Source organism: Suncus etruscus, chromosome 2 (assembly GCF_024139225.1).
Source record: "Suncus etruscus isolate mSunEtr1 chromosome 2, mSunEtr1.pri.cur, whole genome shotgun sequence".
Classification (NCBI taxonomy): Eukaryota; Metazoa; Chordata; class Mammalia; order Eulipotyphla; family Soricidae; genus Suncus; species Suncus etruscus.
This window is the reverse complement of record NC_064849.1, coordinates 115,206,293-115,278,381: the sequence shown is the minus strand read 5'-3', so window position 1 is coordinate 115,278,381 and position 72,089 is coordinate 115,206,293. Positions and strand designations below refer to the sequence as shown.

The following is a 72,089-nucleotide window of genomic DNA, read 5'->3' as shown; positions in this document are numbered from 1 at the left end:
ACAGCCAGGAGTAACCCCTGAGCACCGCTGGGTGTGGCCCAAAAACCAAAAAAAAAAAAAAAAAAAAAAAGAAATCTCAAGATTTGAGATAGTAGGCAGGGGTTAGTCACTGGAAGTTCTTAAGCAGAATAGTAAGTAAAAATTTGGGGAACTCAACAGAGGTTGGCAGTTGGATTGGCAAGTTGGTAACAGATAGGCTGGTAGATGATGAATGGATGGATGGAAACCGGTTTCAAAAAAGAGGGAAAAGCTCTTTTTTTTCGTGGTGTAAACCATGGATTTGAAGCACAGAGCTGGCCCAGGTATCACCAGGTGTAGTTCAATGGATGTAGGTGTAGTTGAATGGATGATTAGCTAAATGCAGAACAGAAGACTAGTAAAGGAGACATCACACTCAAACCTCTGCCTGGTCATGACTGCTCGTTGAAAGGGAATGGGAAGAAGAGAGGGTTGTGTTGGACATCCAGTTGAGGTTTTAAACTGTGGAAAGTGAAATTTTCATTGCCTTGAATGTTTATATAATTTTGATATTTTGATATTTTATATAATATAAAATACATATGATATATTATATAATATATAATTTTGATATTTATATAATATATAATTTTGATATTAACTTCTGATAAAAGAGATGAAAAAGGGATGAGGTAAAGTTTGATTTTCCAGATATGTATCACTGGGTTAAGATTATCCTTAAATTTAAAAAAAAAAAAAAGATTATCCTTAAATTAAAAATAAAAAGTTTTCTTCTGCTGCCCTCTACTGGATGTTGGGTAACTGAACTGGCAGGCAGTTCTGAAATACTGGAAACCGGTTTCAAAAAAGAGGGAAAAGCTCTTTTTTTTTTTTTTTTTCTTGGTGTAAACCATGGATTTGAAGCTCACAGCTGGCCCAGGTATCACCAGGTGTAGTTCAAATCCCTGTAACCTCCGATGAGCACCACAGCTGAGTGTGAGCAGGGCAACCTTACCTCTGGTGAGCGCCACAAGCGAAGGAACAATAGCACAGCTGGGTATTATGAGCAGTTACCAGTCACTAGTGAGAACAGCAGTGGAGGTAGGGCGTGGGGAAGACCAGACATTAAGTCTTTGTTTGTTTATTGTTTTTGGACCTCTCCAAACTGTCTGTGCTCAGGGATTACTCCTGGCTCTGAACTCAGGAATCATTCCTGGTAGGCTCAGGAGAGCATATGGAATGCCCGGGATCAAACTGTTTCGGCCACATCCAAAGCAAAAGTCCTACACGCTGGGCTATTGCCTTAGCCCTAAGTATTTATTTTTTATTCACTTCATGCTGTTATACACAAAATGCTTCAAAGTTGCAGCAATAAAACTAAATGTTCCTTTGTGTTTTGTTGTTTTTTTTGACAAGATTACTTTATTATTTTTTCTTTTTCTTTTTCTTATTTTTCTTTTTTTGGATTTTGGGCCACATTCGGTGGTGCTCAGGGGTTACTCCTGGCTTTCTGCTCAGAAATAGTTCCTGGCAGGCATGGAGGACCATATGGGATGCTGGGATTCGAACCAACCACCTTAGGTCCTGGGTCGGCTGTTTGCAAGGTAAACGCCGCTGTGCTATCTCTCCGGCCCCTATTTTTTCTTTTCTAAATAAGAATTCTCAAGCAGGACCAGGGTGATAGCAGAGTGGTAGGGCATTTGCTTTGCACGTGGCGACTCAGGACAGACACTGGATCTATCCCCGGTCTATGGTCCCCCAAGCCTGCCAGGAGTGATTTCTGAGCGCAGAGCCAGGAGTAACTCCTGAGCACTGTCTGGTTTGGGCCCAATTAAAACAAAAACAACAACAATAATAACAGCAACAACAAAACCCATATATAACCATTGCAACCATAGAAATAATACTAGGGTTAAGTTACTTGCCATGCATGTGGCTAAACTCTGAGTTTCAGCACTTCCTGAGCACAGAGCCAGGAGTAAACCCTGTGAGATGCTGAGTGTGGCCCCCCCCCAAAAAAAAAAGAATACAGCCTCATTCCATCCTGAGAGCATTTTGGAGGACCATGAGCACTGAACTGGAGGGTATGGATGGGTTTGGAACCTTGGGTGCAAGAATTCTGTCCCTAACAGTATTGTAATTCAAGGTGACTAAAATAAGATTTTAAAATAAAATCAGATGCATGGATGCATCCTGAATTGCCCCCCCCCAATAAAGGTGTACAGTAACAGGTTAGAGAAATAACTCAAAGGGCTAAGCACAGGCTTTCCATGCAGAAGCAGATGCAGAAGACCTGTGGGTTGGATCCCTGGCGCCACATGGTGCCCCAAGCAGTGCGCAGAGAGCACTGCTAGGTGTACCTGGTTCCACTACCAAAAATGTATAGTCAGAAAACTTTTTTCACAGTTATATAGCTGTAAAGATTTTAATTATTAAATTTGAAGGTAAACATTTTTTATTTTGCTTTGCCACACCCGACAGTCTCAGAGCTTATTACTCTTGGCTCTTTGCTCACTCCTGGTGGGGTTTGGAACACCATATGGGATGTCAAAGATCTAACCTAGGTCAGCATGCATGTAACCCATTACACTGTTGCTCTGGTCCCCAAAACTTTTACTTTTTATCTTACATTAGCAACAGCATAGATTTGGCAGGAACAGAAAAGTCTCCTGGGCAGGGTAGTTTGGGCCTGCTAAAAGGCAGGGAGCTTTTAGCTCAGAGGGACTTCTTTTTTGTTTTGTTTTGGGTCACACCCGGCAGTGCTCAGGGGCTACTCCTGGCTCTATGCTCAGAAATAGCTCCTGACAGGCTCAGGGGACCATATGGGATGCAGGGATTCAAACCACCAACCTTCTTCATGCAAGGCAAATGCCCTACCTCCATGCTATCTCTCTGCCCCAGAGGGACTTCTTATATCTGCAGCAAACGCCCACTCATAGAGGGCTGCTCGCTGCCAGCCTCAAATTCTCCATGCTCTCACAGCTGATAGCCCCAAGTCCCTTATCCACACAAAGACAGAAGCCCCGGTGCCCATTATCTTCAGACAGGGGCTCTGCCTGTGCCTGTGAGGAGCCACTCCATGGCCTGAGATGGCCATGAAAGGGGAAAACATATTGAAAGCCCAATTTGTCAATTGTTGAACTTACAGAGAAAAACTACCTATCATTGTCCCCCTGTATCAAATGGCCCCTTCCTTTCCCTGAAGTTGAGAATAAGAGCTACACCCTAAATTCATGAGGGGCCCTTCCTGCCACATCATTCTTTCCCTGGAGTGTCTCTTCATTTTTTCATTTCAGTAAACTCAGAGTTCTGGGAACCAGAACACGTAGAGACACTTGTGTTTTGCCCCAAGAGATTTCTCTTTCCTCAAAAGAGTGGAGGTTTCTCAAAGTATTAATACTCTTTCATCCACCATATAACTAAGCTGTTAGGACTCCTAGGTATCCAAAGAAAATTAAATCATGGGGCTTGAAAGAGGATGCATGCAGCAGGTGAAGCACTTGCTTTAGATGTAACCAAACTGGGTTTGATCCCAGGCAACTCATATGATTCTCAGAGATCCTAGAAATGATCTCTGAGCACAGAGCCAGGAGTAATCCTTAAGCACTTTCCAATGTGGCCACAAAACAAGAAAGGAAAGAAAGGAAAAAATTGAATTCGATAGGGCTGGAGAGATGGTAAAGGATATCAGACTTGCCTCAGAGGTGATGAGGTCTACCTCATTTTGGTCTCCAGCATCACCAGGGGTCACTCCTGAGCACAAAGCCCAAAAGAGTCACTGCCCAATGTGGCCTAACTACCCAGCCCCCAAAGAGAAAAAGAAAACATTTTTCATGAATTAGACAAGATATGTGCACACTCTTTTAAAGTTCTTTGCAGCTTCATTTACGATAGCCAAGATATTACAAGAGAAGCTAGAGTGACAGTACAGTGGGTAAGGCACTTGCCTTTTATATTGCTGGCCCAGTTTGACCCCCAGTCAAACTGTCCTCCAAGCATTGCCAGGAGTAAGTCCTGAGTGCAGAGCCAGGAGTAACCCCTGAGCATCCCTGAGTGTGGCCCCAAAACAAAACAAAATAGACATGGAAAGAACCCCATTGTTCCCAAAAGGAAGATTAGTACATAAAAATGTGGTATATCTACACAATTTAATATTACTCGGGTATAAGAAAAGATGAAATCTGATATTTGGTATGACATAGATGGAACCAGAATGGGTTATATTAAGTGAAGTAAGTTACAGGAGAAAGAGAAATGCCAGATACCTTTATTATATGGGATATAATAGTAAGTGTAAGAGAAGAAAGGCAAACCCAAACCCTTGTAATCTGACTGTAGAGCTGAGGTTGCCATTGGTAGACGGGTCCGGTGGGCTGTGGTAAAAAGGATTATTTTTGTAGGGGGTGCCCAATTTGTCTGTATTCAGGGCTCACTCTTTTTTGTTTGTTTGTTTGTTTTTGGGTCACACCGGCAGCGCTCAGGGGTTACTCTGGCTCTATGCTCAGAAATCGTTGGTAGGTGGCGCTGGAGGTAAGGTGTCTGCCTTGCAAGCGCTAGCCAAGGAAGGACCGCGGTTCGATCCCCCGGCGTCCCATATGGTCCCCCCAAGCCAGGGGCGATTTCTGAGCGCTTAGCCAGGAGTAACCCCTGAGCGTCAAACGGGTGTGGCCCAAAAACCAAAAAAAAAAAAAAAAAAAAAAAAAAGAAATCGTTCCTGGCAGGCTCGGGGGACCCTAGGGGATGCAGGAATTCGAAACACCGTCCTTCTGCATGCAAGGCAAACACCTTACCTCCATGGTATCACTCCGGCCCCCAGGGCTCACTTGACTTTGTGCACAGGAACCATTCCTGGAGGTATTGAACCCTGGTATACAACGAAAGTATCTTAACTCCTATACTCTTTCTCTAGTCTAGTATTTTTGCTTTGTTTTTGAGTCACATCCTACTGTGCTTAGAGCTTCTCCTGCTTTGTGCACAGGGATCACTCCTGGTAGAGTTTGGGAGACCATTTGAGGTACTGGGGATTAAACCCAGGTCAGCCGCATACATGTAAGGCAAGTACCTTTATAATCTTGTTGTACTATTTGTATAGCCTCAGGATTCTGAAGAGGTTTGAAACTGAATTCCTAAAACTGTATTCCTATATCAACCTTACCTTGATCGAAAACAGAAACAAAAACAAACCTAGAGTGAATTGCTAGATCATATGGTAATTTTAATTTTTTGTTTTGATAAATTCCCAAGCTGTTTTCCATGGTGACTCCATCAATTTACCTTCTCAACTCCAGAGCCAACCAAGCCTTTCATTTCTTCCACATCCTGGCCAGTACACATTTTGTTTTATTTTCTTTGTCTTGTATTGAGCCAAAGTGGAGGTACTCAAGGGAATATGATGCTCATCTAATCTGGTGCCTCCCACATGAAAAGCAGGAAAATCTCCCACACCAAGTAACACTTGCTATTTTTGTTTGGGGGCCACATCTGGAGGTGCTCAGGGGTCACTCCTAGCTCTGTGCTCAGAAATTACTCCTGGCAAGCTTGAAGAACCATATGGGAAGCCAGGAATTGAACCAGAACCCAGGTAGGACCCTTGCAAGGCAAAGACCCTAACCCCTGTGCTATAACTCCAGCTCCCAACAATTGCTATTTTTATCCTTTTGATGACAACCATTCTAAAAGAATGAATCTGTTACCTCATATCCACTTTGGGGGTGACCCCCCTTTTTTGTTTCTGGGACACACCAGCAGTATTCAGGGCTTACTAATGTCTCTGCACTCAGGGATCCCTCCTGATGGAGCTTGTTGGGTGTTGGGAATTGAGCCCAGGACAGCCATGTGCAAGGTTAAGCCCTACCTGCTGTGGGGATGAAGCAGGAGTAACAGTGCTGGTCATGCATAAGGAATTTATTGTTCATGGAGAACTACCCTGGGTAGGACCCACCAGCTCAAGTTTGATTACCATGGGTCTGAAATGCTGGCTGGAACCTGTATACTTCATGCTCCTCAGAAGGTCGATCAAGGTTTCTGGGGGCTGATGCATATTTCTCTCTCCAGCCTGAAGATTGTGTCTTTCTCTTCTGGGGCAGATGCTAGAGCAAGATCCAGAAGTCACTGACCTTACAGCAGGCTGGCCCTGCTCCACTTTTCATCACTCTAAGGGACAGTTGTTCTGTGTGCTTCAAGTTTTACAACGTTATCACAAGCTCCCCAATTCCAGGTCTGTTGAGACACTCCGTGGAGGAAGCCTTGTGGAACTAAGTTGGTAAACATCCTGACACCCTAAAGAACAATTACTGGAGTCCGAGAGATAGGACAGAGGGTAGTATATTTGCCTGGCATGCTGCCAACCTGAGTTTGATTCCCAGAATCCAATATGGTCCCCCAAGCACTCTGGGAGTAATTCCTGAGCACAAAGTCAGGAGTAACCCCTGAACACTGTTGAGTGTGGGCCCCTTAAAACAAAAATCTTGAGGGGCCGGAGAGATAGCATGGAGGTAAGGCATTTGCCTTGTATGCAGGACGGTGGTTTGAATCCCGGCATCCCATATGGTCCCCTGAGCCTGGCGGGGCGATTTCTGAGTGTAGAGCCAGAAATAACCACTGAGTGCTGCCAGGTGTGACCCCCCCCCCAAAAAAAAAAAACTTGAGCTTCAGTGCTCATATGTCCTTTCTGGGTGGGCACAGGTTGAACTAGCAGCAACAGGAACTATCCTCTCTTGTCTGCCTCTCCTGCACAGCCATTCTGTACGTTAAGAAAAGAGGCAGTTTTTTTTATTTTTTGGTTTTTGGGTCACACCCGGCAGCACTTGGGTTACTCCTGGCTCTATGCTCAGAAGTCGATCCTGGCAGGCTTGGGGACCATATGGCATGCTGGGATTTGAACCACCGTCCTTCTGCATGCAAGGCAAAGCCCCACCCCCATGCTATCTCTCCAGCCCCTTTTTTTTTAAAAATAATTTTTATTGTGACCAAAGTGAATCACGAATCTTTCACAGTAATATTTAAGGTACAGAGTGACAATGAATAACAGGCATTTCAACCACAATTGTTGTCCTCCTTCCATCCCTGTTCCCAGCATGCATCCCACATCTCTCTCCTTTGCCCCAGACTGCTAGTATAACTGGTCCCCTCTGTGAATAGCTTGTTGTAGATTGGTTATCGATTCTGTTGTCGGTGACTTTGGGTTTGGTCTGATCATTTTTTTTATTTCTACTCAATGTTCATACAACTGTTCGGTCCTGGTACGATCCATTCCCCCCCCCACCCCTCAATTTACGAGGCAGAATGAAATGATTCAAGTTATGTGGTTCTGTTTGAAAAAAAGAAAAAAAACGGAGGAGTCTGTCTAGTGGCTATAAATATCAATTTAAGAGAAGAAATGGGGGGGTGGAGAGATAGCACAGTGCTGTTTGCCTTGCATGCAGCCACCTCAGGACCTAAGGTGGTTGGTTCAAATCCCAGCATCTCATATGGTCCCCTGTGCCTGCCAGGGGCTATTTCTGAGCAGATAGCCAGGAGTAACCCCTGAGCACTGCCTATGTGGCCCCAAAACAAACAAACAAACAAACAAAAACAACAAAAAAAGAGAAGAAATGGGAAAAAGAAAAACACAACAAATAAAACTAAAAAACGAAAAACAATTGGGACCGGAGAGATAGCATAGCGGTAAGGCATTTGCCTTAGATGCAGAAGGATGGTGGTTTGAATCCTGGCATCCCATATGATCCCTCGAGCCTGCCAGGAGCGATTTCTGAGCGGAGAGCCAGGAGTAACCCCTGAGCGCTGCCGTGTGTGATACCCCCCCAAAAAAAAACCCCAACAACAACAAAAACAAAAAACCAAAAAACCAAAATCAAACAAAAAACCAAAACCAGCAACTTAAAACAAAAAACAAAAAAGCACCAAAGGAACAAAGACAACAACCAAACAATAAGCACAAGAACAAAAAATAAATAAAAAAAAGGAAGAGGGCTGGTGTGGTAAGTTTTTGTGCCTTTTTTTTTTTTTTTTTTTTGCATAGGCACAGTAAATATTGGGGAAATTAGAAAGGGAATTCCGTTGGCCTAAGAGATACAGGGTTTCTCTGGCCTTGAAGTATACTGTCATGGGAATAACTACAGACTCCATACATGCTCATTTTCACACCCCACGGTCTTTTTATGGTGCCAGGAAACTTTCTGCTCAGTTGAGCATCTATGTAACTAGAGATCTTGGTGTTTTCACAGGTCATCAGATAAAGCCAAAATAGAGTCTTTCTTTACGGTTCTAGAAGTTCTATTCCATCACTGTTGTTTTAACCAGTCTTCTCTAACTGGTGGTCTTGGTTTTTGCACAGATACTAGGATGAAGCCTAGGATAGAGTCTTTCATTATGTTTCCAGAAGTTCTGCTCAGTCCCAGTTGTCAAAGTCAGATCTCTGGAATTAGAGATCTTGGTTTTTGTACATATCCAGGGCCAAAGCCTAGACAAGGGTCTTTCTTACTGGTCCCAGGATAAGTTCTGCCCAGTCATGGTTGTCAAAGTCAGTCTTCTTTTGTTAGTGATCTTGGTTTTTGCATAGATCAAAGGAAGATGTGTCTTCCGATTTCATCTTACCATTGGGTGATGTGATAGGACTACCTGCTCTTAGATCAAGTTGTTACCGTTTCCTCGTTGTCAAGATGTCACATCAAAACAGGCGCAAATAAGTGCCAAAGCAATATTAGGAATTTCCCAGGGGGAGTTTGGTTCCTGGTGCTGTTGCAGGGAACTGTGTGGGTTCTTTGTCTGAGATCTAGTGCTCGAGGTTGGATGATCACTGTCTGATCACATGGAGTCTAAGTTGGGTCCACATGACACATGTTCAGGGCAGGAGGTACCCCTGTCTTATAAAATGTATAAAAAATGTATGGGTCTTATTCCTAGTAAATAAGAGCTTGTTTTTTTATACATAAAATTTCCCCTTTTTTAGTATGCCCTTGCAAAAAGGAATGGTGCCATATTATACTGATGGTGCATTTGGGGGTAAGAATGTCAGGTTACACAATCTTTGTGCCTGGGTTTTGACCAGAGCTTTTATTCCAGGCAAGACTTTTTTTGTAGATTTTCATACCAAGCAGAACCAAAACAGGTGAAGTTAAAGAAAAAAATATAGAATAAATAAATAAATAATAGAATAAAATATATATTTTAAAAAAGTAATTAAAAGAAGTGATGTAAGAGTCTACCTTACATTTAGGAATAAACAGGCTAAGAGGTATTATTATAGAGGTATTAAACATATAAAGGAAATATAGGCTTCCCCATTAAGTCTTTTGAGATATTCTGTGGGGGGTGAAATCCAGGACACATTTTCATCACACACCATGGTCTTATTGAGTTTGAGAAATGATTTGCAAATGTGGACTGTTGACTGATACCAGATTCAGCTCCAGAAGGACCCTATTACTGAAACATGCCTGCATGGCTGAGTTGGCCAAGTATGACAGGGAATACTTGAGCCCCAAACACTTGTCTGGGAGTCCCCCTATATACAAAACCATGGGTTCAATTCCTAATATTAAAAGATAAACCAAAATATTGAATACACCTAATCTCTTGAATATAAAACCATGACCAAGCCTTCCATAAAAGTGCTCAAAGAGGGGTTGGAGAGAGGAGCAGCTTAAGGTAGTTGCTTTATACAAGGCCAACCCTGCATGCAAGGCAAACGCCCAACCATCAATTTATACCTCTACCAACCATTTATGCTCCTTTTTTCCCTCAGCTTTGGCAGCACACATTCCCATTCTTTTCTTTCATCGCGTATTCTTTTTTCTCAGCTGCACTTAATGAAATGATCATATGATTATCTTTTTTACTAATAGGATGTTTTATATTTATTGTTACACAATGAATGAACCATTACTGCACCCTGTTGTATTAATTACTAAATAAATAATCCTAGTGTGGTGAGGCCTCTCTTAGCTCGGTCTGGCGCCTGAAACCCCTACAGCTGGCGGGTCTGTAGGTAGCAGAGTAACTGTGGAGAAATAATTTCACAGCAGTCAGTTGAAGCTTCAGGAGATATCCAGATTTATTATAGGGCCCTAATCGCCATATGCATTTCTCACATGGCTTCTATGCTAAGCAGCTCCTCTGCATCAGTCCTGGCTGCCTATGCTCTCTCCCTTTGCTGTGTCTGCCTCTCTCCTCTCCCCGCTGGCAACCCTATTATCCACTCTTCAAGATACCCCCTCCCCATCCCAGGTGTGGGCATCATCCAGGTGAAATTAGCATATGGCATTGGAGGAGGGGTAACAGCAACCCAGAAATAAGATCCACTTGGTGATGGTACGTTAACACCTTTAATGGCTCTTTGATTTACTATGCTGATATTCCATTCACACACCTATTCTCAGAATTGAATCTAGTTTCTGTGCCTGCTAAGGGCTTCAGGGTTGGGAGGGAAATTGGGAGACTGGTAGAAGGAAGTTGGAGATGGAGATGGGATTGGTGTCAGCACATTATAGGCTTGGCTGAAAGAACTGTATCATTAACTTTGTAAATCACAAAGTTTTAATAAAAAAATGAAGTAATATAACTGGAATCTTAAATTTTTTTATTTTTGGCTTTTGTGTATACCTGGCAGTGCTCCAGGTTCTAAGCATGGAATCTCTTCTGGCAGCAGGGCAAGCACCTCACCTGCTGTGCTACTACTCAGGCCCCTTTGTAATCCTTAAAAAATTTAGTTACCGTGCTTGCTTCGGCAGCACATATACTAAAATTGGAACGATACAGAGAAGATTAGCATGCCCCCTGCGCAAGGATGACACGCAAATTCGTGAAGCGTTCCATATTTTTCTCCCCCTTCCTCAGTAGCTCCAAATAAAATCTGTTTTTACTTCAAATAAATAAAAACTCTCCAATGAAAAATACATTTTGGAATTTAGGATATAAATTGTATACCTGTTCCAATGAAGTGGGAAGCTTCTTTTCATTAATTATTTTATTTATTTTTGGTATTGGGACTATACCAGTGGTGTTCAGAGCATACTCCTAGTTATTTCTTAAGAGATCACTCCTGGGCAATGCCTAAGAAGGGGGGGTGCAATAAGCTGCACTGGGAAAAAAAAATCAGGTTGGCTACTTGTAATGCTAGCACTGTAACCTCTGTTCTATTCTCCAGCATCATATTAAAAAATATTGTAAAATGTATACAGGAGCGAGAGTGATAAAACAGCAATAGAGAATTTGCTTTATATATAGCTGATCTGGTAATAAGCCTTGAGTAACCCTGGGTGTGGCCCCAAATTCAAAACACATCGATAAAGCAACATAAACTCAATAACAAAAATTTATATTTAAACTTTTATGTCTTCTCAGTGACATAACAATTCAGATAATATACCTATATCAAGAGCTAAAAATCAAAAGTTTAACATTTTTATTGTGTTAACTATCATCCTATACCCAAATTGTTCACCTTTGAACAGCTTCTTTATTCTATTTTGAAAATTAAATTATCTTTTTTATGGATCATTTGAATTCTCTTTGGGATTTGGTTGATTTGATTGATAAATCAGCAGTGGGAGTAAATATGATATTTTTCACTATATAGTCCAAGCTCACAAGTCCAGATCCCTTCCCCACCAATATAACCTAGTTTTGAAAGGGAAAGTGTATGACTCTATTAAATATAGTATCAATAAATAACCATTGGGTTGAAAAAAAATTTAGTTACCACAAAATTACAAAGATATTCATAACTAGATTTCAACATTTGTCCTTCTACCTGTGCACTTTCCTTTATCCATGTTGCCCCACCTACTCTAATTTGCCTCCTACCTACCCATCTGCTTCTAGGAGAGTTGCTTTATTTTCTTTAAATTTTTGTTTTGGGCACACACTTAGAGGTTACTCCTGGCTTTGCATCATGGGGTGCTGGGGATTGAACAAGGGCTACCTGCATGCAAGGTAAGTGCCCTACCAGCTATATATCACTCTTGTCCCTCTTTTCTAGATTTTGTGCTGTGGCTCATAGTACTGTTACTGATAGGCTTTTATATATAGTAACATTTATCATTTTTCATATTTCCTCCTCCTAGCTAAAGCACTTCCCTCCACCAGTTGTTGCCCTCATCCCTGTCCTATTCTCCAGTCCCCCCCCCCCCCATCCTGGGAAGCAGTTTCATTACTGAATATTTATTCTCATATTTCTATTGTCTTAACTGTTTAATCTGAAAATAAAAGCATGACGGTTTCAAAGAAGAGTGAATAGTTCTGAAATGAGACATGACAAATGCAATATACAGTCTTGCCATGAGAGAGAGAGAGAGAGAGAGAAAGAAAGAGAGAGAAAGAGAGAGAAAGAGAGAGAGAGAAAGAGAGAGAATGTGAAGACATAGTACAGCAAGTAAGGCATTGCTTTATATGCTGCCAACCTAATTTGATCCCTAGAACCACATATAGTCATTTGATTACTGCCAGGAGTAAACGCTGAGCAGAGGCAGTATGTCCCTTAAATCCCCAAAGACATAGATAGCTAGGCTGCTGACTAAATCCCAGTGAATGAGGCCTTTGGGAAAAGGGTATAGAAAAATTCGTTATGTTCTTATAAATTTTCCATATGAAATGATATAAATAAAAATCACCTTTGTTCCAAAACGTTTATTTACTATAAAGACAAAACACCAAAATAGGTACAAATACTATAAAATTGGTTCAACGGGGTAAAAATTTTAATTAAAATATCTTGATATATTTAAAATAACAAAGGATACATTTAAGCCAATCTTCTTAACCCAGAGATTTTTTTTTTTTTTTTTTTGTAACATTTGCTTACACAGTAAGGTGCTAATAGAAGTTAGCCCTTAAGCCCTGGAAGTCTTAGGAATCATAGTCACACAGCAAATATAATTTCATTGAGAAAGTGAACTTTGGTAGAAGAAAAATCTATAGGACACCTGAGGTAGTAGAAACTGGAATACAGCAGTAGACGTTATTTACAATTTGAGTACCAAATAACATTAAGAACACAAAATAATTACACAATACAATTTTCAGTCCAGCTCTGATCCAAAGAAAATAAGAATATTACATCACATTTGCATTGAAAACAAAACAAAACAAAATACCACAATTACCAGCAAGCTGAGGGAACTGCAAACAAACTCAAACAATGGATTTTGACATCTAGAGGCAGTTTGAGTTTGAAATGTGGTGGGCATTGTGATCTACAGAGTAATACTGATTAGCTGAGGTTCCTCAGTTTATACAGTTTACATTTCTGTCAGACACAGTATTCATCTGACTAAGGATCTTCCAGTACATAAAATGGCAAGAGTGCATCCTTTAAAGCTTGCACGAGACTTGAAAACAATCTTATTAGAACTGTGGAAATTCTAAAGTAGTCCAAAGTAGCAAATAAAAAAGAATGTCAAGTACAACACATTAGAGCTACCAAACTTCACATTTCGGTACTGTTTTTTTAACTCTTCAAATAGTGCCAATCTTCCAAAATGGAGGAATGTAAAAATTTCCTAAAATACACATTCACATAAAAAAAAACCTGCCTTTTAAAAATTATATGCAATATATATCCCTGTAAACTTATCGTGTGTAAGTATTTTACTTCCAATTTATGTTGTACATTTAAAATGTACTCTAAATAGCTTATTTAGTTTATCCTGAGTTTTTTTAGAATAACCAATTCTATTTCACTCTGCAACAATTCAACTGGCTTCTGAAGAGTTAAAACTTAGCATCTCAAAAAGTTGTATTAAATACTTAAATCAGTACTTAATTTAAAAAACTCACAAAAAATATAAAAGAGCTGCCATATTCCTTCAGAATTCCATGCATCTGAATTCAACTGAGACAATCACTGGATAATTGTGCAATGCCTAGGAAATTGCTGCACAAATAAAATCCAATTCCACTTTTTTTATGAACATATTTTCTAAGTTCAAAACAAAGTTATGTTTAAAAACACTTCCTCACTGGTAGTTAATTTGATTTTTCTTTATCAGTTAGCCTACTGTAAAGAGAAGATGCATGGTAGAAGGAAAATGGCAGCTTCATGTTATTTTCAGTGATGGCGATGAACAATAGTCATAGAGTCAGACTTAAATGGTGTATAATCTTGAAGTCTCTTACAGTTTAACAAAAGAAACAGACGCATTAAAAAATCAAATATATTTCAAGGTAATCTTAATCTTGGTTTCCAGCTGCATCATAGAACATAATGGATTTTCACTTAATTTATATGTAACATGCACAAGAAGAGCAGTGACGGACTCAAAAGGTAGTATTTTATATTCCAATTCAAAAAAACAATCTGCACTTTAAAAACTCTTGCAATAGCAAGATATTTGATAAAAACCTAGTTCACACCTAGTTCTATTCTTTTTTTTTCCTGGTTTGAAAAGATCACCTTTCCCTGAATATTAAACAAAAATGAAGGTAAAATGAAAACATAGAACCATAATTTCCAAAAACGAAATGAATGGGCCAACAGTAAAATGCACAATAAAACACAATTGCCCGAGTATTTATAAAAATAACAGCCAACTGTGGGTCATACAGAAGTTATGAACTTTGAAAAATATATATATATATTTACTGCTAATCATAGCATATTTCTGACCTAAAAGAGATTGACAGTGATTTCTTATAGTCAGTGACAAATAAACTGAAGGGAATGGCAGAACCCCCTCTTGTGATCAAGACATGAAATGGAAGAGTAATTGAAACATTAAAATAGATCCTGAGCCCCTCAGCTGCTAATATTGCTGAAAAAGTGCTCTAAAAAAATAAAATTATGCTTCTGTTAATTAGCCATGCAAACTCATTGCTTTCCTGTTCACCTAGGGCCAGTTCTTTGAAAGGCACGGTTTACAGTTTTTGCACGAATTGTGGACTTTTGCATACTAAGCTTAGGTAAAGATCATGATTTGTCAATCACATACTTAGGCTAGGGTTCCCCACTGGTCTCATTTCTAGCTGGTCCAGTGGCATGAAGGCCAGCACATTTTCAATGTGGTTCCCCACAAGTTTTTTTTCCCTCTCTTACTGTGCATCCATCTTCTCACTGTCTAGTTCATATACTTGGCTACCAGGTAGTGCGGAAGACTGGATGCTTTAGTAGCTCTCTTGAGGGAGGTCTGTCCTGAGGCTGAAGTTCTAAACATCGAAGAGCCACGTCTCGTAAGCCGGGAGACAGGTGTGAAGGGATTGATGGAGCAGTAGTTGCACTAGCAATCTGTAGAAGGAAACACCAGAACAGTGAGGCTTTTTACTACTGCAGCTTCTGGTACAGAAGAACATGTGCATGTATTTCATAACTCGATTATAAACATTTCATAAATAGAAGCATTAAAGAGGAAGGGAGAAGTTCTAACTAAGAATATGGAAAATGTACCATCGAATAGGAGTTTTTTTTTTAAAATTCCAGGACTTTTTTTTTGGTGGATGTTGGGGCCAACATGGTGTTCAGAAGCTACAAACAGCTCTAGGCTCAGAAAACCATATGGCAGGGCCAGAGAGATAGCACAGCAGTAGGAAATTTGCTTTGCATGCAGCCGACCCAGGAGGGACTCAGCTCGATTTCAGCATTCCCATATGGTTCTCCAGCCTGCCAGTGGCGATTTCTGAGTGCAGAGTCAGGAGTAACTCCTGAGTGTCGCTTGGTGTGGCTAATAAATTAAATAAATAATAAATTAATAAATTTGTAAATGAATGAATTTAATTTGGCCACACCCAGCAGCGCTCAGTGCTTACTCGTGGTCTCCGCTCAGAAGTCACTTCTGGCATGCCAAGGATCAAACTTGAGTCTACTGCATGCAAGGCAAACCATTCTACCCATGTGGTTTTTATTCAATTAAAATTAATTTAATTTTAATTATTTATTAAATAAATCGATAAATTTAAAAAAAGAAAGAAGAGCATATGGCTCAAACCTGAGACTCATGCATGCAAAACATGCCCTCAGGATGGGAACCTGTCTCTCAGGTTCAGTGGGTTTCCAATGATCACATACATCCTGAAAAGATTATCTAGCTTCCATTTTCACTAAAAGAGCAAATGCATCAATATGGTAAAGATGGGGCTGGAATGATAGCACAGGGGTAGAGTGGTTTGCCTTGCATGTGGTAGACTCAAGTTTGATTCCTGGCATGCCAGAAGTGACTTCTGAGCAGAGATCAGGAGTAAGCGCTGAGTGCTGCTGGGTGTGGCCAAATGCCTGACTTCCTCCACCACAAGGTTAAGACAGGAAAAGTATTAACTCAAATGAGTTCTGCTTTCCTTATCTTCATTCTCCAAGATGATCTGTCTTCTTTGTTGTTTCACTGTGTGTTTTCTAGTTTTAAAAATTATTTTCGTGGCTGGAGAGATAGCATAGTGCTAGGACATTTGTATGCAGCTGACCCAGGACGAACCTGGGTTCGATTCCCGGCATCTTATATAGTCCCCTGAGCCTGCCAGGAGCAATTTCTGAGCATAGGGCCAGGAGTAACCCAATTGCCGCTGGGTATGGCCCAAAAACTAAAAAAAAAAAAAAATTATTATTTTAGTACAGACTGAGAAAAACTGAATCTGATCTGTCAATTTAGAACATCAAAACACAACTAATTTTTACACCTGGTTAACTGAGATCATAGTAAAAGTGTGGGATGCTCCAGAGAAGGTACAGGTGACAGGTACTAGGTGGATGAGAGAAAGACACTGCGGAGGACTAATATCGGCTATTTCACATAGTGGCAACACTGGGTGCTCAGTGTTGTATTGAGGCCCAGAGGCAATTCTGTCTGTCATAACAGGAATCCTATGAGTTAAGTATCAATATTATGCTCCTCTTACAACTGGGAAAACTTAAAAGTTGAGTCTAAGAAAATAACAAGGGACTATCACATATGGATCTTGCTGTAATGTTTTTTATCCGCGTTCAGATGTCACCATCTAATCCAGCAGAATTCACTGGCCACTGTCTGTGTGTATTTTGAAATAAACCTACACATTTTCATTCCAAGAAGCTTCGCTGCATTGTCTGTAACACCTGTGTATAGCAGAATCTTGTTTTTGTCAGACAGTTGGTTGTTTCTAGCACTTTTATGAGATATTCCTCAGTAGAACAGGGGAGATTTGCTAGTAGTATGTCAACACTATGTGCAGCAACAATTTTAGGTGAAACTAGTGTATAATTATAATTATAGGGGACAAACTCCTCTCTGAAAATGGCAAATCTTCTGTCATTTCCCAAGATGTATACAGAAAGATCTTCTCTATGGAGCTCTAGTAGTATCTGGTAAACACTGGGGGTGCTTACAAAAGCAATTCTGCCATTTTCTCGAGATGTTACAATTGCTTCCTTTTCGAGTTAAAAAGCAGTTTCCTGACTGTACCAAAATGGGCTAAATTGCTGGGTCAGTTTGTGGCTTCTGCTCAGCATGAAATTCCTGGAAAGTTGTTCATGTTTAGGCTGAAAGCTGGGAGAAATCATCACCCCTGGAGTCACTCATTACACAAATTGTCTATAACCATGGAGATGCGGTGATACCCAAAATCAAAATTTTGACATAAATAACAATGTCTGTTTCAATCACACCATTACACTATTTGGTTTAGGAATGGAAACAATAGATTTGGCATTCAACTTGGATGTGAAATTTCTTAATTCAGAAAAATCTGTGGAATATATATATAAGAAACTTCATGTAACTAATTTATTTAGGCACAGTGATTCAGTCCCTACTCCCAGTGGCTTTATAAAGCCCAACTACTAAAAATATAATGTGGGAAACTATATTTACATACAAAACTGTGTTTAAGGAAGCTATACCTTCATGTTGGATGACCGTTGAGGAGAACCTGTACGAATCTGACTTGCCAATTTTACTTATTTTTGTTTTTTTGGGCCACAGCTGGCTATGCTTAGAGCTTATGACTGGCTCTTGCTCCAGGATCATTCCTGACGGTCCTTGGTAAACCATAAAAATGGATCAAACAAGAGTGGCTGTATACAAGACAAGTGCCTTACCTGCTGTATTATCTCTCCAACCCCAGACCCCTGACAATTTTAGAAAAAACAAAGAACTTCTACAATTACCTTAAATATCAGAGCAAGATGATTCGAGTGTTTTTCTGCATTCCAAGGTGGTTTCGCACAGGCCATTTCTATAATAGCACAGCCAACACTCCACACATCACAGCTTCTGCCATACTGTTGACCTCTTAGTACCTGAAAGAAAGCACACTGTTAAATGGGAAATGGAAAATAAAATGGAGGAAGACACAGACTCCAGTGTTTCACTACAGAGCAAGTACAGGACAAAAAGAATCACAGGGACTGATCTGTGTGGTTCTGGAAGATACTGAGAGAGGTTCTGGGAAGTTAGACTACAGAGTTTCAGAACAGCCCCATCATTACCTATGTAGGAGAAAAGCTCTGAACATAACCAAAGAGGCTGAATGTGGAATGTGGAAACTTGTGCTATGACTACTAAGACCTGCCTCTGTGTGTTCATTTACTCTGAGAACAGAGAACATTTTTAAAACTTTCTATTAGACTTGGGGGTATGGCACAGTGTTAAGTGTACACCCAATTTGCATGAGACCTGGATTCAATTCCTAGCATGAGAAACAACAAAAAAACCCAATCTCCCAAATCTCTATCATGTGCATTTTGGGAATCTGGAGTGATAGCACAGTATTGGGGCTGGAGTCATAGCACAGTGGGTAGAGTGTTTGCTTTGTATACAGCTGACTCTGGGTTTGATCCCCAACATCCCTTATGGTCCCTTGAGCCCACCAGGAGTGACTCCTGAATGCAGAGCTAGAATTAACACTGAGGACTGTAAGGTGTGGTCCCCAAACAAAAACAAACATTAAAAAGATCCCCACTATGGCCAAGTGAGGGATGCTACAGGCACTGTAGGGTACGAGAAGCAGTAGCCTTGGGCTGGAGCTCTAAACCACTAACCAGGTCGGCTAAGTATCAGTAGGGACTCCCAGCTCTCCTGAGCACTGCTCTGGAGGTCTCAAAAACTATAAGTCACTCAATGATTCCTTATAACTAATAAAAAAAATAGGCTATCAAAATCCCTTCAGAAAATCTAAAAAACAAAGCAAATCTGTATTGTTAAACTGTTAGGGCAGGGGTTTGGACTAAATTCTATTGTAAGAATTCTATCTTCAGTGTCGGTGACAAACATATACTGGACGCAAACTGGCTAATATAAACTGCCTGCTGTGTCAGGCAGAACTCAAAAAATTTCTTTGTCACACTCAAAGCTGCTTCTCACCTCAGGTGCCATAAATGCAATTGTCCCAAGTAACTGTCCCTGAAATTCTCCGGCACCAGTTCCTTTAGATGCCAACCTGGCAGCAGCTCCAAAATCTGCGATTCTTAGTCTCTGACCTGTGCTGTCAATGAGCAAATTGGCACCTGTGAAAGACAGAAACAACAGAATCAGTGAATGCCTTGGCTGAAAAAAAGTGAAAGGAGACTGAAAACTCAGTAAACCAGCACTAAAAATGGATTACCCAGAGGTTCAAAAAAAAATGTACCTCCCTCTCAACCTAACCACTGCAAAAGACACAGCAGTCCTTATAATAAAAGAAACCTAAAAACAAACAAAATCAACCAAAGCAGTCTAAAATAAATACAATCTAAAACCATGGAAGGAAAGTCAGAGAGAGTGAGTGAAAGAGCAAGATGAAGAAGGCCAGAATGATAATATAGTGCGTAAGGCCTTGCATGTGGCCAACCTGGGTTCAATTCTGGCATCCCATATGGTCTCCCCAAACCCTCCAGCAGTAATTCCTGAATGCAGAGATGAGAGTAATCTCTGAACACTTACAGGCCTGGCCCCAAAACAAAACAAAAAAAAAAGAAAGGCAAACGAAAGGGGGAGAGAGGGGGGCCGAGAAGAAGAGAAAGGAGGAAGCGGGATAAGAAGTTCGAGAAGAGCACAGGTGTTTGCCTTGCACAAAGCCAACCCGGGTTCTATCCCTGGCATCTGATATGGCCCCCAAGTCCAAAGGGAAAAAAAAAAGGATTCCTACCTTTGACATCTCTGTGAATGATCTGGTTTTCATGGAGATAGGAAAGGCCACGAAGTAACTGTTCAGTATAGTTTATAACTACTGATTCCTTAAAGGCTCCATATTTGCTGAGCAGATGAGCCACAGATCCCCCTATAAACGAAAGTGTAGTACTATTTACTGTTACAAACAGTGTCAGGAGTAGCCCCAGCAATGACTGATGTGGACCCAAAACAAAAAACTCAAAAATGAGAAAGAAAATCTAAAAAGTTAAACCAAACACTCCTCTATTTATTATATCTCAAGTCATTTACTGTGTATACTGTAAAATAAAAATAAAACCCAGTTTTCAGGGGCCGGAGAGATTGCATGGAGGTAAGGTGTTTGCCTTGCCTACAGAAGAACGGTGGTTTGAATCCCGGCATCCCATATGGTCCCTCGAGGAGCGATTTCCAAGTGTACAGCCAGGAGTATCCCCTGAGTGCTGCCGGGTATGAACCAAAAACCAAAAACCAAAAAAAAAAAAAAACAAACAAACAAAAACAAAAACAAAAAAAAACCACCCACTAAAAACCTAGTTTCCATTTGTCCAACTATCTGCACCAACTTTGGTCCTAACTTATCGATAATATGGTTTAAACTTTTTCAGTACCAATTTCATTTTGATATTGTCATGTTAAAAATCAGCCAACTGAAAAAAATATAAATATAGAAAAACATACCAGGCTTAGAAAAACACACTCCTATAAAATAAAAAAACACTGGCAAAATTTAAAGGGTATTAGGCAATAAATACTCTATTTACAGTAAAATGAAAGCAAAATCTACTTACAGTTCTACCATAAGAAGTGATTTGCTTACAGAAAATACAAACTAATAAAAATTTTTGTTAAGCTTTTTTCTACATTTAGTATCAACCCCAAAGGTCAACCTATTTATTATCTTTAATTTAAGAATGAACATACTGGGGTTTGAGGTAGCTCAGTGGACTGAGTGCATATTTTGAATGCAGGACGCCTGGATTCATCATCTGACACTACACGGTCCACTCCAAGCACGGAACCAGTAGTCCCTAAGGACACCCTCAACCCCAATGTGGCCTATAAAACACAAAAACAGAATGCACATACCTGCCATCCATTCAATGAAGAGATTATAATTGCTCTTCTCACATGTGGCTCCCAACATCCTAATAATGTTTGGATGGTTCAGATGGCTCATCATCCTTATCTCTTCTCTTAACGCTTCTACTACTTCTTCTTGTTCAGAAGATGTGTTTCTGACATAAGTCACCTGTTTAATAAATATGATCACAAAGTTTTGAATTCTGATAGGTTCCTATACAATTTTCATCAACATGATCAGAAGTGGACAAGTCTAAATCAGCAAATGACAGTGCTCTTCAATGTAATAAGGACACTTTTAGACAATAAAAATGTACCCATAGTCTCTGAGAGATAACACTGAGCTTAAAGCGTGTGTCTTGTGAAAGGCCAACCCCAGTTTGATCCCAGGTACTACATGGTCCTCTGAGCACTTCTGAGAGTAATTCCCAAACAGAGCTAGGAGCAGCCCTCAAGAACCACTGAGTGTTGGGGGCTGAAAAGACAGTACAGTGATCAAGGCATTTACTTGCCTTGTACCTGGCCAACCTGGGTTTTATCCCTGGTATCCCAAATGGTCTCTGGAGCAGCACCGGGAGTAATTTCTGAGTGCAGAGCTAGCAGTTACTCTTGACCACCACCGTGTATAGACCATAAGCCCAAACCAAAAATAACAACAAAACAAAAAAGAACCACCAAGTGTGACCCTGTGACCCCCAAAGCCAAAATAAAAACAGTAAATAAAAAAAAATGTACCTTATGGGGCCAGAGCAATAGCACAGTGATAGGCGTTTGCCTGGCATGCAGCTGACCCGGGTTCAATCCTTGGCATCCCATGTGGTCTGCCGAGCCTGCCAGAAGTGATTTCTGAGTGCAGAGCCAGGAGTAACCCGAGTGCCACCTGATACGGCCCTCAACTCCCCTACCCCCTGAATAAACAACAACAACAACAAAACCCAACGGAACAAAAGCAAACTCAGAAATTCCAAGATGACAATGCACATTGGTGGCAATGCTCAGGGACCATCTCTAGTGCCAGGGATCAAATCAAGGTCAGTCAAATGCAAGGCAAGTGCCCTACCCACTGCACTATTACTCTGACCCAATCCCCAACTTTTAATGACAATAATAATTGTAAATATTTCATGATGCCTTAACATCTACATGAAACAAAAGAGCATTTAGATTTCTAAGAGCTGACACATACAAGAGACACCATAAAATTTTTCCGTAAAATCTGAATCATTTTACTTCTACTTCTCACTAGTTTCTTACCTGCTTAACAGCCATTAAAGTTCCAGTTCCCACATCTTGAGCCTGATAACAAGACGAAAACGCCCCCAATCCTATCTGCTGACCTTTCAGCCAATCGGAGTCCTCTCGATAAGGCTGTTTTGCTTTGGTGTGTCCTGGTAGTGTCTCTGGGGTCTACATAGTAAACAAAGGCAATCTTTTAAAATGTTAAGAGTTGGAGTTTGTAAAACTAGCCCGGCAAAGTATCGTGTGCAGTCGGACTTCCCAAATCCCTTAAAAAGTAACCTAACTTCTGAGTGGACAGTGCTAACGACCGATGCTAAATAAAGAAGTGGATTTCTTTATATTATCAATCTGAAAAATCTCTGACATAGACATGGAGTAATTCTATTTGATTATGTGAACACTTTTGTTTTATAATTAGGCATTTCATGTGGAAAAAATAGCTCGCAACAATTTCTCATGCTAAAAGCAACATTACTGAAGTTAGATTTTGTTTTGGAGCCTGTCCCGAAGAAAAGTCCTAACAGCATACTTACATCCTGTTGTATAATGATGATATCCTCTCCATTTTCAACCTGCAGTTGAGGAACTACAGGGAGAGCATCCTGAGATGCTGACATCGCCATAGCGATGGCTAAAGCTTCTTCTTCTTCTGCCTCCATCTTTTCTTTGCATTTCTGATTATGATTCACATCATCTTTATAGGTGTCATCATTTTCCTCTTTTTCAGGGGAGAGGACAGCAACTTCTGACTTAAAAGTTACTGTTGTGTCATTTGAAGGCATCGAGGCTTCCAGAAGGTCCTCAATACTGGAATTGAGCTCTGCATTGGCATCTAATCTGCCTTTCTCTTCCACAGGGGTGAACACTGTCTCATCACTGGGTATGACAGCATTACTGCTACTGCTGCTACTGCCAAAGCTGTCCTCACGTTTAGAAGTACTGTGGAGATCAAGTGTCATGCTGGTCTTGGAGGCATCTCCTTGTTTACATGTGCTACCTGGGGTAGGGCGAGATGGCTTTGGCCTGTGTATAGTACTGGAGGGTGCAGGTCTTGACTGAGTAAAGATTGGGGAAAGTTTATCTGAATCGCTGTTTTCAGAACAGTTCCGTTGGAACTGTAGAGAAAACTTGCGTTGCGTTTGAGGAGACGCACAAGGAATGAATCCCTGAGGTCTGTGCTTAGCAACATCTGTTACAGTGCCAGCTGGTACAGATGGGGCAGATGAAGAAGGGGTTGACAAGGCTGGGAACATCATCTGGGAATGCTGGGACAAAGGAGAGGAGTTCAAACACTGACTATGGGGTCTGCCTTTTGTTTGAACCATTGGCTTTGGTTGCTCCATTGTTGTTGAATTTCCAAGTCCTACTGAAACGCCAGCCAGTCTGTCAGAAATCTCCTCTGAGCTGGCACTCAGTTTTGCAGCACACAATGCTTTTCCAGTTTTCTCTGAATGGTCTGTCTGCTCAAGGGAGCTGTTCTCTGTGGTTTCGAGATAGCTGCTAGAGAGAGATGCCTGTAGGAGGCTGTCATGCAAACCACCCGAAGTATCCTCTACACCCAGCTCTATAGCCTCAGCAATTTCCACCTCATCTGCGATAGCCATCAGACGGCGACGCATCCTGGTAAAATGACTGGAACTGGAGACATTCAGCATTTCTAAGAGTTTTGAGAATACATGAGGAACTGCGGTGACCATCCTTGCCGAACTCAAATATATCCTTCGGGAGAGCTTGCCAACCATTGAGTGGGAGTTATCAATGGACTGCAAAGCAAAGGTTAGGAGAGACAGCAGCTTCTTATACCTGAAACAAAATAAACAAAACAGTCAATGAATTGTGTGGTTGCGAAACATATACAAATAACATTTTTAAAAGATGGTGCTAATTAGCTTGAGGGGTGCTGGGAGATGCTGGGTTGCGCTGGGTCAGCTACTGGCAATTTTTTTCTTACTGGTCTTCATTTTCAAAACCGCGTGGGGGCTAGCAGTACATATTAATAGTATTCCCTATGATTAGTGTATGTTTTGCATATGCAGAATGTCCATTTTGTATTCTGCCCTTGCCCACCGCCCGACAAGCTCATTTCTCGTCCTTCACTCCCTCACCCCCAACCATCATTACCCCACATTTACCCTTTTTACGTTGAATATCTTATATGTATTTCCTTAACAGCTATAACTCTTACTAAATATTCTCTTACACAGTGACGATTTCCCCCACTGTTTTGTCTGTTCTTCTCTTTGTGTTCTTCTCTTCTCTGTTCAATAAGGAATTCTGTTAGAAGAGTCCCTTAGTTTAAAGCTTATGTTAGAACCAAGTCATGGGGATTGTTGGACTTGTTCTAACGGCCCCCATATGCACCAATAATGCCATGTGGCACTGTTCCTCTTTTGCATAGGCACATTAAACTGGGAAAATACTATACATACAAACAAGTTCTTATCTAATTGAGATAGGAACATACAAATCTTGTAATGCAATGGGACCTTACACCCTGATCATTGTTATAATGACCTGGCTCAGGCCTCAGATGAATGGGCATTTTCCATTCACCCCTGAACCAGGGATGTCATCTAAGAAACAACCATGGTTGTCTATAACATCACCTGGAAGCAATCCTCTACCAGGGAAGACCCTATCACTGCTCTGGCATCAACCTACACAAATGAGACTTCCCTTAATACCCAGAAGACTTAACAACAACTGCTCTCAGGACAGGGCTCTCTGCATTGCCATCCAATTGTGAGGTGAAACAAGAGGAAGCTCCACATCATCCCGACTTTGATGTAGAATATGCCCAGATTACAGGATCTTTACAGAAACCTGACTCCAACAATGACTGTGTAAAAAATAAAAGTGTATTGGCACTACAATGACTTGGGTTGGACAGCCTAGTATGCCTGGAGCCTAGAGTTGGTCTTATGCCAGAAAACTTCAGGAGTAAGGTCTCCCTGTATTTATGCCAAGGCTTTTCCTTTTCATGTCCCCCTTATTTCGCTGTGCCTATGCAAACAACAATTGCCACTCTAATACTGTTTTTGCTGTGCTCCTTTTACTCTTATCCTTAAAAAAAACAGTGAGAGAAGAAAATAATAACTTTGCCTTTGTTCTTTCTGAAACAAATGTATTATGATCTATTGTGTCAACTATGTGATAAACTTTCTTTAAGTAAATTAAAAAAGAAAAGTCAAAAGCAGACTAATATAATAGTATTAAACTTCAGATCAGGAAGTCTCAAGGTCTACCACTTAAACTTTTGAGATTAACTTAAATTAATATGCATGTGCATGGAACTGTAAAAAAACTACTATGCCTTCAATGCTAAAGGAGTCAAATACATTTTGTGGCTTTAGATTGCTTTGTGTACTGCTAAGAAATGTTATAATGTACTACAACCTGGGAACTTGAGGGACAAAGTAATTATGCATGTGTTGTTTTATTTTTCTTAATTTTTTATTTTTTCAGCTGAAAGTTCAAAATTAAGGTGTCAGCAAGAGGATTTTTTCTGAGAATTCTGTTTATGGGTGATCGTCTTCTCACTGTAACTTCACCATGTCCTCTTTCTTTGCATCTTTGTCTTCATAAAAAAAAATGGTGCTAACTTAGACCTTGATTTTAAAAAAGTATATTCAGTACAAATGAGTTAAGTTAGTTTCTCGGTCATACCTAGTGATCCTTCAGAGGTTTACTTCTGAAAGGGCTCAGATGGGATGCTGGGGATCAAAACTGGGATGGCTGCATGCTTATTTTCTGTTGTATTATTACTCTAGCCCAAAACCCAAAAGTCTTAATAGTATAGACTTAAGATATTTTAAATGTAAATCAAGTATGATCTATAGATACTATATAACCTATAGATATCTATAGATTCTGGTATCTTTCCTGAGTCTAAAATGGTGCTTCTCTTAGGCAATGAGGGAGGATGCAGCAAGAGAAGTATTTTTAGAAGAAAAATTACCTGACTTCAACAGGCTCAGCTTGTGAAACATCAGTACTGACAATATGAGGGTAAAATTCAGCAGGAAATTCCAAAAGCAGTCTATCCATAAGACAAAGTCGGCCCAGGAGTTCCTGCCAGTTGTTTGATTCAGTTTGGTTTCCAAGAATACAATTTAAGACATAATCAACACCACCAATACCAATGGACCCTACAAAAAGGAAAATAAAAATAATTAAAAGATAGTCCCATTAAAATATAAAACAATTATGATCAAATGTATTTCTGAATTACTGGATATAGGATACAGTTCAAAGGAGTAGAACACATGATTGGCAAGTACAAAGCCCTCTTGAGTTCAACTGCTGCCACTACACGCCACCCAGAGTCCTACTAGGAGAGCAGCTCCAATTTAACAAGAACAAAATCCCAAGAATTTCCCTTACAGTTAAGGAAAACAGTAAAACAACCTATTTATTTTAAACAAACACTTTATTACCAGTTTTGAGTATTTCTCTGCCAACTGCCAATTCTCCAGCTTGACCTTTGCATAATTCCAACAGAGTTGATATAGACAGCTGACTTGTGCGACTGGAAGATGAAAGGAAAATCTCATTAGTCTGTCAGTTAACTTACACATAAAAAGAGAAATAATGTCTTGTGGAAAGTGGGAAAATATTCTCAGGGGTGTTTGCACTTCCACTACTAAAACTATATTAACAGTATTACAAAAAGTAACAATGTAGGTCTAATTTAGCCTTCCAATTTAATTTCGCCTTCTCCTTTGTGTTGAAAATCAAGGATTAATTTAAATGTCATGATATTATTTAAATTTGAATAAGACCATTTATTCATTATCAAAAGACAAAAAAATTAAAAAAATAGACTGACACTTGGATTCCTGAGTTTTCAGTAAGAATCTTTTGAGCTGGGCCAAATAAGGTGTTTGTGTGCATGTGGCCAACATGGACTCAACTCCCAGCAGCCCATGTTGTCCCTAAGACCTATCAAAAGTGAGAGCACAGAGCTAGTAATAAGCTTTGAAAACCATGAATTGTGGTCCCAAACTAAAAATAAATGAGTCCTTTGAGCTGAAAATCAAATCCTCACCAATTTTTTGGGGGCACACCAGGTGATGCTCAAGGGTTACTCCTGACTATATACAAAGAAATCACTCCTGGTTCCATCTGGGGACCATCTGGGACATCGGGGATTGAACTCAGGTCCGTCCTGGGTCAGCCACATGCAAGGCAAACACCCTACTGCTGTGCTATCACTCTGGCCCCAAATCTTCACCAATTTTTTTTTTTTTTGGGCCCATACCCACCATGCTCAGGGGTTACTCTGGTTCTGTATTTAGAAATCACTCCTATAGATTATTGCTCAGGGGACTATATGGGATTCTTGGAACAGAATTTGGATTGGCCACATGTAAGGCGAGTACCCTACCCACTGTACTATTGCTTCCGGCCCCTAAATCTTTCCAATTTTTAATTTTTTTTTTGCCTTTTTATTTGGGCCACACCCTGTTACACTCAGGGGCTATTTCGGGCTTGGGGGACCATATGGGACACTGGGGGATTGAACCAAGGTCTGTCCTAGATCGGCCATGTGCAAGGCAAACGCCCTACCGCTGTACTAATGCTTCGGCCCTTTTAATGCTTTCTTATCTAGCCAGAGTGAGTTCCAAACACTGTTCAATTTCATTACAGTACTTTTTATAGTATTCAGTTAAATACTTAGCTAAACAATCCAAATTTGGAGTGTCAGAAAGCAGACAAAATAATAAATGTCATAAAAGCATTTAATGCTGGGGGACTGCCTCTTTTAATATTAATATTAATGCTGGAAATGATATGATATGAAACTATAATAGTCTCTCAAAAATAAGAAAACACATATTGCTTTCAATCTTTAGGTTTGTAGAAAAAATAGTGGAGGCAAAAGAGAAACTTGATGAGATGACCATCCATAAAGTAACTGCCACACTGATGACACTGTTTTAAACTACATCACGGGATTGAGAAAGAACATGAGGACTGAGAACTCACAGGAACAGAGGCAAAACAAGAGCAAGCCAAAGTTCTTCCCTCCTAATACCTGGGACATAGAAAGGTTCCACAACTGTTTACTCTAGCTAATGAAAAGTGGTCTTCCCACTTTATGAAAAGGTAAGAATAAGTTGTCCACAAAAATCAGCCTGTGCTTATATTATAAACATACCTCACGTCTCCACTTAATTCATGCCTCGTAATTAGGATTATTTTTATTCTATACTAATATTGAAAGACTTTGCAGACATAGATTGCACAAAAAGGATGGAATAGGTTTGGAGGGGGAGTTCCATAAGATGTTATTAAGGTTTAACCTGTTCTTCCTGCTTGCTTTTCTCTTTTTTTCTTTTCTTTCTCTTTCTTTTTTTTTGGGGGGGGGGGGTCACACCCGGCAGTGCTCAGGGGTTATTCCTGGCTCCAGGCTCAGAAATTGCTCCTGGCAGGCACGGGGGAACCATATGGGACGCCGGGATTCGAACCGATGATCTTCTGCATGAAAGGCAAATGCCTTACCTCCATGCTGTCTCTCCGGCCCCTTTTTCTCTTTCTTATTGTCAGACATAAGCACTTACAGACAGGCAGCACAGCCATAATGAATAGTGAGTGCCAGGAGTGGTCCTGGACCCCAGCATTGTTTTCAAGGTTCTCGTCCTATCCCTGAAACTCCCCTAAAGAGAATCAACCACACAATAATAAGAAAGATGATGAAGTTTGTAAGCTGGTTTTTATTTTCCATTGCCTATTTCCCTAGTCAAATATTCATTAAGTATGAGGCTTGGTGTTCGGCTTTTAATACAAGAGGGTCTGAAATGGTTCTTCAAAGGGATCTTACCTGTTGGCATCTGCACACTTGACCAGGATGGTGTCCACAACTGGCCGGAGGAGTCTCTGAAGTTTGATTCTTTCTGCCAAACTATGGCAAGGAGTATATACTAGCATGGCTCTCAATGTTTTCTAGGGAGCAGATGAGAAAACAGAAGGTTAGTTTAGTCACATTTAAATAAAAAGAGACAATGGCTTAAAACAAGACAAATTTGAGAAGCAAAGTAGTAATAAGAATAGCTTTTAACCTTTAATGAGAGCCTACGAACCATTTTAATATATCGTATTTTCCAGCGTATAAGACGACTTTTGAAACAAAAAAAAAAAAGTCAACCGAAAATCGGGGGTCTTCTTATACGCCGAGTATATCCCGAAAAATGTTTCAATATGCCGCTAAATGAAAATTGTCTGAATATTGCCACAAAACGAATTTTCCAACTCAGTCCTGCACCAATTACTCCACTGCAAGGCTGCTCAGACCGCCTCTCTAACTCAGCCAATCCAAGCAGGCTTTTTCTGCATGCAAATTAGACAATGTTCTGGACCCGAATCCACACGGTAAAAAGCCTGCTCAGATTGGCCAGTCAGAGAGGAAGTCTATTACAGAATAACCTTTGAACCTTTGCTTGTTCTGATTGGCTCACTGTGGTTCATACAGTTGCAGCACAGGAATGTTGTGTCTGATACAGCGAATATAGGCCTAAACCTATGTTTTAACTGCAAAATTAGGGGGTCGTCTTATATGCCCAGTCGTCTTATACGCTGGAAAACACGGTAAGTAACAAAAAATGAGATAAAAGGAACTCAGTCAACTACACATTTTTAAAGTCAATAAATTTCAAAATGAAAGTAAAAACTATTCTTTTAAAGATAAAGTTAGTATAAGAATCAAACTGGTCAAATGGAAAGATCTCCCAAATGGCCAGAGCTGGAAGTAAATCATACAGTAATGGAGTGTGACCCACAGAGTAAAATCAAAACCCATGAGTCTAGACTAAGTCAAGTTAAAAAAGAAATGAGGGAAAAGACAGCTCTCCCTTATAGAAGAATTCCAATTAATGTAAAAGGAATAAGGGAAACTAAAAATTAACATTAATGTGCCATAGTAATAATTACTAATGGCAAAACCTACTGACAAACACCAAAATAAACGGTCATGATTTTGAAAAGAAAGAGTATTGCACAGTCTCCAAATATCTCCAAATACTCAGAACAGATTACCTTCCAAAATTACAGACAAAATTAGAAATAGTCTCCTTGTTATTATACTCCATTTATGAAAGATAACTTCAAACAGATTAAACTTAAAAAACAACTCTATCATATCTGCAAGCCCTGTCTATGAAAGGTTTCTGCATTTTCATATAATAAGTTTTATTAAAAATTAGTTCTTGGGGCCAGAGAGATATTATAGTGGGCTTGCCTTGCACACAGTTGACATGGGTTTGATCCCTGTCATCCTATATGGTCCTCCAAGCACTACCAGGAACTAATTTCTGAGCTTAGACACAGGAGTAACCCCTGAGCTCCACTAGGTATGGTCCCTAAACCAAAACAACTCCACTCACATCCCAACTAAAAACAAAACAAAACAACCCAGTTTTTTTCTGGGTCACACCCGGCAGCGCTCAGGGGTCCACATGGGATGCTGGGATTCGAACCACCCATCTTCTGCACACAAGGCAAATACCTTACCTCCATGCTATCTCTCTGGCCCCACAACCCAGTTCTTGTTAAAGTATAATAATGTCAAATTTTATTTTTTTTAAATTTTTATTTTGACCATATTGGCTTACATCTTTCACAGTAGTATTTTAGGTACATATTAACATTAAAAATATGGAATGCTTCACAAATTTGCGTGTCATCCTCGCGCAGGGGCCATGCTAATCTTCTCTGTTTTGTTCCAATTTTAGTATATGTGTTGCCGAAGCGAGCACTCAAATTTTATTTTTAATAATATCTTTATTGAAAAAAATTATTCTTTATGAAGCACCAATGTCAAATTTTAAAAAATATTAAAAAATCCAACTTTGATTACCTGGCTATTCTATAAAGGATTTTTAAATTTTGCTGTGAGTTAGATAGGTAAAATTTACATATAGGAACTGCTACGGCATTGCTATATAAGGAAGTGGGTAGGTGAGAGAAAGCAAACAGTCTTTCTAAGAAAGTCTGAGTAGATTAAGAAAAATTCAGGGGCCGGGCGGTGGCGCTAGAGGTAAGGTGCCTGCCTTGCCAGCGCTAGCCTTGGACGGACCGCGGTTCGATCCCCCGGTGTCCCATATGGTCCCCCAAGCCAGGAGCGACTTCTGAGCGCATAGCCAGGAGTAACCCCTGAGCATCACTGGGTGTGGCTCAAAAACCAAAAAAAAAAAAAAAAAGAAAAATTCAAATAAAAATAGAAAACAAATTTCCTGGTATTACAGAATAAAAAATTAAAATGGTATTTATTAAAATTAAGTTAGGTACTTTTATTAACAGTTAAAGAATGTTATCAACAAACTATCAGAAACAGACTAACAAACTCAAAAGGCTCTGACTAGGGAATAAAGCTACTTACCAAAGCAGCGATGTACACTTTGTAGACAGGGTCGGCGCAGACCATGGCTAGGACGTTGCAGCAGGCCTCTACCACGTCTCCTGAGATACTGGTCTGGGAAGACCCGGTGGCAGCTCCAGCACTTGGGCTGCTTCCACCACTGCCCCCAGCATTTCCAGTGCTCTCCCCATTAGCCAATAGCAGGGCCCCACTAACATCGTGGGAAAGACGCCTGAGTGCCATCTCTCTGATATTCCAGTTTCTAGAAAATAAGCAGCCTACAAGTTCCATCCCGAACACCTAGAGGAAAATAAATACCAAGAATTCAGGGTGAAGCAAAACTAATGGTTGTTTGAATTAGGCATGACTTTTTAATACTACAAGAAAAGTAAATACTTTAAATAACTCTTTTCCACACCACACAATTCCCAGGATGTTCAAGCTCCTAAATACCATAAGAAGGAATTTTGATCCCTTTAACTGAATACTAATTATTAGTATCTAATGAGATACTTATAAGCAAGATTTCTATGCCTATACTATGATTACAAAAGAAAAAAAACAATCTAAAGAATCCCAACTTGGCATTTCCATTTAGGTACAAATGCAAAGGAAAACTAGAGTAAGGTCAAAATAAGTACAGAGCAGAAAGTCCAAGAGACAGTGGCTATTTTCTCTACAAATTATAGTGGTGAATCAAAGGTTTTTAAAATTTGATTTGGTAGTTGTAAAAAGGTTACTAAAGGGCCGGAGTGATAGTAGAGTGAGCTGGGAATTTGCCTTGTACTCCATATGACTCCCTGAGTACTACCAGGAGTGATCCCTATGCAGAGAGTCAGGAATATGCTTTGGTCATTATCAAATCTGAGCCCCCCACCCCAAACAAGATAGTAAAAAGTTAGATGAAACTAAAGTGAAGATCAAAGACAAATTCCTGCACCAAACCAACAGTACAGCAGGGAGGGTGTTTGCCTCGAATGAAACTGATCTGGGTTCAATCCTAGGCATCTCACTTGGCTGGTTCCTGAAGCCCACTTGGAGTTATCCTTAAGCACTGCTCCCTGGGGGTGGGGGAAGACTAAACTTTTTGTTTCCAAGTCAGAGAATCTCGATGATAAATTTACGATAGAAGTGTGTGTTAATGCAGCTAGTGACAGCTAACATCTCTGCAAAGCCAGGGTCCCCAGAGAAAGAGTGTATGGCAGGCCTGGAGAGATAGCACAGCAGCGTTTGCCTTGCAAGCAGCCGATCCAGAACCGAAGGTGGTTGGTTCTAATCCCGGTGTCCCATATGGTCCCCCGTGCCTGCCAGGAGCTATTTCTGAGCAGACAGCCAGGAGTAACCCCTGAGCAATGCTGGGTGTGGCCCAAAAACAAAAAACAAAAAAACAAAACAAAACAAAAAGTATATGGCCTGGGGCAGGGCCAGGGTTGTTTACCTTAATGTGGGACCTACGTTCAATCCCCAATACAGCAGAAGAAAAGGAAAAAGACCTTGACTTAATAAACTGAAGCCTTAAAAGAAGGCTTAATATCTAAGATAAGTGTATTATATCTAAAATCTTCTAAATATTATAAATGAGTAAACAATTTTTTGAGAAAAATGTACATATTTCCAAGTATGCTGTTATAAAGTGGTAATAGGTGAATAAATCAACTAGAATATAGTAAACTTAAGACTTAAAAGACAACTCCTGGCTCTTTGCTCAGGGGTAAAGCCTGGCAGATAATTGTTGCTGCTTCAGTTGCATGGTAATCAAGCACCTTTGTACCATCTCTCCAGTACTCTCCTGCTACTCTTTTTTAAAGTTTTTTTATTTTTATTTGTTTGTTTAGTTTATGGGCCACACCCAGCAGTATTCTGCGACTACTTGGGGGATATTCGAAGGAATCATGTGGGGATGCTAGGGATTAAATCCAGTTGACTGCATGGAAGGCTAACACCCAATTGTTCTAACACTCTGTCCGTACATGAGATTCTTAATAAAAAACCAGGAATATATAAAGTTTAAAACAAAAAAAGCAACTATTGCTTTTAAAGAGTGGCACTTAATAGCAGCTTGGGATAAACCTAAGAATTCTCTTTAACGGGCCGAGCAATAGCATGGGTTTGGAGAGATAGCACATAGGTAGGGCATTTGCATTGCATGTGGCTGACCCAGGATGAACCTGGATTTGATTCCCAGCATCCCATATGGTCCCCCAAGCCTGCCAGGAGTAACCCCTGAACGACACGGGTGTGGCTCAAAAAACAAAAAACAAAACCAAAAAAAAAAAAAAAAAAAAAAGAATTCTCTTTAAGCTCACAAAGACCTTAAGACAGCTGTGCCAAATACCATCCATGCACTATAGAAAAGGAGTACAGTATTTAATATTTGTAAACTTTGTTAGATTCATCATTGGTAACTAAGAGAAGGAAGTCAAAAGCTGCAGCACTATCACGGTCACAATAAGGAAAAATAAACAAGAGATTAGGAGAGGTACAGGTGCTTAACTTGCATGTGACCAATCCCCGTTTGATTCTGAAGCACAACTGGGTTGTGTTTTAAACACTCTTCAATCCCCGTTTGATTCTGAAGCACAACTGGGTTGTGTTTTAAACACTCTTCCTCCCCAAAAGAAAAAAGGAAACAGCATAAGGTCTACAATGCAATGAGTTAATTTAGTTAAACTTGTGAGGACACAAATTTAACAGAAGATTGAAAATGATAATTTTTATTTCACTACTGGCTACTAGAGATAATATAATTCTGAATTTGACATCGTAAAATATGAGAGTATCCAGACAATTAAAAAATTGAACAAAATCCAACAAATTAAGTGAACTACAGAAACTAAGGCTTCAGGCTGAAAATCAAAACTATTTTATTAGAAATCAAGGTAAAGGAATAGAAATTGCCTTTACAAGTAAAAATGGCTAGAATGAGATCAAGTGTCAGATTTTCTTTTCTTTCTTTTTTTTTTTTTTTGGCCACACCCATTTGATGCTGGGGGTTACTCCTAGCTAAGTGCTCAGAAATCGCCCCTGGCTTGGGGGGGACCATATGGGACCCTGAGGGATAGAACCACGGTCCTTTCTTGGCTAGCGCTTGCAAGGCAGACACCTTACCTCTAGTGCCACCTCACCAGCCACAGATTATTTTCTTATTCACCCGCTTAACTATATTAAGAACCCAGAAAGGATTATGTAGCCGCCAGGAGAGATGAAGTCATGAAATTTTCCTATACATGGATGTACATGGAATCTATTATGCTGAGTGAAATAAGTCAAAGGGAGAGAGATAGATGCAGAATAGTCTCACTCATCTAAGGGTTTTAAGAAAAATAGGGGCCGGAGAGATAGCATGGAGGTAAGGCGTTTGCCTTTCATGCAGGAGGTCATCGGTTCGAATCCCGGCGTCCCATATGGTCCCCCGTGCCTGCCAGGAGCAATTTCTGAGCCTGGAGCCAGGAATAACCCCTGAGCACTGCCGGGTGTGACCCAAAAACCACAAAAAAAAAAAAAAAAAAAAAAAAAAAAAAAAGAAAAATAAAAGACATTCTTGCAATAATTTTCAGAGACAAAAGAGAGGAGGGCTGGAAGTTCCAGCTCACTACATGAAGTTCACCACAAAGAGTGATAAGTGCATTGAGAACTATCATAACAATGTGAATGAATGAGGGAAGTAGAAAGCCTGTCTAGAGTACAGGTGGGGGTGGGGTGGGGAAGAGGAAAATTTGGGACATTGGTGATGGAAATGTTGCACTGGTGAATGGGTGTTCTTTACATGACTGAAACCCAACTACAATCATGTTTGTAATCAAGGTGTTTAAATAAAGATATTAACAAAAAAAAAAAAAAAAAAAGAACCCAGAAAGGAACTGCAGTGGCGCAGTCATTAGGGTGTTTGCCTTGCATGTGCTAACCTAGAATGGACTGTGGTTCGATTCCAGGCATCCCATGGTCCCCTATGCCAGGAGCGATTTCTGAGTGCTTAGTCAAGAATAACCCCTGAGCGTCACCGGGTGTAACCCAAAAACCAAACAAAAGGAGAATCCAGAAAGGAGACCATGATTTTTAAGTGGCAACAAATAAGAAAAATGGAGAAATTCTTAGCAGGAATGAAATTTAAAAAAGAATTTTTTTTTGATTTTTGGCCATACCTGTTGACGCTCAGTGATTACTCCTGGCTATGTGCTCAGAAATTGCTCCTGGCTTGGGGGACCATATGGAATGCCAGGGGATTGAACCGCAGTCCCAGGGTCAGCTGTGTGCAAGGCAAATGCCTACCGCTGTGCCATACGCTGCGCTCTGCCGCCCCCCTCCACCTTTTTTTAAACTTCATTGATTGATTGGTTTTGGGACCACACCCAGCAATACTCAGGGATTACTCCTGGCTCTGCACTCAGAAATCACCCCTGGCAGGCTGGGGGACCATATGGGATGCAGAAAATTGAACCAGGTCCCTCCAGGGTCGGCTGCATGCAAGGCAAATGCCCTACAACTGTGCTATCTCTTTGGTCCTGGGATTAAATTTTGGAGTAAGTAAGTAAATCAGGGCCCGGAGAGATAGCACAGCGGCGTTTGCCTTGCAAGCAGCCGATCCAGGACCAAAGGTGGTTGGTTCGAATCCTGGTGTCCCATATGGTTCCCCGTGCCTGCCAGGAGCTATTTCTGAGCAGACAGCCAGGAGTAACCCCTGAGTACCACCGGGTGTGGCCCAAAAACCAAATCCAAAAAAAAAAAAAAAGTAAGTAAATCAGCACTGAAGGGTTCTATGGTCGATTCCTGGGTAACTTATTTACTTTTAACTTTATTTACTCATTAATTGATTGGTTTGGGGGCCATAGCCGGTGACGCTCAGGGATTGCTCCTGGTACTGCACTCAGAAATCACCCCTGGCAGGCTGGGGGACCATATCAGATGCCAGGAATCGCACCAGGTCAGCTACATGCAAGGCAAATGACCTACCACTGTGTTAGGGGCTTTCTTTAGCCCCTAGTAACTTTATTTTTAGTCCAGAAAGAGGTGTTTCTAAATCTAGGGCACAAGACTATTGAGAATTTTAGAAGTTCAGGGAAACTGGGGAAATGGTAGAGGCAATGTTATACTGGTAGTGGAAGGGTGTTGAAACAACTGCATTATGAGCAATTTTGTAAGCCACAGTGCTTAAGTAATAAAAAAATTGAAATTTTTAGTCTATAATAAATAGTACAGTATTAACACCAAAGGTTAAACAAAAATTTTGGATGGAAAAAGAATTAAGATGGATACAAACAAAATTGCTTCTTAAAATAATCATAAGTAAGAAGACAGCTACATTAATTGGTTTACAAACTGGTCTGAGAAATGAAAGATGAGCTATTTACCTGAATCCATGGCTCAGCTAAATCTTTATAAGCAGAAGGGATCTGAGGAGTTCCGTAATGAGTAAGATTAAAATTGCTCTCCTGGTTCCTTCGTTGTGATCCAGCTATGGGCTGCTGCACTGTGCCTGGCTGCTGAGCAGCTCGCAGGGAAGAGGGAGAATCCACAGGGCTTGACAACTCGTGGCTAAGTGGAAAAGGAACAAAGCTTGCTAGAAATATTAAGATTTCAACTACACTTTAAGAAAACTGGCACTTCATCACTTTATACTATATATATCCAAGTCAACTGAAAATATTTACCTGTAGAAATCATGAGATCTCCACTTAGACCTACAAAGGGGACATATTAAAGGTTCTCTATTTCTTCTACATTCTTCTGCCCCTGAAAAGTTAAAAGAAAATATAGAACAGTATTACTTATAAAAATTATCTATTGCATTACTAATAAAATTTATTATTTATATGCAATAACTGTTCATAATGACTAATATATAGGATTTATGTGGAAGAAATCTCAAAAAAAAATTGGGACTGAAGTCATAGCACAGTGGGTAGGGCACTTGAGTTGCACAAAGCTAACACAGGTTTGATCCTGTCATCCCCATACAGTGTCAGAAGTGATTCCAGAGTGCAGAATCAGGAGTAACCACTGAGCACTGCTGGATGTGGCCCATAAAGGGAAAACAAATAAAGCAAAAATGTATGTGTGTACCATTTTCAAAAATTTGCTCCAACTTTTACTTAAAACATTAGCCACACCTTTGCTTAGATAGAATCCTCTCTGCGATGCCTATGTAGGCCTTCTTTCATTCCTTCCCTCCTAGTATATCTTCAACTTTATGTTTCCCATTCTGTGTACTTGTTTCAATAACACATGCATTATACTATACTACATTTCTTTGCTCACAAACCTCATCTCCTAACAGGCCCTAGACTCCAGTTTGCTGAGAACTTCACAAAGCGTTTAGAAACATATTTTTCATTTCCAATTTCCCCCAATGCCATATAAAAATCCTCAACAGTTCAGTTAATAAGCACAGTGAAAACACAAATAAGAGCCACATACAGATTGACATGCAGTGGTGGTGCAGCTTATTCCGACAGCCGTCTTCACACACGGTGAGACTTTCTTCATCAAGCATGCCCAACAAACAGATAGGACACATCTGTTCCTCTTCATCTTTTATACTACAAGGAAGATGAAACAAAAGTGTTACACAAAGAAAGAACAACAAAATCTCCTATGCTAAAACTATCACACCTACTTTAGAATATGAAAAGAATTACTAAAAATTGTGGTTTAGGATCCTGAGAAATTTTTGCTTTTCTTATAAAAAGAGATTAAAGTTTTCATTGTAGGATACTATACAAGTATGTATTTATAGATTATGGATAGGTTCAAACTTTTCTTGCTCTATCTGTATTTGAACATATTTTATTTATTTTTGGTATTTGAACATGTTTATAATCTTAGACTGTAAGTCCTCTCCTCCCCTAAATCCTAATTTATCTTGTATCTACATACTAATCCTGATAATGTATCTTTTATCTACATACATACACAAGCTAACAATGTCAAGATTTCAAGTACTGCAAGAAATATCAGTGCATTTATTGTACACCTTAAATTAAAAGGCTCATCTCAGAAAACTTTGGGGAATACATAAATTAATCCAACTTTCCTAGAAACAAATGTCACATTTAATATATACAACTTTGCAACTAGACATCTAGAAATGTATAAGGAAAAATAGGAACAAATAATTAAGGCATGTTATAAGAATATACACAGTTTCTTAACAATAAAATGCTCAACCAATGAATATCAAAATTGGTGCACAGGGGGAGCCAGAGCAGTGGTGCAGGGGTAAGGCGTTTGCCTTGTACACGGCTGACCCAGGATGGACTTTGGTTTGATCCCCTTGCATCCCATATGGTCCACCAAGCCAGAAGCGACTTCTGAGCGCATAGCCAGGAGTAATCCCTGAGCATCACCAAGTGTGGCCCTAAAACCAAAACCACACACACACACACAAAAAAAAAGAAAAAAGAAAAAAGAAAAAGAAAAGGTGCAAAGGGGCCTGAGAGAAATAGCACAGTGTTAGGGCATTTGCTTTGCACGCAGCCAACCTGGGGCGGACCTGGGTTCGATTCCTGGCATTTTATATGGTCCCCCGAGCCTGCCAGGGGCGATTTCTGAACACAGAGCCAGAAGTAATCTGAGTGCTGCCAGCCCAAAAACCAAAAACCAAAAAAGAAAAAAAGGAAAAAGAAAAAATATCGGTGCAAACTTAGATACTACTTATGAAATAAATGCAATAAAACGGAATTCTAACTTTTATGGCAAAGCTGCAACTTTATTATATTAGAATATTATGATTACACAAAGTATCTTACTAACTAGTAAGGAAGTTAGGGAGATGGAGCAAAAGGCAGGAGTTCTGGCACCGATAGTCATCTGGACACCACCAGGTATATCCCATAACTATCAACAACAAGTTAGCAAGTATATTTAAAAAAATCCTCAGTAAAATGGGTACAGAAGACTAACCAAAATAAAAAATACAAGAATTAAGTTCATGCATGGTGCTATATTACAATTTGGAATTTGTTTTATACAGTTTGATATTCCTGGAAAACAATTCTAGTGGTGGTTATGTATGAAATAATCATATCATGAATTAATTTTTTTATTTTTTATTTTTTTGTTTCTATGAATTAATTTTAACCTTCTACATACTACTACATAATGAAGTTGTTCCCATTTTTATCTTTACTATGAAAAAAGTCATAGGTGTAGATCCTGTGCAGGTCTCAAAGGAAATTGTTTTCTTTTTTGCAAATAAGTATCTTACTCATTTTTAAATTTTATTTTAGTTTTAGTTTTTGGGCCATATCTGGTGTTGCTTAGGTCTTGCTTCTAGCTCTGTACTCAGGTATCATTCCTAGAGGGCTTGGGGGACCATATGGAATGCTGGGAATCAAATCTAGGTCAGCTGTGTGCAAAGTATACTACCTGGTGCACTATTTATGACTTTATTGGGGGTGGGTGGGCAAGGGGCAGGTTCAAGAGGCATTTAACAGTGCTCAGGGCTTACTTTGCCTCTTGGCAAGCTTGGGGGAATATATGGGATGCAGGGGATTAAACCTGGGCTGACTTCATGCAAATTATAACGTTTTTAACTGAGGTTCTGTGGTAAAAAATTTTTTCTAACGGTGGAGATTTAGCCCAAGTGGCTAAGAATATGACTTGCATCTATGAGGCCTTAAGGTAGAACCTTAGTACAGTCTCAGACATTGCTGGAGTTTTGCTCAACAATTAAAATAAAAAAAGCAATAAGCAGAGCCAGAGATACTACAGGAGGAAAGACACCTGCCTTGCATGAGGCCAACCCTGGTTTAGTCCCAAGCCCCATCATGAGTCAATATTGAGTACTCCTGAACACGGGAAGCTCATGAGCACTGCTGGGTATGCCTACTGCCCCCTGCCTAAAAAGGTAATACTGGCTCATTTACTTCTTCCAGTATGGTTTTACATAGTGTGAAGTATAACCTCAGAACTGAAGTGTCTCTTTATAAAGGTATTCATTAATACTTTAAATCAATCTGATATATTAAATGAGCCTTTCTTTAATCACTATTATGTCTGAACAGTGTCCACTTTCCTACTATCTCTTGAAATTCTTTCTTTGGTCCAAAGGAATAGTAAAGCAGGTTCTATACCCAAGGCACAACATATGGTCACCTAAACACCACTAGGAGTGATCCCTGAGCACAGAGACAGGAGTAAGTCCTGAGCATCAGGTTTGACCCCAAAGTAAGCAAGCAAACAAATTCTTTGTGCATGTATGAATATTCTTTATTCCCTTTCCCCATTTGTGTATAGACCTAGGTTTGCACTAGCAGCTTTTAAAAATAAATCTTTTAATTTTTAGCTATATCACCCCCTCTCCCACACGTCACTGTGGTGCTGAGGAGGGATGTCCCATCCATGAGTGTATACTTCAGCTGCTGAGCTTGTTAAGGGTCACACAGCAGCAGTGCCCAGGCGCTTCGACTGCATGATGGCTTGGGCTGTTTATTTGCTATGGTGTTGGGGAACACAAAGGGCGGTGTCAGCAGGATCTGTTCAGGCTGTGGGCCAGCCTCATGTCTGCAAGCAAGGACCTCCACCATAGAGCATCACTCCCAGGTCTCTGATAGCATTTTGGGGATGGGGATAATGGAAGGGACAAAGTTTTTGCAGTTTTTTTCCCCTAAGCATAATTTTCACAATCCGTTGTTGTTTTTTAAAATCTATGGAATCACTTAAAATGAGCACAACCTAATCAAATATGCAGAAAAATGTCCAATTTTCTTAGTTTTTCTCTTCAGTGATTTTATTTTAATAATTCATTTTGGTTAGACCCTAGTAGTGCTAAGAGGCTAGTCCCAGTAGTACTCAGGGAACCATGTGGTGCTGACCTGTTGAGCTCTATCTCGCCAGTACCCCCAAGCACTGGTTTGAACTTTTAAATACAGAACTCTGGGTTTATATGAAACAAAATCCTACTTTATCCTTCTGACAGAGGTTGAAAATGAAGCTCAATTGTAGAGTGCCTGCTTTTTGTTTGTTTGGGGCCATACCCAGCTACTCCTGGCTCTGGAATAAGGGTTCACTCCTAACAGAGCTTGGGAAACCATATGCAGTGCTGGGGATCAAACTGGATCAGCTATTCGCAAGCCAAGTCCCTTGACCCCTGTATAGACATCTAGCCCTAGAATGTAGCTTTCCATTTAGATAAATCATGGTTCGATAGATACTGGGATCCCCTTATCAAACAAAAACTGCACATTTCTATGTTTTTTTAAATTTTAGCACCGTAAGATGATAAATTCTGTGTTTTTCCTTCCTCATGGATATGCTAATCCAAAGAAATCAATAAAAATTATTAATTGGAAGGTGCCTTTGTGTTATAGATTATCCTTCTATTTTAACTTTGGTGACCTGGCATTAAACAACTTTTTACACTCAAGATAAAATGGTAGAGAAATGTCAAGCAAAAGGAGAACAATTCTCGAATACGATTAAATGGAAAAACTGGGAAATAAAGTCCAAATTCTTCTATTTATAAAACATGAGTGATAAGAGAAAAAGATCTGGGGGCCGGGTGGTGGCGCCAGAGGTAAGGTGCCTGCCTTGCCTGCGCTAGCCTAGGACGGACCTCGGTTCGATCCCCTGGCGTCCCATATGGTCCCCCAAGCCAGGAGCGACTTCTGAGCGCATAGCCAGGAGTAACCCTGAACGTCAAATGGGTGTGGCCCAAAAACCAAAAAAAAAAAAAAAGAGAAAGATCTGAACAACAATATAAGATATTTATGTTGTAATTCTTGACCTCTTTTGGAGCACTTATTACTGAACCATGTAAACTACAAAACTTCTAATGCCAAAAATCTTAGTTCATTTAATAATAAATAAAATGAGATCCGCGTTTTTTTTGTTTTTCGGTCATATCCGGTGACGTTCAGGGGTTACTCCTGGCTATGCACTTAGAAATCGCCCCTGACTTGGGGGACCATATGGGATGCAGGGTGCTCGAACTGTGGTCCATTCTAGATTAGCGTGTGCAAGGCAGATTCCGTACTGCTTGAGCCACCACTCCGGCCCTGAGGTTTGCTAATTTTACAGATAAAAATCCTCTCTTCAGTTCTCTTCGTGAGGCCTTATCCAAACAATATCCTTCATTAATTCTGAAGTATTTGCAATATTTAAAAGAGGGAATGAAGATGGAAACTAACCACTTAGGCCTTTGCTTCTCAAACTGGAATGCATTAGAAATAAAACAGGGGGTATCTTCATAAGAGAACTTGCACTAATTTCTGGAGCAATTAAACTTCATTTTTATAAAGAAACAAAGAAATACTAGAAAAGAAAGTACTCACATAAATTTTTATGGAAACCTAGAATCCCAAATGTACACCTGTCATTTTGACTACATTTTCAGGGTTGTGATGCAGAACCAGACAATCAAAGCATTTGAGAAACACTAAGGATCTTAGGTATGGCCTGTGCTTAACAACTCATGTACCTCTTAGCAACAATGATGAGGCTACATTTTTTTAAAGAAGAGCATGTTTATGTTTTCACTAAAAAAACAGCCTGTAATGAGTCCCTGAAAGTCCCTAGAAGAGTAGTAGTAATGCCATATAATTTTAAAATACTATATTTGGAGGTGGTTTTGGAAAACTACCTTGCCTGATATGTCATTTATTTATAAGAGAATTGTAGGCATATTCTTCTGTTTCACAATGTCTCTGCTCCATTACCTAAAATGCAGGGAATTTTTTTTTTTGATAAAACTTACCAAAGAAAATTGTAATAAGAATAAAATGAGACAATATATTAGAAGTTTGACTCAAAGTAATGATTGATAAATAATACTGACTTATTTTATAAATAGTACCTGAATTTTTCATGTGAAATGGGCATTATATTTTGATATCCAAGGTGTCATTTTTCAACCCTGTCTGTATGCTAATAAATTTCAATGATCTTCAATATTTTTGCCCTTGATTTTAACTTCAAAGTCAAGATACAATAATTAAAGCATTTTAAGAAATGCTTACCAATATTAAAAAATTTATTCCTAAAATTAGGAATACTAGATAATGCTTTTAATTCCTTAAAATGTACTAACCTGTTTTCTGAACTAGATGTAGACGTACTAGAGGATGACAATGTATGAGAATTTGACATGCGTGAAACAAACTTCTGGATGGTGTTACGAGATGGAGCTTTGATTCTTGAGCTACGCCTGCTGTGATATTTCTGGAACAAACTCTCAACCTAACATTGACAAAAGACAGTAACAATGTTATTGGTGTCACAATAATATATAAATATAAATATATAAAGACCTGTAGAGGTTTAATTATTTGCCTTTTATTTAACAAGTTTACCATAAAGCTGATATAAGATCTTGAGAAAAAAGAAAAGCTGTAACTTATCAAGGACAGTATTTTTATAGGTTAGTATTACCTCTTTTCAGTCTATAAGAAAAAAGAAACTAGTCAATAGATAAAAGAAAAGCTACCTATAAGTAGCAAACAATTCTTTTATATCTTTGCATCTTTAGAATACTATGATCTATTTAAATTCATATTACATGGGAAAATTTCAGGTGTATACCATAAAAAATTTGTTGACAATTACATTCCAAAGTTATCTATTCAAACTTACTTCAAAATTTTTTAAGGTTTTTCTCCATAACATAGGATCTGAAGGTTCTAGCTGAAACACCCGGAGCATGACAAACAATAGATGAATACAAAATGTTCCACGTCCACAGCTGCAGTTCTGAAGAGTTAGAAAAGAAAATTCGGATTAATAAATGTATAATGCTATTAGAACTCCTAAGATAATGACTTATTTCCAAGTTTATTATATTAAAATATGTATTAATTTTCTTTGTTATCCTTGTACATATGGATACTTTCTCTTTTTCCAAAGTTTTTATCATGCCACTTCCTAGCATAGCAGGTCTAGGGCCCAGGTCACTCTGTGTGGAGCTTGCAAATTCTTCCATGTTGGCCTAAGGATTCTCCAAGTGCTCTAAAAAAAAGGGCACACTGGTTTCACTGGTGTGTCTAAAATGTCTGTTGTGAATGAGCACACACTGTGATATTACACTATGATACCATTCAGGGCTGCCATCTTCACTAGGTGCCATGATGGACTCCTGCTATCCACAACTCTCAACTGGAATAAGTGAGTTATAAAAATAATTTGTTAATGAATACAAACTACTGCTTAATCTTATAATATTTGGGTCACTAAAAGGAGATATAAGGAACATGTCTGATATCCAATCAACAACAGTACTATAAACCAAAGTGCCCCAAAAGGAAAAAATGCCTGCCATAGAGGCAGGCGGGGTGAGGTGGGTTGGAGGTTGCAGAACTGGGAACACTAGGGGAGGTAGTAAGCACTGGTGAAGGAACTGGAATATTGTATACCTGAAACTCAATCATGACTAACTTGCTAATTCATGGTGATTCAATAAAAATTAAAAGAAAAATATATTATTAATAATTTGTTACTCTTTTCAGAGTCCCAGGAGCTAATCCCAGAGATACTTGGCCAACTAATGAAGATGATTGGATGCATGAGTCTGGTGCTGCTAGAACCCAGTGTAGCTGGATATGCATGCCGCATGTACCCTCCCTAACACCTGAGCCATCTCCCTGGGCTCCTGAATCTCTCTTCTGGAGTTCGGTGATACTATGTGACCAGAAGTATGTGAAGAAACTTTACTCTTTTATTAGTTAGCCTATGATGAAAATGGCTTTGACTTCAAGACCTAGCCATAAAATTAAGGATGACCAATCCTGTTTTTACTAAATATTTTTAAAATGATAACTTTTACTTTTAAATTACAAATTAAAAATAAAAAGCAGGCAACGTTTGCATTGTCAAGTTCCTTCTCTGGATATACAACAGGATGTGTACATTTTAGAGCGTTTCTGCTTTCACTATCTATTAGTGTTATTTTAGGCTTTATATATTATTTAGTTGGTTATTTTTTGGGGTCTGAGAAAAGTAAAAAAGGTTTTCATATGCATTAATAGCAGGGCTAGATCAGAAGTACAAGGGCTTACCTTACATGTGTCTGACCTGAGTTCAAAACCGAAAGTCCCATATGGTCTCCTGAGCACTGCCAGAATGACCCAAAAAGTATTTAAAAAAAAATAAATAAAGGGTAATTGCTTTGTATTATTTTAGCATAGAAAAGCTTTCATAAAAATGTCCAAATTTGGGCCAGAGTCAGAGCATAAGGGTGTTTGCCTTGCACAATCCCATATGGTCACCAGAGTACCTCCAGGTACCTCAGAGTATCCCTGAACACTACTGGATATGGTCCAGAAACCAAAAAAGAATTTCCTATTTTTAGGGACCATGAGAAACATGAATAGAAAGTAAGTTATATAGGGATACCTACGTAAAAATCTATAGTCATCTGCACAATTTCTGATTTTTGATGAATTTCTTTTTTTCTCTCCCCCACCCCTTGATGAATTTCTTAAAAATATTTAGTTGGTAAAACAACTACTCATGAGGGGGCGGGGGCAAAAAATATAACTAATCATGGCTAAAATCTTTATAAATACATTAAATAAAATATCAGTGCCAAATACATTTTAGTTGATGTTTAGTTTACTTTCGTTTACTAAAGATAATTAACTTATTCAAATTTAAGAATGTTAAAGTCTACAACCTGCTTATAGGACAGGGCTCCCTGCATTGCCCTTTAATTGTGAGGTGAAACGAGAGGACGCTCCACATCCTGACTTCAACATAGGATATGCAGATTCCAGGATCTTTAATACAGAAACATGATACCAACAACAGAGACTGTGTGAAAAATAAAAGTGTGTTGGCACTACAGACGATGTCTTGGATTGGATGCTCTAGCTTGCCTGGAGCCTAGAGTTGGTCTTATGCCAGGAAACTTCAGGGGTAGGGTCTCTTTGTATTTAGGCCAAGGTTATTCCTTTCCATGTCCCTCATATTTTGGTGGGTCTATGCAAATAACAATTGCCACTCTAACACCTTTTTACTGTGCTCCTTTGACTCTAATCCTTAAAAAAAAAAAACACTTAAAATTTGAGATTAACTTAAGCTAATATGCATGTACATGGAAATGTAAAAAATACTATGCCTCTAATGTTTAAGGAGTTACGTAAGTTTTATGGCTTTAGTTTGCTTTGTGTGCTGTTAAGAAATATTATGATGTGTTACAATCTGGGGACTTGAGGGACAAAGTAATTGTACATGGATTCTGTTTTATTTATCTTAATGTTCTTTGGCTGAAAGTTCAAAGTTAAGATATCAGCAAGGGGACTTCTTCTGAGAATTATGTTATGGGTGATTGTCCTTCCACTGTAACTTTACCTTGTCCTTTTTCTTTTTTTTTTTTGGTTTTTGGGCCACACCCGTTTGACGCTCAGGGGTTACTCTTGGCTATGTGCTCAGAAATCGCCCCTGGCTTGGGGGACCATATGGGACGCCGGGGGATCGAACCGAGGTCCTTCCTTGGCTAGCGCTTGCAAGGCAGACACCTTACCTCCAGCGCCACCCACCCGGCCCCAACCTTGTCCTTTTTCTTTGCATCTTTGTTCTCATAATTAAAAAAAAAAAAAAAAAAAAGAATGTTAAAGTCTAATAAATCTGAGTTATACTAAACACCCAAAGGAAAAATAAAATTGTAAAATTCCCACCTGAGGCCCAATAAACACTCGGTACTTGTTGTCAGGACTGTCTCCTCCAATCAAGAAAGAGTTGGGTCCTATTTGCTGCAGCAAGTACAGCCGGGCACGCATCACTTTGTTCACACGGCGGCTTGTCTCCTCGGGGCTGTATGGTGAGAAGCCATCTGGTGAAGGTGCTCTTCTGGGTGGGGTGATTCTTCCACTCTGAAACTTCACAACATTGCTTTTTAAATGACGGCAGTATCTAACTTCTCAATAAGAAACTCAAAAAAAATCATACAAGAGAGCCACATTATATGATGAACAAATTATTTCAGCATAGAATGCAATGAAAACAAAATGTTTCTGACAAATGCTTTGCTGAAATTCTTATCAAAAGTAAACTAGGACCAGAGGGGAAGACTACAGCAAGAAAAAGCACTTGTCCAGGTTTGATGTCTGAGCACAGAGCCAGGAGTAGGCCCAGAGCACCACTGAGTGTGCTCCTAATATCAATTTCCCCCTACTCTCAAAAGTAAATTTCTAGTATCTTATCCAGGAACCAGGGAGATTGCTCACTGGGCTGGATGGAGCACACGCTTTGCTATCTGCAGTTCCAGGTTCAATTCCCAGGACTACCTGGTCCCTGGAGTACTATGGGGTGTAGCCCCCAAATCAAAAACCCCTAGTATGAAATCTGTGGCCAAGAGAGACAAATTATGAAAACAATAAATGATTATTTGCGAATTCTTTTGTTTTGGGGCCACAGCCAGCCAGAAGATCATTTCTAGTGCTCAGAGGGCAGTTTGGCACTGGGTATTAAACCAGGATTGGCCACATGCAAAGAAAGAGTTTTAACCCCTATCTCTCCAACCCCTAATTTTAAATGAATGAGTTAAGAGAGTGAAAGAGGCTGTCGGACAGTGGTGGAAGGGTTTTGAGACACTGGCAAGAGACAAGTGTCATAGCTCTGCTAGTATAATACAATGACTTCATGGGCCAGAGACACAGAGTGCCAGAGCAAGTAGAGCACTTGTTCTGCACATGGCTAATGCAGGTTCAATTCCCAGTATTTCCTAAGGTCCCCCAAGTACTACCAGGTAACTCTTGAGTATAGAGCCAAAAATGATCTCTGAGTAAACCAAAAAATCCTCAATGTCATCAATAAACTATAATACTCAATTAAAAGTTAAAAATTATAAATGAGAATATACATAAAAACTGATGATGTACTGTATGCATGCTATATCATGGACGAGCATTAAAATAATATTAAGTAAAAGAAACCAGTCACAACGACTACACATATTACATGAATTCATTTATATGAAATGTCCAGAAAGGCAAATGATATAGAGTCAGAAAGTAGATTACCGGTTGCCTAGGGCTGGGGGAGAGACTGCTAATTGGTCTAGGGTTTCTTTTTGGGGTGATGAAAATGTTTTAAAATTGATTGTAGCAATAGCTACACAGTTCTGTGAATAGACCAAAACCCAATTAATTGCACAACCGAAACAGGTTATTTGCACAGTATAGGAATTATATCTCATAAAACCATTATTGTTTTAGTAACAGTTACTAAGTATAAAACAAAATTACACATGTACATGCTATTTGACTATGGGGTACTCAGACTATAGATATGATTACAGTATATAAAATGTTACACAGATAAAAGACATTTTGCAACATTTTTAACAATGAAAGGATAAAGCAGTATTACACTTGATCTTAGTCAAAAAGTGAAAAAGTATTTAAAAGAAATATTAATGTTAGCAATATGTCTTTAATTACGTAAACTTATGGTGTATCCAGTAAATCAAAGGCTATGTAGCATTAAAAATAATAAGTGGGTAACTTTTCTAACATACTTCAAAGTGGGATTGGGAGAAAAGGAGCGATGCAATACTATATACGTTTGTGGTAAACTTTTATTCTGATGGTTGACATGAGCCACATGTATAGTCCCCTTTCAGAATCTGGGTTTGGGGATTAAGGTTTTAGCAAGCATAAGGCAATGGCCAGATAATGTTAGTTAGTTAGAGAGGTTCTTTATAAAGGTTTTTCCCTTTTATTTTTTTAATTTTGGGGCCACACCCATTGGCACTCAGGGGTTACTTCTGACTCTGAGCTCAGAAATCACTCCTGACAGGCTTGGGGGATCATATGGGATGCTGGGGATTGAACCCCGGTAAGTCCTGGGCAAGTCAAGCTCCTTAGCCTCTGTGCTATTGCTCTGGCCCCTTCCTTTGTTTTTGAGCCATCTGGCAGAGTTCAGGCCTTAAATTTCTGGAAATACTAGAGGGGGGGACCTTGAGAATCCAGGTATTGAACCAGGGCTGGCTGTGTGCAAGGCAAACTCTTTAACTATCTTTTACTATCTTTCCAGCCCCTGGATAGAAACTTTCATGTTCATATATGGCCTTTAGAAACACTTTATTTGAGGGGGTGAGGAGGCTGGTTGGAGGGCATGATATGGGAATCTATCTTCTATGTTTGGTTCTTAGGTGTGATCCCTGGTAGAGCCCAAAGGACCATATGTGATATAGAGATTTGACCCAGGGTCACAATCACTATTGTTGCATGCAAAGCAAATGTCTTACCTTCTATACTATCTCTTCAGCCCTTGAAAAGACCATAGAGATCAGAGGCCTACTTCTTATTTTAAGTGAGGGCTTAGGGATTAGTTTTTGGGGTGTTTTTATTGTTGTTGGGTTTTTGTTTGTTTTGTTTTTTGCTTTTGAGCCATACCTGGTAGTACTCAGGATTTACTCCTGGCTCTGTGCTCAGAGTGGAACCTCCCTGAGTTCTGAGTCTAAACTAATTCTGTCATAAAACCAAACCAAGAGCATAGAGACCATCTTTTGAGAACTGCTGCTCCAAGTGACAACTAGCTAACCTAATCTACATTATACATGTGTAAAATTAGTAGAAACTGGGTCAGGGGAAATAGCAGGTTAAGCAGAGACATTTAGCCTAGAATGCTACTGGTTATGTACCACCCACCCCAAATGCAGTCCTAAATAGAATGTTAATGCACTTGTTAAAATGTCAACTTACAGGCACTGGAGAAACTCTCTTTCTTCTTACTCCTGGGGATTCTGATTTCACTGTACGACCAGATGGAGAGCTGCTGGGGGAAGGACTCCTCCGGCCTTTGGGAGCTGATGAAGTGGTGCTCGCCTGGGCCTCTGCTTGAGTCTCAGCTACCATATTATTCATATCAGATCCATCTCCTTTAACAGGGATGGGTTTTACCACCTAAATTGAAAGTATTCAAATATTTTGATTATTTTAAAACATAAAAAGTAAATATTAGACAATAGACTAAGAAATGAACTTTTGGATACTGTCTACTATCAGATGCCCTTAAGAACTTAAAAAAACATAAAATAACAACATAAAATGCCTTTAATAACAAAAATCAGTACAGTAACAGTAAATAGATGTAAAAAAATAAAGACATACTTCTAATCTATTTGACTGCAATGAAGAAGATGTCTGTTTCACTGTTTGGGGTAGTGAAGGGGGCATACAATATCTTGAAAACACTGGGCACAATTCAAAATACCCAAATAGTCTGATAAAAATTAAACCATTTTGTTTCTCTTCCCTTTTATAATGTCATATTATATTATAAAGCTTATTTCAGAAGCACCAGAAATGGTCAGTTTAAAAATCAGTATCATATGCAGAATCAAACCAAATCTGCACTTCATTTTAAACTCCGGGCTGTCAAAGCAATTCCATGCTATGACAATAGTCCAGATCTGTGACCTTAGTATTATGGGGTCAAACAAGCTTAGCAGGTCTTTTGGCATTTCTCCCATAGGCCTGTTACACCTGTCACCATGACCTCTTACCATGACTAACCATTTTCTTGAGCATTCTCTCACTCATATCTCCTTACTAATCCACATTTCCCTATCTACCTTAACCTGGTACCAATATTTATTTATTTATTTATTTATTTATTTATTTATTCATTTATTTGGGTTTTTGGGTCATACCGAGCAGTGCTCAGGAGCTATTCCTGGCTCTACGCTCAGAAATCGCCCCTGGCAGGCTCGGGGGACCATATGGGATGCCGGGATTAGAACCAACGCCCTTCTGCATGCAAGGCCAACACCTTACTTCCATGCTATCTCTCCGGCCCCCTGGTACCAATCTTTTATATTAAATTTTTATTTTTGGAACACATACATAAGTACTCAGGACTTACTCCTGGCTCTGCACTCAGAGGTCACTCCTGGAAGTGTTCGATGGGACCATATGGAATTCTGGGTATTGAACCCAGGTCAGCCACATGCAAGGTAAGAAGAGCCTTACACACTGTACTATCACTTATGCCCCATAGAAGTGTATATATTTTTGTACTCCATAAAAGTGTATGTGTTAACCAGGATATCAGGGTATACCATCAGAAGCATATTTGCATGTGGTTTAGTAACACAAATCATAATACAGGCATCAATGTATTAAAAAACCTACCTTTCACCTAAAGTCCTTTAACTCTAACATCCATATTTTCTTCCTCTCGTCTAATTCCTAAGTCTATGCTGACCACTGGAGATAGTTGGCAAATAAGACACAAATTGAACTGTGGTATTTTGTGCCCTATTTCAGTCTCATCATTGTGAATGATTATTTTCACAGATTAAATCACATTTAAGATGCTGTGGCATAATCATAATACTATGTGATCATTTGCCAAGGTTATATTTATAAATTTCAAATCCATGACTCCAACATAAGGAACAACATAACCGATCATTTATTTATTTATTTATTTATTTATTTATTTATTTATTTATTTATTTATTTATTTATTTATTGGTTTTCTGGGCCACACGTGGCTCTGCACTCAGAAACTGCTCCTGGCTTGGGGGACCATATGGGATGCCGGGGACCGAAACTAAGACCATCCTGGGTCAGCCAAATGCAAGGCCCTACCACTGTGCTACCACTCCAGCCCCATAACTGAACTTTTAAAGATTTTCTTTATTATTTATTGGCCTCAATATTTAACCTAATAGTTTTGTTTTAAAGTTTCTAGATATGCTCAGAGCTTACTCCTGGAAGGGCTCTGGGGATCAAATTCAATTAACGCCAAGGATGGAATCTAGGTTTGTTTACATGTAAGGTAAACACTCTATCTACTGTCTCTCTGGCCCCAACCTAATGAATTTTAATAGAAATTGCCACCTCTGTTTAAATAAAACACAAAATCATAACCTGCTGGTATAGACTGGTACAGGGTCTTATAACTGAAATTTGCCTTTTCTTTCATGAGACTAAAAAAATTAAATTTTGGGGCCAGAGAGATAGCATAGCAGTAGGGTATTTGCCTTGCACGCAGCTGATCCAGGACAGACGATGGTTCAAATTCCAGCATCCTACAGGGTCCCCCGAGCCTGCCAGGAGCGATTTTTGAGTGCAGAGCCAGGAATGATCCCTGAGCGCCGACAGGTGTGACCCCCAAACAAAACAAAACAAAATTTTTTTCCCATGATATTCTTGTGTTTAGAAAGATAATAACCATAGCATGGGTGGAACTTGCCTGTCTTTTCTAAAGGAAAATCTAGGTTATCTCTCCTTCTTTAAATTTTAAATTTAAAGTGTATCTCAAACCCATGAATGTATTTCATCGTCTTCGTTTTCCTCTAAGAGTTCTTGAATTAAAATCCTTGAACACAACATTAAAGATAAAACATCAAACTGAAGTGGGAAAACGTAAGTATTAAGCACCTATTAGCTAAAAAAATAATTTGAGAAACTAACATTAGGGGGCAGTATTGCTTTAATAATTGACTCTGCCAGTCAGGGCTGGAGAGCTGCTTTAGCCAAGTGTTCAAGAATAACAAAGCAAATAAAACTACTGCATTTAAAAAGATTTTGAGATCTCTTCATGCTTTAATTCCCATCTCCCCCAGCCTCTCTCCTTGCAACAGACAAGTGACTCCCGTCCACTCACCACCGGGCCTCGCCTACTTCTCCTTTCCAGCCATTCATGTTTCCAGGCGGGCATGCAGGTTGCCTTCAGCTTTTCCCGGATCATTCGTTCTTCTGGGCGATCGTCCATCTTGTGTAACCCTTTGAGCGTTTCTTTATTCTCCATATCACGGCTAAATGGAAGAAGAAACAATGAGATTTAGATATGAAAAATATAATTGCTAAGAACAACCAACAATATGGCTCTATTTTGCACATTCAATTAACTGCCAGAAATAGATCATCACTAAAAGCCTTGAACTAAGATTAAAGCAAAATATGAAAATACTATGAATTTACAATTGAACTTACAATTCAATGTGGGCAGCACTGAGTATTGCCTGATAAAATCAGCTTACTGATGGTTGGGGAACACGGGCTAGAGTGCATTTTCTGCCAGAGGGATGAGTTACCTCCTCAGCATCCCTTGTTCCCTGAAGCACCACCAGGGGCAGTCAACAAGCACTGTGGTGTGTGGCATCAAAAATCAAAAAATAAAATAAATGAAAAATCTTAATTTGAAGGCACAGGCTTACTAATGTTAATGCAGATCTTTATTTCCAGGAAGCTAACAAAAGGATCCAAAGACATAATGCATTAACAAATACATCCTGAAGACTACATTGTTCTTGCCAAAGGCAAGAACACCTAGTGGTGGTTAGGGACCTTTTGATGCACAGGAGAGAACTCTGGGCTTTGAACATCCAAGACAAGTGCTTGACCACATGAAAACCCTCTCTTACAAACAATCTGCACTGGTTTTCATGACACCGTTCTAACACTTTCGTGCATATTACAGATAAATATTTCATGTTTTCCTAATCTTTGACTAAGGACAGTTAATTACTTAAATCCATATGGGCAGAATTTTGTGGTCATGTTCTCAGACATAAATTTAATAAATTATAAACAGAAGGAAACCCTGCAATATCTATGATCCTACAGTGTTTTCTCAGAGACTAATTATTAAGTTGTGTCCCCAGAGTAGTAATTCCATGAAAGAACAAATGAGGTTCTACATATACAAAAAGTAATAATTATCTGCTGTACTTTAGCTTCAGCTTAGTATTTTTAAAGCACTTTCTTCTAGAGTACAGTTGCTACACACTGTTAGTTTTTGAGAATTAATCTTACAAAGCCTAATACAAACATGTTTGTAACCATGGTGCTTAAATAAAGATATTATTAAAAAACACACACACAAAGCCTAATAGGTAACAGGTAATCCACTAATTAAGGAATATATCCTTATATATCCAGAAGACAATATTATAAGGGCAGGAGAGATAGTAAGGTTGATAGTGGCCAGGACCCTCATTCAAATTCTTGGTACCACTTATGGTCTTTTGAGTGCCACCAGGGGTCACTCCTGAGCAGAGCCAAGAATAACCCCTGAGCACAGCCATGTATGGCCCCCAAAGAACCCCCCTCCAAAAAGTTCACATGCGGATAGAAGCAACACACATTATCTACATACATATAGATATCTGGTTTCTCAATATTTAAAATAATTACACTCTTGAAGAAAACTTTTAAAAATACTAAGCCGAGGGGCCAGAGCAAAAACACAGTTGATAGGGCATTTGCTTTGCACACAGCTGACCCAGGTTCGATACTCAGCATCCCATATGGTCCGTCCCTCAAGCATGCCAGGAATCATTTCTGAGCTCAGAGCCAGGAGTAACTCCTGAGAGCAGCTAGTTGTAGCCCCCAAATAAAAACAAACAAAAAAGCTGAAACCAGAGGGACAGAACACAGCAGACAGATCATTTGCCTTATAGAGAGCTGACACAAATTTACACCTGGCATCACCCACATATGGTCCCCCAAGCCCTGCCAGGAGTGATCCCTGAGCATAGGGTTAAGAGAGTTCAGAGTGGCCCCAAATTCAAACCAAAACAAAACTATGCAATTTTGTCAATTTTGAAAATTCTATAAAGGTACAAAATTGTGATCTTTCAATAGAGAAGGAAATGGTCAAGGAAATACCAGAGCTATTACAGTAAACTTACAAAAAAATTAAATTCAAACTCTTCAAGGAATTTTTCAGCTTAGCAAACAATAATGCAGCAGTACCTCTGAACAACCAAGCAAAAACTTTACTTAAAACTAAGCAAGCACCAGGAAGGAAATGTACTGGTATTGCTGCAGTGATAGACTGTAAAGGAAGAGGATGGAAACCATTAGACAAAATCCCTCTGTGCTGAAGTACTAGATATTTTTAGAAATGCAAAGGACACATACCATCTGAAATTGGCAATGAGCATTAAAACCTCACAGTTGAACATTTCCATCATCTCACAAGTATACACACGATTGTTCATTGCTGGGGATATGGGTTAGCAGTAGAACATTTGAGAACATTTGACTTACATGAGTGAGACCCTGAGTTTCTTATCTGCCACTAACAAAAATGAAAAAAAAAATAGAACCCATATACAATAAAGTAATATGAGGGAAAAATGACACGATACATCAATGGGAAGAGGGAAAGATTTTTTACTCAGAATTGTTTGGGTTTCCTGCTCTCATTATCTTATTAAAAAAAGGGGATGAGAGTAAAAGGAAGAGCAAGACAGGAAAGAAAGAGACAGTGAGGGGAAAGGAGAGAAGGAAGTGGAACAGAGGGTGAGAAAATAGAGGGATTGGGGAAGAGAAAAGGGGGAGGTAGGAAAAGATAGGTGAATAAAAGCAGGAAAAAGAAAAGAGTTTTTCAAAATTTCATCCAGCTCTGGTTCATAGGTCCATCATTGAATTATTTACTGGGCTGCAGCACCAAAATGCCACTTAACAACTAATTTAAGGAATCCCTTTACGTTGCCAGCATGGTTAGGTTCCCAGGCTTGTTCTCCAAGAGATAGGTACACAGTGAGTCTGTAAGATATTTATTTCTGCACCAGAAGTTCCTGTATTCCCTGACAAAGGTGCTTATTTTCTTCCCTCTTGTCTTCCCAGCCTCTCCTCCCTAGTCCTGTATTTTCAATGTGTCTCTCTCTGACACTCCCCAAACACAGAGGACTTTTCCTTGTCTAAACAAATCTTTCCTGGCTGATGTGGCTTTAAAAAGCACAAAATAATTTCTGTCCTTTTGACTAGCCTGAAAATGCCATAATTTTTAAAACAAATTTATTAGAAAAAATAGAGGATGTGCAGACAAGTGGTTGAACTTTTGCCACACACCTAAGATAGTTTTTTTTTAAACCTAGAAATGGAACTGTTGGATCAAAACATATACAAGTCAGACCTTTGACAAAACTGGCAAATTATCTTCAAGAATTCATATCTTTCATTAACAATCTGCCATGGGTCAAGCTGTCAACTTCTCTGATATAAACTTGCACAACTCCTAAGGAGAGAGAGGCCACTTTATCACAGAATGAAATCCAGGCTTTCCAGGGCAGCTAGGATCATTCTCCCATCCAAAGCCCTGAAGTGGTTTCCCTCTGGGCTTAGACATCCAAAACATTTAACAGGGTTTAAGTGGCCTGCTTCATCTACTATGACCTCAAATGAAATCACCCCCCCCCACCCCAGCCCATTCTTTGGTTTCTTTCATTGCCTAAAAGACTCCAATCTCTTTCTGGCTCACATCTTTCTTGGGCTCAGGTTCTTTTTTGCCTAGTTTCTTACCATCTTAATTTCTAACCCTCTTAGAGTTTCTTCAGCGTCTCTGGGCTTTCCCAATCTCAACAGGCAATTCTGAGTTCCACTCCTTCATGGCATTGTACTTTTCTTTTGGGAGGGGGGTGCACACCTGGCAGATCAGGGGTTACTCCTGGCTCTGCACTCAGGAATCACTCCTGGTGGTATTTAGTGGACCATATGGGATGCTGGAGGTTGAACCTCTGTATTATCACTCTGGCCCCAGCACTATATTTCTTTAATTGTAATTTACTCCACCCCCCTTTCCTCCTATGACCACTGTTAAGTTCCACCAAGAAAAAAAAAATAGAATCAGCTTTACGTATAACTACATATCCTATACCTAACGCTGTCTTGTAATAGGTACTAAAAACATATATTAAACTTGTGATATTTATAAATAGTACCAAGGACCCTTTCAATTTTAAAATGTCATAACTATATCCATTCATTTATAATCCTGTATTAATACACAAAAGTTACAATTTAGGTATTTACTAAACAATAACAATTTTTACCATTCCTAAATTAATTTGCAAATGTAAATCAAAGTGTTCTAATGCTCACAAGTAATATTAATTCTAAAACTAATTTCCTTTTTTATTTTTCAGTGTCTCAAGTGATTATCAAAAGCTGTACTAGGCAGATATTTATTTCTTCCTTTATGACATATATAGTGGTACAATTTATAATCAATGGGATTACAAACTCAATGAAATAAGAGTAAATCTAATTTTACTTGTCAGAAAAATAATCGTGCTTATACAATTTTATTTATCTTTGCAACAGAAGTCAGAAGAGGAAGAAAAACAAGGGTTTTTTTTTGCTACTTTTTTCTGCTATACGCTTAACATGTGTGCATGGTGTTTATTTCTTACAGAGTACATTTATGCAGGTGTATAGCAGTAATAAACTGTTATTATTTTTTTTTTTGGAATGTTACAGCTCTATTGAGAAATAGCTTCTCTTCAGACCTGCAGAATTTAACGTGCTAATAAACAAGACACTTGAATGGCTCTTCCCAAAGGAATCACCTGCTTCTCACCTATTTGAAACATTACTGACTAGAATATCTTTTTGGAGATCTTTGACTTTATCTGACTTCCAGGAAATCATTTGCCTGCCCTCCATTCTGCTTTGACCCTTTGATTTACCTCATGAGTATCAGATTTAGAGTTCCCTTCGTAACAACCCAGTACTGCCCTCTTCCTGCAGCAGGAAGACAGTGCTGCCACCTCCCTCCTACATAGGCCAAGATTCCCATATTATCTCTTTGCCTTTACAGGTATTTTTTTTTCCTGGCAGAAATATCTTTTGTCATCTCATATGCCATAGTAAAGCATTTCTATGGCAGTCAATCATTCCCTTTCAGTATGCTCACAATAATTTTAATACAGCATAAATGTGTCTTCTTAAATATCTGCTTCCTTTTTACACAGGAAACATTATTTCCATATCTTACTCCTTTTTTGGACCAAATGTCATGAATGAGGCATGAAGACACTTAATACCTGCCTCTCCCTCTTCCCTTCTATGAGTGGAATCTGATACATGGGGCGCCGTGCTTCCTAAAACTGAACCTATCCTCCAGCACACTGTTGGCCACTGTAAGAACTTGCCTGATTTAAAGACCCTCTACGGAGGGTATTGGCCAACTTAATGAAACCCTGCTCCTTGGGAGTCTGAGCACAAGATGCACAAACCAAATCAGTGCAGAGAGTGCTACCAAATAAGCAAAAAAAGTATTTCCCAAGTGCTTCCAATTTCACCAGCTTAGATCTGAATCCAACAAACAAGTCTGTACCTCCATATTGGAATGATTGTACTTTGCCCTAACATTTCCTCTGTGAAATCCTCATTAGCATCTGTTGTTTTTTTCCCCTCTTCTGAGCTATAAGAATTAAATATATCCTTATTTAAGGATTAAATAATTAATTAATGGAGGGTAATCCTTCCAGCTTTATATGATGCAACCACTTACAAAATAATCAAATCTATGTAAGAATAGCCTAGGGGTGGGAAGGTAACTCAGAAGCCAGGGGCACATACAATGTACCTACAGGACTTAGGTTCAGTCTCTGGTACCACACAGCCCCCCTTAGCATACCACTAAAATTTTAGACATCTACCAACTATCATGACAGAAGATACATTATGTGACTTATGCCTCTTAATTTTGGTTAAGTCTACTCAAGACTTTTATGGTTAAGAAGCATTACTCTTGATCACAAATATAGGAACATGCAAATGTGTGTATTGTAAAATTGCCTTACAAGTAAAGAAAATCTTATAAAATCAACAATCATTCTGAATGTATTTCAAGTGCTTCCAAAGTTCAGCTAGGGGTTGAGATGCAACACAGTACTTGCCCTGCATGTGGGAGGCCCTGGCACAACCCTATTCTCCCTGAATCTGTGGCCCTATAAGAAGACATGCATATATATCAACAAACAGCAAACTAAAAGGAGTTGTGACGTCTGTGGTTAGCACCTAAATAAAGAAAAAGAAACAGCACAAAGAGATTTCTAAATCTCTGCTTTTTATCTGCCCAATCAATGCTTAAATGTAAAGCAACTATGAATGTAAACTAAGATATAAAGTAACTATGAATGCAAAACTAAGATATTCCTTGTTTGGGGCTAGAGAAATAGTATAGTGGGCAGGGTACCTGCCTTGCAAGCAGCCATTCTGGGGTTCAATCCCTGGCACTCCATATGGCTCTCTGAGTTCCACTAGGATTCCTGAGCACCACAAGACATGTCCCTACCAAAAGGCCATTTTTTTAAAAATAATTTTTATTGTGACCAATATGAATTACAAGTCTTTCACAATTATATTTAAGGTACAAAAGTGACAGTGAATTCCCACCACCAGTGGTGTTCTCCCTTCTCCCCTGTTCCCAGTAAGTATCATGTACCACCCTTCTTGCCCCCTGGACTGCTACTGTAACAGGTCCCCTTTGTGTATAGGTTGTTGTAGACCGGGTTATCTTGATTCTATTGCCATTAACTTTGGATTTGGTGTTTAGGTCTGATCATTTTTTATTTCCACTCAATGTTCATGCAACTATTTGCTCCTGGTATCATCCACTTTCCCCCCCCCCCCCCCCCCCCTCAATTTATGAGGCAGAACAAGATGATTCAAGTTCTGTGTTCTTTTGGGGGTGGGGGGAAGCTGGGAGAAGCCCGTCTAGAAGCTACAAATTAAAAAAAAAGAAAAAGAAAAAGAAAAACAAGAACGACAAGAAACACAGCAACAGCTATAAAACAAGAACAAAACAGCAACACCAAGAAAAATAAACAAAGAAAAAGGAAGTGGGGCTGGTGCAGCAAGGCTTTTTATTTTTATTTTTATTTATTTTTTGGTATAGGGACAGTAAGTATTGGGGAAGTTAGAAAGGGAATTTCTTTGGCCTAAAGAGATACAGGGTTTTTCTACCTTTGAAGTATACTGTCATAAGAACAACTACAGAGTCTGGACATGCTCATGTTGAAACCCAAGGTCTCCAAAAGGCCATTTCTTAATAAATTCCTGTTTCAGAAATGAAGTTGGCAAATTACAACAAAAATGACTAGTCTCGGGCCCGGAGAGATAGCACAGTGGCGTTTGCCTTGCAAGCAGCCGATCCAGGACCAAAGGTGGTTGGTTCAAATCCCGGTGTCCCATATGGTCCCCCGTGCCTGCCAGGAGCTATTTCTGAGCAGACAGCCAGGAGTAACCCCTGAGCAACGCTGGGTGTGGCCCAAAAACCAAAAAAAAAAAAAAAAAAAATCATAAAAAAAAAAAAAAAAAAAAATGACTAGTCTCTATTATAACACAAAGAAATCACTCTAAATCTAAAAAAGAAATACTTTTTAAATATGATAGATGAATATGAAAATAAGCTATTATGTAACAATGAAACTATTAATAGTTTGTATAAGACAGGAGACTGGCTTGGACCGATAGTATAGAGGGTAGGGCTTTTGCCTTGCAGGTGGCCAAACTGGGTTCAATTCCCGGCATCCCATATGGTCCCCAGCCTACCAGGAGTAATTTCTAAGCACAAAGCCAGGAGTAGTCCGAGTGAGACTGGGTGTAGCCCCAAAACAAAACAATCCCACCCCATTAACTATGAGACAATCTTCTACATTGATAGGTATATAGAAAGATCAAGAAAATGCCAAACTGCAGTAGAAATTTAAACTGGTCAGGAAGAAAATCATTCAGATGAGTCAAGTGGAGACACGTGAAAAACACAAAAGTGGTCAGAACTGGATGAAAATTAGTTTTACGATTTTGTAAGATTCATTACCTTATAAAGTACATGAAAACTTTGAAGACAAAAAACAAGACTGTCATTTTACTACCAATGACAGATGAAAAATTGTACTTTTAAGTTTCAAGCTGTCATTGGAATATTTAATTCTTAAACTAGATATTTTTCAAAAATACTTTTCTCACCCCTTTTACCTCCTAAAAATATTTACAAACAATACTATTATTACCCCTATCTTCCCAGTGGGAAGTTTCACATTATTTTTCTCATGCATGAACCTGGAAGCTCTACCAGACTTAATGCAATTAACTTTTCTGCAAATTTATAAAGGGATTTTTAGATGAACAGTCCCATTTCTTTTCTTTTCTTTTTTTTGGGGGGTGGGCACACCCAGTGATGCTCAGGGGTTACTCCTGGCTATGTGCTCGGAAATTGCTCCTGGCTTGGAGGACCATCTGGGACACTGGGGGATCGAACCGAGGTCCATCCTGAGTCAGCCATGTGCAAGGCAAACGCCCTACCACTGCACTATCATTCTGGCCCCTGAAAAGTCCCATTTCTAACTTGTTCCCTCCTGACAAAAATCCAAAATATATGCAAAACTCTCTCAATCCTGTTGATTTGTGGGTTGTGTTTTTTTCCTTAATTCAGTGCTAAAAATTCCATTGTTTGTTCCTTCCATTGTTACGTCCTTGCTACCTGATAAAGAATCTTCAGAGACCGTTAGGGAATGTTTAGAGCATCCTCTTCCTTACAAGTTCAACAGAGATCAATTAGCAAGGAAAAGGATACTAACTTCTTAGAGTTTGGCTAGATGTGTATTTCCTTTCAAAAATTCCCCTCTTGGCAAGTGTTGGGCAAGGTATGTCTAAGACAACTGATTAGTACAGTGCTGTGCGTTTAAATATACATTGAAGCAGCAGATGAGCTGAATTCATGTACCACTCTTGGGGGAAGTTCTAGGTAAGACAGCGTGACCTGTTCTACCTGATGGTCACAAGCAGGTATTAGACACTTAAGAGAGGATGACCACTCCTTTATTTGGATTTTATCAAAAATGAGAAAGGAAAAAGCCAAGTTATTATACATTGAGACTACGGTAAAGTATTTTTCCTTGAAACCTTTTCCAAAGGGATGACAAATTTGTGCAGTTATCTTTAAAGAAATACGGTGATCATTATATAAAGGTAAATGAACGAAGTTAATAAGTGGGAAAGTGGTCTGTTAATTTAATGTATTTCCCATTTTCAGTTTAATAAGTAGTTTAAAGTTAAAAATGAAACACTTTGGGGCCGGTGAGGTGGCACTAGAGGTAAGGTGTCTGCCTTGCAAGTGCTAGCCAAGGAAAGGACCATGGTTCGATCCCCCGGCGTCCCATATGGTCCCCCCAAGCCAGGGGCAATTTCTGAGCGTGTAGCCAGGAATATCCCCTGAGCATCAAACAGGTGTGGCCCGAAAAACCAAAAAAAAAAAAAAAAAAAGAAAAAAGAAAAAAGAAAAAAGAAAAGAAACACTTTGACAAAGTACCTCTACATTAATTTTATGAACTTGCAGAATCTGGAGAGACAGTACAAAGGGCAACCTACATAATGGTTCCATAAGTACCACCAGGAGTGATGATCCCTGAGCAGCTTCTTCCCCCGAAACTTATTTAAAAAAAAAAAAAAAAACACAAACCCTTGGACGGTTGCAATGTTTCCAGATTAGCAGAGGGCAGCACTAAATTTGAGCATGAAACCCTTTCGAATCCTTGCTAGGAGAGTCATTTCTTTCACATCCATGTTAAAATACCCAGCATTACTTGTATGGTAATTCTATCTGATGCAAAGCATGTTAACTGCAAGACAGTGAATAAAAATGACTTCCTAACAAATAAAATTTTCTCTAATGCTTTTAATACTAGAAAGGAGTAATTTTATGAATATTTACTATCATTACTATGCAAGATCTAGGCTAGAAAAAGAAACAAATATAAAGTGAGAGAAACTAAAAATAAACAAGCCAGAAGATCTCTACTCTACAAGGTTTAATTTGGGGGGAGGGGGTCACATCCAGCAGGGCTCAGGGGTTACTCCTGGCTCTGCACTCAGAAATTGCTCTTGGCAGGCTCAGGGAAATATATGGGATTCTGGGATTTGAACCACCATCTGTCCTAGATCGGCTGCATGCAAGGCAAAAGCCCTACCACTGTGTTATCTCTCCAATTCTAATACTGGTTTAGTTTAACAAATCATAAATGCTGCTAATGCTCCATTCTTATTTTTAATTTTATACATGTGTGTATCCCCTAGAAAGAACCACTGAGAAGGTATCTGAATGTCTAAATAATTTCCAAGGAAGGAAGGAAGGAAGGACAGAACTAGAATGCACCTAGTTGATGAAGGCTGAAAAGGGATTTTCTTTTAAAAGGAAAAGGGCTTTGGTAAAAAATATTCAATAAAATATTTAAAGTTTTTTAAACTACTTGTTTAGGAAACATGGATTAGGATTAAGTGAAATTACATTTTACTGTGGGACTGCCAGTGCTTCTAACGAATACCTACCTAGATGCATTATAAAAAGTGTTGGTCCGGGAGAGATAGTATGGAGGTAGGGTGTTTGCCTCGCATGCAAAAGGACGTTGGTTCGAATCACGGCATCCCATATGGTTCCCCGAGCCTGCCAAGAGCGATTTCTGACCATAGAGGCAGGAGTAACTCCTGAGCGCTGCCGGGTGTGACCCAAAAACCAAAAACCAAAAAAAAAGAAAAAGAAAAAGAAAAAGGGGGCCGGGCGGTGGCGCTGGAGGTAAGGTGCCTGCCTTGCCTGCGCTAGCCTAGGATGGACCGCGGTTCGATCCCCTGGCGTCCCATATGGTCCCCCAAGAAGCCAGGAGCAACTTCTGAGCGCATAGCCAGGAGTAACCCCTGAGCGTCACAGGGTGTGGCCCAAAAACCAAAAAAAAAAAAAAAAAAGAAAAAGAAAAAGAAAAGAAAAAGAAAAAGAAAAAGGACCCACAACATCCCTCACACTCATTTGACAGGGAAGTTTTTAACAGAAACTTCAGAATAATGGTCCTTGCAATATGCTGGGAGAAATCCTAACTGGATTTTTCACTATAGCCCCTTCTGGCTCAAAAGTAGTAAACATATCTAGTAAAAAAATTTCAGAGAAGATATTAGTTCAGGTGTTTTAATGACATATAAAATAACTCTCAAACAATCACAAAATTAAGCAAATCTTTAGGGTCCCAAGAATTCAAAACAGAAAGTCTCAATTCCAACTGAAGATAGCTTCCGAAGTAGCTCAGGGGCAACACAACGCTTGAATGCAGACCTGGGCTCAATTTCTGGCAGGCAGACAGACAGACACATATGCACACATTCACCCAGCCATGTGCTTGGCAAGTGCCCTTAACATTATTTTCTCTGGTCAAGAGGTGATTTTTTTTTAATGATGTGCACAAATTGTCATACAGCCCACTGACAGGGTAATATTTTGTATTAAGATTCTGAACTTAAACCTGACACACATACATACTGTAATGCATTTATTTGACAGACCTGCAGCAGTTGCAAGAGAAAAGCATCCCTGCTCATCGGTCTTGATGTAGCCCAGATTCCATGAGGGAATATAGAGGGAAAGTGGAAGATGTATGCAACTCAGAAACAGTAAAGAGCTTGTTTTGCTCCAAAGAAGTACCTAAAATTTGAGCTTAAGAAGGGTGTTGGTAAATGATTCCTCAAATCTTGCAATTAGAAGAACTAAAAGAATTGAGACTCATTAGAAGAAGCCAAGGATTTTTCAAAAACAAAAGAATCTAGTGTTTGCTATTAGAAGTCATTCCTCATTAAATGTTTATATTTCCCAAATAAAACCTATCAAGCTTGTGCCTGAATACTACATCTCCTTTAAAAATAAATTGTATCTGAGGTCTTAAAAGTTAAAAATTATCTGATTGTATAAAATAAAAAAAAATCTAATTGTAATTTCTTGCATTGCAAGATGCTACTTGTAGTTGACTGATGGATTGAAGAGTTGAGTGTCTGAATCTCCAGACTACCCTTTCCTCCCATCCCTTCTCTCCTATATTAGTACAACTCCTGGAGGTGCTAAGGGTTTACTCCTGACTCTGAGCTCTGTGATCACTCATTGATGGCCTTGGAGGACCTAACGGGGTACCAAGGATAGAATTCAGATCTGCCACATACAAACACCCTACTTGTTGTCCCACTGCCATTATTCTACTGAGTTCCTTGAAGTCTCTTACGAAGTAGCAGTTCACTAGGGCTAGTGTGTGTGTGTGTGTGTGTGTGTGTGTGTGTGTGTGTGTGTGATGAAATTTCTTCAGGGGTCTTGGTAATCTCTTTAGTGAATACTTGTGCTACTCAAGTCTAGTGGTGCTGATGGCCCTGAGACCAAACCCAATAGAGCTTGAGTGAGTTTGAATTTGAATCTGGTTTGAATCTCTGTACTGTGTGCATGCATGCATGCGTGCACACACTTACACACACTCACATACACATACTTGAATACTGCCAGATATGGTCCTGAGCACAAGAGCCAGCTTTGGCTCATAAGCACCAACTGTTATAGCCCCCAAACAAAAAAACTGTTCAAATGACTTTCTACTTGCATAGTCCAATGGCAAATCAGTTAAGACAAAAACACAAAGAATCTGGCAACAAATTATTAATGTGAACAAGTACTATTCTCAAATAAGTTATTTTCATTCTGATATGGGTATGTTTTACAGATGAGATACTATCTTTGTTTAGGATGAGATGTGATAGTCTGAAATATCTAACTCTGCAACCTCGCCTCAGAAATCTGTTGCTGCAAATATCAACCTACGGTCAAGTTCTATACTAATTGCCCCTCATCTCTGTACTGTACTATCCCCCAACAACCCAAAGTCACCCCAAGTAGATTTATATCAATGTCATATGTTCCCTTTACTAATTTCTTTTTTTTTTTTTTTTTTTGGTTTTTGGGCCACACCCTGTGACGCTCAGGGGTTACTCCTGGCTATGCGCTCAGAAGTTGCTCCTGGCTTCTTGGGGGACCATATGGGACGCCGGGGGATCGAACCGCGGTCCATCCTAGGCTAGCGCAGGCAAGGCAGGCACCCTACCTCCAGCGCCACCGCCCGGCCCCCCCTTTACTAATTTCTTAGAATAATTTCCTCCCAGACATTTGCTCACTTCTTGTTCAGTATCCAAGTTTACAGTGTAAAACAAAACGAAAACCCTCTGGGCCAGTGAAAACATTAAAATAATGGGAAAGTTTTGAAAGTGTACTTAGGGCTTGTTTCTACAACTGATTTTTGCAGGCACAAACTCCCTTGATGAATACCGGCCACCCTTCTTAATTCACTGGAGGATGGATCAAGAGTGAACATGGGGGAGCCGGAGAGATAGCATGAAGGTAAGGCATTTGCCTTGCATGCAGAAGGACGGTGGTTCGAATCCCGGCATCTCATATGGTCCCCCGTGCCTGCCAGGGGCGATTTCTGAGCGTAGAGCCAGGAGTAACCCCTGAGCACTGCCAGGTGTGACCCAAAAAGCAAACAAACAAACAAACAAAGTGAACATGGCTTCTTTGCTTGCTGTCTGGCCAGAGGCACACCTAGTAGAATGAGATGTTTTGGGGCCAGAGAGATAGCACAGCGGTAGGGTATTTGCCTTGCACATGGCTGACCCAGGACGAACCCAGGTTCAATGCCCAGTTCCCCATATGGTCCCCCTAGCCTGCCAGGAGCAATTTCTGAGCACAGAGCCAGGAGTAACCCCAGAACTTGGCCAGGGGTGCGACCCCCTCAAAAAAAGAACAAGATGTTGTTACACACAATTAAAATTACACTATTATTCAAGATGAATCCATATTCTAGGAGTGGAATGGAAAAGAAAGAAAAATCTTTAGCAGATAACATTCTTTCCTTAAAAATGTAACAGAAAGGGACCCGGAGAGATAGCACAGCGGAGTTTGCCTTGCAAGCAGTTGATCCAGGATCAAAGGTGGTTGGTTCGAATCCTGGTGTCCCATATGGTCCCCCGTGCCTGCCAGGAGCTATTTCTGAGCAGACAGCCAGGAGTAACCCCTGAGCACTGCCGGGTATGCCCCCCCCCCCCCCAAAAAAAAACCCAAAAATGTAACAGAAAGGGGCCGGAGAGATAGCATGGACGTAAGGCGTTTCCCTTGCATGCAGGAGGACGGTGGTTCGAATCCTGGCATCCCATATGGTCCCCCGAGCCTGCCAGGAGTGATTTCTGAGCGTAGAGCCAGTAGTAATTCCTGAGCGCTGCCGAGTGTGACCCAAAAACCAAAAAAAAAATTATAATTGTAACAGAAAATACTAGTATCAGAGATTCCTTCTTGCACTAATTACTTGGAAGAGAAAGTACATTTAAACCTACTGTCCTAATATTGTTAGTATTTCCCAAATACAATCATTACCTCTGAACTACCTGAGAAGTTCCTCCCTCAAGTCAACTAGATTCTGGAGGTGTTCATAAATATGCCAAATTCTTTTTTACTGTAGCAAAAGCTATAATTTAATAGAACCAAAAGGCTGCATTTATTTCAGTGTGGCAGGTTTTGACTTATGACTTAGCCTGGTATATACTTCAAAAGGCATTTATCATAATCAGTTTCTAATTTTAATGAGTTCAGTTATAAAAGAATAACCTTAATAGAGAGCAGACAAAGGATTAAACTATTATTGTATAATTCCTATTTAAAAACATGACATCAGCTCATTTTCCTAAAAAAGCATGTGGATATACAATGACTAAACTCATTAAAGCTAACTCTCAACCTCAAACTTTTAAGTTGAAACATGGAAACAGTATCTTTTATGAAATATAAGTTTACCTAGTATAGAGAAGTAAAAAAAAACTACCTACTTTTTCTACAGTCTCATTCTCAATATCCTGCCATTCTCACCCCATTACTCAAGTTCAAGGAAGACCACTAAATGAAAACCATCCCAGATGGTTCAATTTGAAGAGGGACAGAATCTTTCCCACTCAGCAAGAGTTGCTGTAGTCTGGAACCACAGATTGTGAGGGCTAAAACATGTCTCAACCTCAGGTCCCCTATCCAAGAGAAAGCTTAGTACATGGAGAAATACTAAATATAGGTCTGAATAAAGGAATAGACAGATACTCAGTATTTTACTTGAGGGTAAGACCTTTGTTTTACTAATTTCCAATCTAACAGCATTACTCTCAAATGCCTGACATGTGAATATGTTAGAGGGAAGCCTTTCTACTATGAACCTCCAGAGCAGAGCGATCTCTCCTATATAAAAAGGTCTTACTGAGAGCCTGGAGAGATAGCACAGCGGCGTTTGCCTTGCAAGCAGCCGATCCAGGACCAAAGGTGGTTGGTTCGAATCCCGGTGTCCCATATGGTCCCCCGTGTATTTTTGAGCAGACAGCCAGGAGTAACCCCTGAGCACCACAGGGTGTGGCCCAAAAAACCAAACCAAAACACACACACACACACACACACACACACACACACACACACACACACACACACACACACACACAAATGGTCTGACTGAAGCCTTGATAAAAAGCCAGCATTAGTTTTAGGAGCAATGCAAAATGAGATGAGCTGGAAGGGGGGAGGGGTGAGAAAGATGGGAGAAAGAGAAAGGCAAGAGAGGAGAAGGAGAGAGGAAGAGCATGAGGGGAAAAACTGAGCTAGACCAATCAGTGAAAGAAGCTAAGGAACCTTAAGCCTAGAGGCACCTACATTTCCATGCAAAAAACTTTCCCAAAACTTTAGACCTTGTCTGCACCTGTGATTCTGTTAATGCCTATTGATTTTCCTGTGGTTAAATGGAAAGTCCTGAAGAAAACCTACAATGGATTTTGTACTGGGAAAAGAAAGGCAGAACTTAAGAGACTGTCCTATTGGTCTGTTACGAGGAAAAACAGTGGTAAAGAATTGAGTGTTTCTAAGCAAGAGCAGTGCTAGAACCACAAAATCTGGCACCCTCACACTTAGAATCTCTTTATGTGTGTGTGGAGTGTTGATATTGATGGTAAAATACATTTGAAACCACAGTAAAAACATAAAAATAATTAATCACCTATTTCTAAAAAAGTTAATTTCATTCCAATTGAAAAGAGAGGTACAGTAATGGTTTTGTGAAAAGTACCAATATGAGGCTGAAGACACAGTACAGGTGCAAAGGCATTTGCCTTACAAGCACCCCAAACCCTTCAATTCCCAGCACTGTATATGGTACCCAGAGCACTGTTTTCTTTCAAGTGCAGAAACTTCTCAGCTTAATGTAATCCCATTGTTCATCTTTGCTTCCACTTGCTGGGACAGTGGTGTTTCCAATGTCATGGAGTGTTTTGCCAATGTTTTCTTCTATGTACCTTATGGCTTTTACGTTTTATATAAAGATCTTTAATCCACTCAGTTTTATACTGGTCTTTTCAAAAATCATTTTAAAATTTTTCATTTTTTTTTATATCAAGAGAGCAATTCTTGGATCCTCTGCCCTAGGTTTATTGACACATACAGGTCAGTTTAAAGTGGCACAGAAGGACCAGGATATAGTAGAGTGGTATGAATATAATGAGGCCTGGTTCAAAGCCCTGACACCACAAGGAACAAAAAGGCTGGAGATTATAGGAGTTAAGGGGCTTGCCTGTGCAGCTAACACCATTTCAATTTGCATCTGTCTCCCAGCACTGAGAATAAGTTATGAGCACCATGAGGTAAGAAGACCCTAAAACTAAAAATTAAAAAGAAAATTTTTTCCCAATTAAGTAGGACAGAACCAATGTTTTTCTCAGGTTCTTACAAGAAAGGAGTTAGAAGAATGCAAAAAAGATCAGAAAGCAACCCTCTGAACACACAGGGCAGGGAAGGTCACTTTCAAAAGAAACACTCATGTCATCTTGAAGTGAAACCCACATGGCTGGAGAGGGTATAAACCATAAAGCTCTTGCCTTGAATGTAGACCCCGGATTCGATCCCCTGGTGATCTCCTGAGCACCACTGGTGTGGCCCAAAAACAAACAGAAAGAATACATGAAGTCCACAAAAGCTTAAAAAAATTACAAGCAGAAATCATGAAATGGGTTCCAAGCACTCTTAAAACTGCTTTGGGGAGACGAGAAAAGCAGGGGATCCTGGTGTCACCACTGCTATTTTCCCAGTGCTAGGTTTCCATCTGTTGAGTGAATGAATGTGCTGTTGTACTATAAGCTATAATAACTGAAACACAAAGAAAACTCCTATCTAGATATTTCATCACTGTGAAAAACGTTTAGTCACAGACTGGGCTGCCTACTCAGCACTCGGTCAAGTGTCTCCTGGCCTCCTCCCTGGGTAAGGCTGGTGTCTCAGAAAAGTCAGATCACTGGCCTCACAAAACTCTTTTGGCTCATCCTCCTCTGGTTTGAAAACAAAAGCTAACCACACCGACTGCCAAAGGCTTCTCTGCCTCGGTGAACCTTAGCCTTAGCGCTTCTGCTGCACTTCATCTCATTCTCCCTCCAGGCCTCTCAGCCAGAGTACAGTTTCCTCACCACCCGAGGGCCTGCACAAGTACAATGACTGACATCCACCAGCTACAGAAACTACTGGGCTTCAAAAAAGTACCACAGCAGCTCCAGCAGACCTCGCCTAGGGGAAGCACAATCTCAAACTCCCCTCCCCAGTCCTCTTCCATACTCAGAGGTTCCCTGTTCTGCAATAACTCAGGTGCCCTTGCAGGTTCTTCTCTGCTTCTTTAAAGAAATCCTGGCACTCCCAGGGAGGAGGAGACTACATTAGAATTTCCCCACTACCCTTTCACAGGTATAACTATAAATGACTTAAACTTGCCTACAGCAACTCCCCATTCATTCCTCAACCCTCAGCGATTGTGCAAGATTCGAGCAATCTTGGGTTCTACAGGGCAATGTGATCTCCAGAGAAAAATGCTGTGGGAAGCCAGGAAGTAACAACCCCTAAAACAAAGCACTATTAAGATGTTAAATTTAGACTACCTTATGTTGAAGAATAGAATTGGACTTTCAGTGGTTAACCTATATAATATATGCCCATTTCAGTGATTCATACCTGAAGCTTACACAATATTATAATTCAGATTTATCGCAGTAATACTTTAATTAAAATACACAACAAAATCTGAGGCCAGAGAGTAGTGGGCAGGGAGGGCACTTGCCTTGCACACAATAGACCTGGGTTCGAACCACAACACCTTGTATGGTAGCCCAAGTAACAAAAGTGATTGCTGAGTGCAGAATAGGATTAAGTTCTGCATACTACCAAGTGACCCAGAAACCAAAACAAAACACACATACACACAAATACCCAAACAAACCCAAGTCAATATCAGCTTGAAACATATAATACATATCATAAAACCATGTTTGAGAATCAGACTGTCAATATTTTAGAAGAGAACAACTAATTTTACTTGAAAACTTTCTCAAAGAATAATCTCTTTTTCTCTGGGTTCTTTGCCTTCATCAGTTATATTCTCAATCGAGAGGCAGCAGTGGTCAAGTTATTTTCCCATCATTGTGCTCATGAATAATACCAAATCCAAGTAGAATTGTAGGTCCTGTTGGGACTTCTTGGATCAATGGCTCATTGAGTCATCCCCAAGAATTTCTCATGAAACTACCCACAAGTTATCAATGATGAGCAAGAGATACCTAAGGAGCTTTATTTCCTCACCTTCGACAGTTCCCAGCATGTAGTAGACGAGTCAATATGTAATGATAATGTGAGTTTCCTTAACTCACACAACAGCTTTACAGCAGAGAAACACATTACAATCATTCTTTTAGAAAACAAAGTACTGGGATGTCAGAGAATCAATTAAGGGCAAAGATATTTTTCTTTCTTTGAAGGAGATTTCAGTACAGGAGGATATTCCTTTGGTTAAACTCAGATGAGTTGTGAGTGAGGCGGAGGTTGAAGGA

General features: G+C 39.6%; 1 protein-coding gene and 2 non-coding genes across 3 annotated transcripts; 1 reads left to right on the top strand and 2 right to left on the bottom strand.

The window, feature by feature from the left end:
* Nucleotides 1-10,672: 10,672 nt before the first annotated feature.
* On the top strand, nt 10,673-10,779 carry LOC126003031 (U6 spliceosomal RNA). The gene has a single exon (XR_007493576.1). It is a non-coding gene; the product is annotated as a U6 spliceosomal RNA (small nuclear RNA).
* Nucleotides 10,780-14,577: 3,798 nt separating this feature from the next.
* On the bottom strand, nt 14,578-55,567 carry MAP3K1 (mitogen-activated protein kinase kinase kinase 1). The gene is made up of 20 exons (XM_049769060.1): nt 55,488-55,567; nt 53,227-53,377; nt 50,313-50,513; nt 47,283-47,483; nt 44,245-44,361; nt 43,703-43,851; nt 38,092-38,213; nt 37,326-37,407; nt 37,026-37,209; nt 31,699-31,977; nt 29,146-29,267; nt 26,759-26,850; nt 26,281-26,470; nt 22,856-24,125; nt 22,338-22,490; nt 21,090-21,252; nt 19,981-20,112; nt 19,218-19,360; nt 18,023-18,154; nt 14,578-15,178 (listed from the first exon to the last, which is right to left on the bottom strand). Exons 1-20 carry the CDS (start codon nt 55,565-55,567, stop codon nt 15,029-15,031), a joined length of 4,113 nt encoding a protein of 1,370 aa, XP_049625017.1. The 3' UTR covers nt 14,578-15,028.
* Nucleotides 30,969-31,075, bottom strand: LOC126003122 (U6 spliceosomal RNA). Its single transcript, XR_007493663.1, has one exon. It is a non-coding gene; the product is annotated as a U6 spliceosomal RNA (small nuclear RNA).
* Nucleotides 55,568-72,089: the final 16,522 nt, after the last annotated feature.

Bases quoted from the DNA above. Each gene is read 5' to 3' on its own strand.
- MAP3K1 (XM_049769060.1), bottom strand. From the start codon at position 55,567: ATGAACAATCGTGTGTATACTTGTGAGATGATGGAAATGTTCAACTGT. The intron at 26,471-26,758 runs GTAATAAAGTGT...TCCTTTTTGTAG, and splicing joins CAGAGAAATACTCAAAACTG to GGTCCATTGGTATTGGTGGT. The intron at 20,113-21,089 runs GTATGTGCATTC...TTTCGTTTATAG, and splicing joins CTTCATTGAATGGATGGCAG to GGGGATCTGTGGCTCATCTG.